At 31.1% G+C, this 72,089-nt stretch overlaps 1 protein-coding gene across 1 annotated transcript; it reads right to left on the bottom strand.

Moving 5' to 3' along the window:
* Positions 1-20,560: 20,560 nt before the first annotated feature.
* LOC113557068 (homeobox protein B-H1-like) lies at positions 20,561-39,671 on the bottom strand. The gene is given in 4 exon segments (XM_026962363.2): positions 20,561-22,822; positions 28,486-28,693; positions 38,801-38,885; positions 38,887-39,671. Coding segments are annotated over 4 exon segments (1,098 nt in total). The 5' UTR covers positions 39,136-39,671; the 3' UTR covers positions 20,561-22,266.
* Positions 39,672-72,089: the final 32,418 nt, after the last annotated feature.

Raw genomic sequence — 72,089 nt, 5'->3', positions numbered from 1 at the left:
AAACGGACAAATTGCGCGGTATGTGTATACGAAATGTTTGTGTTATACACAGCACTTACTTGTATAATATAATATAATATAATATCGTGTCGTTTGGCGCCAGCCATAGTGTATAGTCGCTCTCGTTTCGCCATTTATTTCGTATGAGTATTTCTTTATTTCCAATTATCGCGGAAAAAATATAGAGTTGTGTTGTATTATATTATTAACCGGGCCAACGTAGCGGTGACACCCGCCGAGGTGCTGTGAATAATAATAATAATAATAATAATAATACGATAACGGGTATGATTTGTTTAATATATGTAGTGTTATCAGAGGAAATATATTATTATTAAATAGCTACCTACTATTGTGCGATAAGCAAAGAAAAAATTAATAACATCAAACAGTGAGCATATTACATACTATATATATATTATACATACATGCATTTCACTTTACGCATATTATATTCCTTCCATATAAATGTGCCTATATCATTATAATATATGCGTATAGCAGTGACACACATTTATATCGCGTGAACGCGAGAGTTATTATATATGTATATACAAACTATACACACACTGCATATTATACGTTCACAGCTGCTGCTGTTGCGCTGCTCCTTCTAATTGGGTGTACATATTTTTGGGCGATTATCACTCGTCTCCGGCATACGCACACACACACACACACAAACACATTACATAAGTATTATTAATAATATACGTATGCGCTTAAACGAACTCACGACTACGAAATCCAATTGCGGGACCAACGCTGCAGCAGCCTCCGGTGGCAGGTCCTCGGGCTGCGCGCGATGCCAATTAACACGCGAAACCCCGTCGTGACTATCGCGGAGCGCACATTCAAAATCGACAGATTTTTCGACTCGACTGCGCGGACTCTGCGCGCAAATATAACCGGTAACGCGATTAAACACGCACACGCGGTACACGTTATGGAAGGAAAAAAATAACATTTTCTTTTATATACATATATCCTCCCGTATAATGATATAATAATAATAATATTATAATAATATGTTAATAGCATTACGCGCCGTAGTATAATATATTTGCGCGGCGACGATTCATATATATATTATAATAATCGCATAAAAGGTGTGTGCGTGCGTAAGTTTGGGCGCGCTAGCGCGTGTGTGCTCGCCGGCCGTGAAGGAAACGGCGGCGAAAAACGAACGAGAGAGACAAACGTATAGAAAACGAGTGAGAGCATATTATATAATGTATATAGTCCGCGCCCGCGGCAAATCGCATTAAACGGTCCCTTTTATCGTTATTATATATATTATATTGTGCGCGTTTCGGAAAAGGTGTGAAGCACGTCGGACATAATATAATATATAATAGTATAATATAATATATAACGATGAATGTTCGATACACCGTGAAATGATTTCTGCAGCACTACACTACTACACTACAAGGTTATGGAGGGATTTGGATTCGGACACGGCGGACAATACCTACCGACTATTGTGTGTGTGTGTGTGTGTATTATAATATGCGATCGTGTACCTAAATAGTACGCTGCCGTTCGGGTCGTATATGGTAAATGGCAGTGCTGAGTCAGCGCGATTTCCACCGAGTTCCGATTAGCGGCGTGGTCAACGGGTGTACAATATTTCAGTATAACCTAACCATATAATGATTGTATACCTGACGTCGTAGGTATTAAGGCGTATATACCTGTGTATAGCGTTGTACGAAAGGGTTTGCGCTGCGTGCTTTGCTAAATATAATATCATATATATATATACGTATAACCTAATAGGGCTTAAATACTCGGTATTACGGCTCTGAGTTTGCAGCGAAAAAATGGAAACAAAATCCCCTTTATAGGTATATATTATTGTTATATATACATATTACATATTGTACTGTGTCACCTACGTATAATAGATTAATATACGTATATTATACGCGCGCACACACGCGATACGATGAGAATATATGTGCTTTAAACGCGAATTCCGCGTAGTCTCTGACAAAAACGTCACTGAAAGGATTATATTATTGTCGCATATCATGTTATACTGTATAATATATTATTATTGTTGCAAGTAGCCTGTACGCAGCGTAACGACGAAGAGTCAGCATATTTATTTGGTATATATTATAATAATATACAATGTTATATAGGTTTTTAGTCGTTCCCGTAATCATCACGCGTACTTATAATATATTATGTAATATTATGCCGTCTAAAATTTTTCATCCGATGCGAGATAATATAAAGATTTATATCAGTATTTTTTATACGCATATTGTTATAATAATGTACGTCAAATATACGTTTGTGACATCCACCTATTCTTATTTTTGCAGGCGAAATCCATTAAAATGTACGTGTTATAAATTTCAAAACGATATCAAATATGCGTAATACGTTATGCGTATAATATATATTATACTCTTGTTCATACATTCTTAGTTGTATATAAATTAGATTTTTAAACAGATATTAATAGAAATTATTATAAGTTATGATTAATGGGTAGAATCACATATAACAGTAGTTAATGCGATTACATAGGTACCGGTATATCACCATCGGCACCACCACCGCCTCCGCCTACACAAACGAGTCAGTTTTGAGAAAATCACGTGTGTGAAATTCAATCTATCATTTTGGTGATACATTTAAGTTCCGGTGCTATATTTGTTCCTACTACAGTGTATAATATAAGATACTTCCCTCTCATTACCACTACACTAAAATTGTGTAAATATACTTACGTTAAAAATATGTTTTAACGAATTTCGTGCTCTGTGCCTCATACTCGTATAACCATAATTATTATAAGCTCGATATTTAGATATCCTAAATATATTGCATGAGGTTTTGTGCTAAATGTGTGTTCGTTAGCTGTCGTGGAAATAAGAATGTTAACCTATTTTTTATTTGTTCAAATTGAGTAACTGCCGTCCGCCACCTTATGGCTATATTAAGTAGATTTTGTAAAATCTATGAAATAAAGTACAATATATAGTATTCAGTGACTATAGTGACTTTGTAGTGCATAACTATAATATTGACCTACGTTCACTATACCTGCTATCACATTAACAAACTGTGGAATAAAAGGGCAAGTATAGCAAATATAGCTCATGCGGTACTACCTTTGAAATAAATCTCATACTTGTATATTACACATAATAATATTTTAATAACATAGATTTCACGTTGACACGTATTAATTTAACACGAATTTCTAAAAATAATTTTTAAAACAACATGCATGCATACATATATAAGTATGCGATGACTGCAGTATACATTATATTACATATTATACAATATAGGTACTTGTAATTATTATTTATTAATGAAAATAAAATATTTCTGATAATTCTCATTCCTCGTTATCTATCAATGCGTAACTTAATATTTAAATAATTAACATTAAATTAACAATTTAAAAATTATATGCGTATTTTCTCCACTTTAATATTAAACGTATTAAAAAAAAATTGTACAATATATACATTAATTTAAATAATTCTTTGTTTATAAACTCAACCTTTTTTTTTTTTCTAAGAATAATTTTATGTAAAATGAAAGTTTCTCTTTAACTCGCTTAAGCTATCTAAATATTCTTCTTTATTTATTTATAATTCTGATTGCACAACTTATGCATATAGTATACAGTATATAGGTATATACTATAAATAGTATAATAATTACTTATTATTAGTTATTATTCATTAGTCATTACTTATTGTTACCTACTGTATGTTATTATGTTTTGTACAACACAACATTAGTCATCAGTCAGCTCCCGTAACGGGTTAAAGAACTTTAAATGTTTTGTATATAATAACTGACATTATTATATTATTACATGTTCAAATTGCATGACGTCGAAATAAAATAATTATTTTCATATTTGTTATTCAATTAAACATATTAAATATTAAATATGACATTATATAATTATATAAGATTCTTCAACAATATTTTAATCAACTACCTGTAAAGCATTAAATATTTTTAAATGCAGATGACTGTACATTAATTTAATATTATGAATATAATATTTTATTATGTACCTACACATAATACTATAGTAACTATAATATTATATATATATATATATATATACTTTAATACTATTTCCTTACATAATGTAATGTACCAAATATATCGTTATGAATATATATATATCATCATATTTAATAGCTATATATTAAACAAATTATATTTATATATTTTTATTCTGTTATATAAGTATATAGACAATTAACGGAGTATATATTATTTATATAATATAACATTTATAGTAAATATTGACATATTGTACCTATATATATATATATATATATATATATATATATTTAATAGGTCCTATATCAATACAATTGGATTGTGCATTATTCGATATATTGGTATATGCGGGGATTTTCAAATACATTATAATATATTTAATTTGTGAATACCTAAACGGCAATCTCAGTTACGTATAACCAGGAATATTCTTTGGTTTGGCTGATAAATTTCTGTATAGAAGATGGCTTAATAATAGGATCCTTCATAAGTATATGGTAAATTCTGTTGTCCCCGAGTACCTACTTATATAACATTTTAGACTTTTCCAGTAACCTTCGTATAAGTTACAATCTTAATACATATTAGTGGTAAAGTATTTACATAATATGTCCACAAAACACAGAAAACATTTTTAAATTCTCCTAAAATTTTAAGGAGGACTGTATTGTTTCCTTATCCCTCCTTGTTACGCTTTAATGTCATTTATGTATAGAGTTGTAGTCGTACAAATCTCCGTACTTGATACAACGATAGGTATTTAATAAATACTATTTATATTTGAAAAAAAATCCATATTTTTATATACGAGTACAGCAGTTACACGAAGTGTGTTCAAAAAATATTTAGACAACATTTTTTATAAACTATACTTAAATGTTGTAGCCTAATAGAATGGATTGCCTCTAAAATAGTGTGTCCTTTACATAGTTTCTCTACGGAGTGATTCCAATGGTCCACGGGTGCACTTTTTAAACATAACTCTGTGTATGGTTTTTCCAAATGTTTTTCTGTAGCTTTTATATGGCTGTTCCGTTGGATTGCGAATGATAACCTACAAGTCTCCAAGGGTACATACAATATACGTATATATGGATATAGTAGATTAATAAATCATAACATATAGGTACGGCGGCCGTCGTCAAACTCTTTCAGTGTTTAGATCATAATGATAACGATGATAACAATAATAATGATAACAATGATAGTAACAATAATAATGGCGATAAAATACTGGCCACCGCGGTAAACACACGTTAACAATGGCGACCAGATTAAACCGTCTGATTATATTATTATTATTTAGTCGCGACGGCTGCGGTAGTAGGTACACGCGTATTATAGGTAGTCGCACTACAGTAGTTGTACATGTCGAGAACTCGTACAATATGGCCGCGCGCGCGCCCGTCAGCGTAGTACCGAGTGTAGCGACATAGTGGCGGCCTCGGCGGCGGCGGCGGCGGATACGATAATAATATAAAAGCCGTACAATTAAATTTGCCGACGCGTTTCGTCGGGCCGAGTCGCGCGGCGTTGGCGCCGTCGCGTATACACACATTGACACATTACATTATTATGTACAAAATATAAATACATATGTACATAATATGTATACACACACACACACACACACACATGTATCCGATAACAATACGTTTTATTATACATTTTTCACATATTATTATGTTCTGTTATGAGCGAAAAAGAGAAAAAATTAAATTGGCGGTCGTATATATTACTTATGATAATAATAATAACAATAATAATAATATATCATATTTGTCCAAACGTGTATTATTGTGTTATCTATTTATTAAATTAACAATACTCAAATTGCGAGGCGGAAATCGTTACGCGCATATTATTATACGTATACGTATAATAGTTTTATATATATACATTATACGTATAACGAAACACGACCGATATATATATATATATATATATACGATATCATTGTACTTTGTACGTATATTGTACCTGCAACAGTACCTATACTTTAATACGTCTACATGGAAAATATATATACATATATATATAGAATATTAATAAACGAGTATATAGTATATAGGTATATTTCATGTATACGGTGTAAGTACCTACGGTGTATGTACGGTCTACATGAACACCGTTAAATACTCGTATACAAATTATAATACGTTTATAAAAGTGTTAATATAAGTCTTAGCGTTTTGTATAATGTATGATGTATGTATCGTGTACAGATAATATACGAGTAGGTATAGGTGTGCTGGCACGCAAGGCGAAGCTATTAGCTTCGGGGTGCTACTGTTGCTGCTGCTCCTGTTGTAGCTACCGAAGCACTGTATAGGGTTTGCTGTCGTCTGCAGTAGGACCGCAATAGTACACGTCCATTAGTATTATGATTATTATTGTAAAAACGAAGGTAAAAAACCGGTAGCCAAGCCAACTGAATAATTGGTGTTATTAGAACCATCGTCGCGCTGTAGTACTATGATATATATATATATATATATTATAATATATAATATAAATATGTATGTACGTATCTCTAAATACAGGTAGGTAGTACCTATTCAAAACACGAGACGAAAAAAGACAAACAGAACAGAGAGATAATAAAAAAGTTATAACAATAATCGTGTAAACGTTCAAAACAAATAACTCGGTATAGTGTTTTTTCCACCGAGCGCACAGATTCCTCGGGCCAAATACCGCCTAACACGTTTAATTATATATAATACACACGTGCTTGTATATGTGTGCATTTTTATATATATATAGTATTTATATGTGTATAATGATGACTGTGTGTTACGAGGAAAAAACCAAATATTACGACTGTATGTACCACGGAGGAAAGTTCTTTCGTATTTCATTTTATTATTTTTTTTTTCATATCGTTATTTTTATTATGCTCTATAGCTGTAGTCGACGGTCCGGAAGTTTTCAGTAATGGCGTAACAGACATCCGGCGCCCGAGGAATGGTTTGTTTTAACAACGATGAGCGGAGCGCGGTGCGTTTAAAGCCAATAAAAAAAATCCTACGGTACCACAGGTATACCTATATAGCTGCAGAGTGAACTATAATATCTATAGGCATACATAATATAGATAATTCATTATCCGCAGTGTGTACATTATAATATGATGTTTTCGAGAGAAAAAATTATCTTACAAGTCTTTCGACAATTTTCGAAATATCTTGTGTGTAATATTGTGCTAGGCGTATCTATAAATAATAATAGTAATATATTTGTTTATATTAGATAGACATAAAAGTAAATTATATGATTTATTCAGACAGAGTGTGCGTTCATTCGACAACGTTTCATAATCAATTCATACCAGGCGGAAATTGCGCATGTAAATTGTAAAGGTATACTCAATAAAGTATAAACCCAAATAATGTAGGTAAATACGTTATGCTGCACCGAGTATGACTATATTATAATATTATTACAGCTATTATACGTATTATATTTAGGTAATCGTTAACATTATATTATACACGATTAATTTTCGATTTATATAATACAGCATTATTGCATTCATGACATATACTATTAACAATGTTTTTATTACTGACCAATGAACATACGATACATACGGAAACATACTAATTTAACCGCCATATATATAAATTTGCTTACATTATATAATAGAATATTATTCACAAAAAATAAAATATAGGTGTATATATATATATAGGTAAATGTTTATTATAATTTAAACACCACAATAGATGCTATATACAATGGTATTTATGTGTTCAATGGTGGATGAATTTATGAAAGAAATAATTGAACGTTTAGATATTATAACTAAAATACATATGTTTTAATTAATCTTTGTTTATTTAAAAAAATTTACAAAATATAGTATAATAAAATATACCTATACCTATACAACTAGTTTTAAACTACGTTCGTTGTACTTATACGTATGAATCACTATAACATAATATATTCGTGTAGGTACCTATATATATATATATTAATTGGTAGTACTAATATAATTGCGGTTATTATAGCTTATTATTATTATTTTTTTCTTAAATAACCTTTTTTAAAATAAATTTTATTGTAACGCGTGACTACCTTTGGCAGTTTACAAAGTAGTATAAATATGCATTATATAGGGACCTATATGCAAATTAAATCTAATTTTCATTCATTAAAAAATAAGCAGACCGCGCGTAAGGAAACACCTGCACACGTCGAACGTGAGGTGATTTTAATTCAGAGATTATATTTCAATAATAAAAAAAAAAACACATTTTCAATATCATATATAATATATATATACATGTTTAATGTTTATATATATAATATACCCACACATATAACCCATCTATTCAGTTAATAATATGCATTTAATTTTTACTTTCTTTCAGTGAAGTCTATAATCGAAAGCAGCGGATCATCTTACTTTTACATTGTGTTACCGTCTCAAAAAGACACTTGTCTTATATTATTACGTGTATAGCTGTATTATTATCAACTATCAAATACAATATAACATCGCAAGTAACGCACATTGACCGACGAAAATCACGCTCAGGTAAAAAATTACAATTCTGTAGTTATAACTTATGAATCATAAATTACTTTTTTACTCTTAAGTGATTATAGTGAATATATATATTTATTCGAAAGTTATGGCCGTAGTTAAGATAATAGTTAACCGGGTAGATTATTATTACGGCCGATTATTGTTCAAGACGCTCATACAACACGACAAAAATATATTTATAAACTATAATTTCGTACGTATTTAAGTATTTATACTTAAATAACGCAGAAATGGCTGTTACGACTACGCTGTATCACTCATTCCTAATATATTTATGCAAAAATATCGAAAAAAATTGTTACGAATTTAGCTCATTTACTAACTTTATCACATGCGTAGGCCACTGCGCACACATGCAACGTATTAGTTTATGAAACGGATATATTATGTAATAATCATTCTGACATTCCGTGCAGAAAAGTGTTGAAAAATGAACTCGATGCGCGTTGGAAAACATTAACGGGGAAAAAACAAGCAGAGCGAACACAACAAATATAATAACGATAACACAAATCAGCGCACCACAATAATCTCGCGACGACTTACTAGTTATGGTTAATTAACATAGCCGTTGCTCAATGTATAATGTGCAATATGCGTATAAGTTATTGGATCCTATAAAAATCTCCGGCGGCGCCTAACGAGACGCAAATGGCGCGCGCGCACACCCGCGCGGAAGAAACCCTTCTCGCGTCGGACGACGTTTTTATGTATGTGCGTGTCGGGTCGGCGAGAGGATAGGTGTCCTTTTACCGGGTATTATAATATACATACATATAGTAAATACGAAAACTTACTAAACATTATACTCTGTGTGGTTTTTATGGTATGGCGTTTTGAGACGTTGTATATTATACATATATATATACGTTTACACGATACTGCAGTGGCGGACCCCCATCGACGATATATTATAAGAGTGAGCAAACGGTAAATCTACACCGCGTGTTCTTAATTGTTATTTATACGCCACACTCACACGACACAAAATACATACACATTTTGTGTATATACTATACAGCTTAATTTATGCATACGACGCGGATGTGGTGCGGTTGGTCGCGAACAGAAGGAAGTGGTTGTGCGCGGGCGAGCTTCGTGAAATCAAAACCTTTGGTATTATGAGTAATACCTCACGAAATGCAAACAATTTGATTCTTAGTATCATAATCAAGAGTGTGTCTCCTATAAATTAAGGATACCTAGGTATTACATTCAATACCAGCTAATAGTATTGTAATTTTGTAAGCAGGAATACTACTTATATTAGGAATAAAGTACGCATTATACTATAATGTATTAATTTTAACATATCCCGAACCTATATCTAATATAAATAGTCGTTTATATTTTAATTCGTTACCAAGAGAACAAACAAAATAATATTTAAATACCTATAAAATTAGCTTAAACACTTGTGGCCTGTACTTGATAAGTATCTACATAATATAATATCTCAAAATCACATTTTTTACAGACGAAATATATAATTCATATAGTATGATGTTTCTAATAAACACTAATTTATGGTGATAGAATCGATAATTACTTTAACGTTTACGGGTATATATAATACATAATATCTAGTATAAATGTATAATATTTTCGTTGGTAAAAATGTATTTTTTTTAGATTAGCATGATGGTTTATAATTCATATCCGTAATATATAGACTATAACCTCGACAATGCCATAGCTGTATTAATCCTATGAAATTCAATAATTTTTTAGATAAAATACATATAAGTATAACCGGTTAATCGTGATCAACTCTGGTGATATTTTAATACTTTTACGTGCGCCTAATATTATATATATATATGTTGTACGGGCTATATCGAACAAGAGCGTGCAACTAACGTGAGGAATTAATCGAATTCTTTAATGATATATTAAATGTATATATATATATGTACACCTGCATTTATATGTACTTAAACGTATGGGATAGTCACGATGACTATATAATATATATATATATATATATATATATTAAATTGATAATGAATTGACATAAGCGTATTAAAATATAAACTGAGAAATTAAACATACAACCGTAATATCTATGTATAATAATAATTTCTATAGTATTTAACTATTTAAATTAAATAAATAATTGAACGTAAATATTGTTTGCACAAAACGTCAAAACTTTATAATATTACCTACTTTTTATTATATAGAGACTTTTATAAATGGAAAATGTATTGATTTCTATTTATCTTGTTTTTTAGTGGAGGAGAATAAATACATAAAGTAGATATTTTAATAAATTAATGATGATTGATGACTATACTTCTTTGTATACAACGATAAATTGACTTCAAAATTAGAACTAAAAAAAATTAAAAAATACATTCTATATTTTGGGTTTTCCATAATGCTATAATGTTTTGTTTATATATAGTTTTAATATGTCTATTAGTTGAAAACTTTTCTTTCAAATAATTCTTCAAAAATTCATATTGCATTCCTTCTATATAGGTAGATTTTAGAAACAATTGATTTTAACAGAAGGTATTATACTGATTTGATATACTTTATAGTCTTTATTACAGAGATGTAATTTTTGTAATTTCACTGCAGTACATATATTTTTTAAAACTATTGAAAAACTTTTGGCGACTTCTCGCTATAAAACATTTCAATTGTGATAGCAATGAGGTAGATCAATTTTAGTAATTTTGTTATCACCTGCAGACTTCAGTGGCCGGTGCAGAACTACTTTCACAGATTCCATCCCTCACTTCACTTATTATATATTATGCAGTTTCCTACACGACTTTACGATGGGATTAGTATACTATAGCTCTAAATATATGTATCTAATTTATCTAATATGGTATTCATCAAATCATTCATCTAAATTATTCGATTAATTTTAAGAACGTGATATATTTATGCGCATACTGCAGGTTACACCCGAAAGTAACTTGTGTATATATATACCTATGCAGTATGATAGACTTAGCTTTATGTGTATTTAGGTTCTATTGATACGTGAATATATAGCATATAGGTGCAGTTCAAAAATAGAAAACAATAAACTATCATGGGAAGAACATCACCGAAGAAAACCGCAAACCAAACAACCGGAACACGATATACGCATATACTTATGTATATACATCGCCGAAGAACCTACGGACATATGAAATTGATCATTTTGCGGTCTGCCCCTTTGCCATCGCTTCCCACCCAAACGTCATCGGATCGACACAATATTATTACCAATATTATAATATAATACATACGTATTTATAGTCGTAACACGCGCGTTTACGTGCGCCATCATGTGCGAAAAGAAAAACGAATGTTCGCGGTCAGTTATCATCTATCATCTATATATAATATTATATATTCGACCGCGGCGTGTATACACTATACACGTTTTATAGCTGCAGATCATCAGTGTTTATAGGTATAATATGTAAACAACAACCAGTCTGATACGATAACAATAATATTAATGTATGCGTATATGGTACATAATGTGTGCAGCGTTTATATATATATATATATAATATAGATACTTATATATTATATTATATCGTCTATACTCTGCGCCAACCACATGCAATAAAGAATGCAAAAAAATTATACGAGTGTGGGAAAATTTTTACACACTCTAAGCAGCCATTTCCGCCGTCCCAAACTGTAAGAATGAACTTGTTTAGAAAAACGAAACGATATAAAATATTTATATTATTATTTTATATATGCATATTTAATAACGATATGCAAACGATTTTTTATCACTTCGGTAGTGTGTAAGTAAATATACATACACATCATATGGTCCGTGAATATGGATATATTATATATAATATTTATTTTATATACATATTTACTATTTCTGAATTGGATATTATGTTTAAATGAATACATATTGTAATAATCCAATAGATTTTTTTTCTATTGTGACAAGGAGACTTTTAAAATAACTTTTTAAAATTTTTTTTTTTTGAGAAATGACGTAAAACTGTGATAAGTTTATTTTTTGATACAGTTTAATTCTGGAGATTTGTTCGGCTCGTGGATAATTATGAATATAGAATATTTTCAATGTATCGGAAAGTTCAAGCTTATAACCATAAAATTAAATATAAAAGTCTGCAGGAATAGTAAAGCCCTTTTATGAGATAAATTGCATAAAATGAAATGAAATATATTTAATTCTACACCAGTAGATATATGATATCTCCTATGTGAAAATTAATACGAGTATAACATACCTAATAAATTCCTATTTTTATTAATTTCATCAGAGCTTGTAAGAAATTAAATGAAATTTCATTGTGATCGTCCAATATCATATACCCATCACTGACAATCCTCATTAATCTTCTATTATCCATAATTTATTAGTGAAACATGCAATTTCTATGAGTTGTCAGACAATCGATAGATAATCTCAAAATTAAAAATAATGAAACAATATCAAAGATGTATATTATTTAAATTATTATAAATTTAAGCACGCAATCATAGAGTGAATTATTGTATATTATACATGCGCATATAACACGTGTGATACAATATATAGCGAATTAGGATCCCCACTGGACAGTATACCAATATTTACAATGCATGCAGGTATTTTATAATATTACGATTTTTAATTCGTTATTCCGGCGATCCGCATTCGATTGAAAAAAGCACACATGTGTATATGCTTGTTTAGCAAAAACGTTCGATTTGTATAATGATATTATTTAAGTATAATATAATTATATTCGTAGTTTTTCGAAATGTTGTGTATATTATTTTCTTTCTGTAAGCTTGTAACTAGGACATAATAATTATTATAATTTAGTTACTCTGTACCTAAATATATTTAAATATTCAATGGTACCTAGGTACATAATATAATATAACCTGCTGTATGTAGTCTTATTAAAATAAATTATAAATCTATGACAATGTAATTTTTAACTTAATAATCGCCTCTGAATAGTCTGAATGCCTAATATTTGAAAATATTGATAAAAAAAATGTTTAATAATATCATATATAAAAGAAGAAAAACAAACAGATACATTTAAAAAATAATATAGGTTGAGAAATTCAAATTTCTGTATGTTTTTTTATATTACAGACTATTTGTTAAGGCCATATCAATTAGTATTTTAAGTTGGTTTATAACTTATAAGTACGGTAGGGGTAATATAACATTAAATATAAACTTATAAATATATTTAATCTTAGAGTATTTAATATTTTATTTGTTTTATTTAAGCAATTATTCGTTATGCAGTGAACACTTGAGAAATTTTGTTCAAATTATTTCACGCCGTTCGAAAGTAATTAAAGATGTATTCTGTAAACTATAACCGTTGCATATATTATTAATGAGTATAATAACATATTAAGCTAATAAAAACTATTCAAATATTAATGATAGGCTTACGGAATTTTTTCTACCAGAACTTGATCATTATACATAAATAATATTAGTGCGTGCATAATAACTAAAACATAAAATTATACGCTTAAATCGTAACTCAATTATAATTAAATAAATATATTATACAGTTTTTATTAATCTGTATCTTACACATATATAATATCAATACAGTGTACCTTTTAATGAGGCAATTAAAGTTGCTTTAATATAATGCATCACCTGTACTTATATTATAATCATTGTATTCGGTGTACACGCGTCATACTAAGTTTCTTTGACTAATCTCAATATTAAAGAATTCCTCTAACCAATACCAAAGTATGCAGTTCATTGTCAGACTATCAAATCTAAGTATACTAATTTATCGCTGTATTGATTTTATGATACTTTTACAGTTATATACGCATAAATATACAAGCAAACAAAAAGTAGATTTATTACTATAGGTACTTATTGTGTGTTCAGCACAGATTTTGTTAGTCACGTATCATATGACTTGTACAATATAATAAGTTGTAAAGTTATACAATATATAATTGAGTGTTAAAGGGGGTATGAAGTGTTAGAAACCTCATCTCCCCACACTTCTGATCGCACTTAAAAAGTGTAAACTTTGGCATTTTCTACAAATCGTACGCTAATAGACTCAAAGTAATTTAAAATAATTTATTCCATTAAAAAATTAAGTGATTGTTTAAATGTTTTATCATTTAATTCTTATTAAAGGGGTTACAAAATCGTTTGTTGTTTCTGTCTGTCTTGCGCGTAATGTACAGCAACAAATATATATTTAGTATATCTACGATTACGACTCTATGGTTCAGTTATAACAAATTTACCTATTACACGATTGCCTGCACTGGAAAGTTTTGGTAAATAGATTTTTTTTTTTTTAATAAATGCCCATATTATCGAGAAAAGTGTGAAATAATTTAACTTAATTTCCCTTATTTTTAATCAATAATGTTAAACTAAACCAGAGATTTATAATCATGGATGTATGAAATGCCGTTGTTGCTATACCACGTGAGTGGCACAAAGGTAAAACCAATATTTATGGTTGGTAGTTGTAGCTCTTTAAGTTATTAAATATTTCTTGATACAAATATTTAAATATTATTGTACAGAAGTACAGAGTATTTGGATCTATTTTTTTATCGTCTCACTTCATGCTATATCTCCTATTATATAATATAGGTACAATAAATATGTTATTAGTAATGTAAGTCTAAAAAGAATATAATTGCAGAATATAAATAATATTTCAATTAAATTATATCATATGTATTGTTTAATTTAAAAAAAATATTTTTTTCATAAGACTTAATATTTCGTTATAATTATAACCATAACTGTATATTTTAAAGGTTTGGATTGCTACAGTTTAAAATTTTAGATTATAAAATTGTTGGCAAAAATAAAAAATGGAAAATGTATGTGTTAATTATTTATTGTAATAAATGTATGTAATATTTAGAGATTTATAATAGTTAATGAACACCATAAATGACCACCCCTCATCACCAGATACTATACAATGCATAATACAATTAAGAAATAATAAAATTGCTCATAGTTTACATAACAAAATATTATTATAGAACCCTGTATACAGTAAACCCTTTGCAATTTTGTGCAAATTTAAGCTTTAAGTGTAATAGGTAAAATAATTTTAAGATTATACGTTACGTAAGTACTTACTATACAGTGCCATGCACGTATTTAAGAACCGACAAGTGATCACAAACAAAATATTTGAACATGTCGATGATCGTGCAATACAATAGAACCAATCAAAATTACTGTAAACCGACAAAAAAAAATTAGATTGTATAACTATTATTTTATTTTATTGAATTTTGTATGTTTTTTGTTGATGACAAGGAATTAATAACGTTATAGGCATATAGGTACACGGCGGACATAAATTCTTGGTATGATATATAAAACAACATCCGTCAAAAAACGGTACCGTTAGCTATATATATATATATATATATTTAGGTACCTATTATATACATAATAGTATGAGATATACCAAAACAATATATATATATACAATGGTTGCAGTAATAAAAAGCGAATAAAAAACACCAAATGTTATTTTTAATAGATAGCAGGTATTAAATGCGTGCGGTGGTGGTAACACGAGAAAAGAAATCAAATCGAATTTTTTCGATCGAAAAACGAATAGAAAAATTTGAAATTACAGTTTTTTTCCATCAACAAGTCATTTTATTATTATTATTATTATCTTATACCCATAATTCGATGAGCATCGTGATCATCACGTTCACCAGCAACAGTACTTATTCCTACCTATATCTATACATATAGAGGATTCTGACCTCATCCAAAATGACTTGACACAATGACGTTTAAATCCAATTACGACGTGAATTTTTTTTTCGGTCACTTTGTTTTATATAAAATATATAATATGTGTATTTGTCGTTGCGTATTTAGGTACGCGTTTTATATAGGTATATAAACGTGTGATACCGAGTCTCGTGGACGCGCATGTTCCTGGCATGACTTACTATATATATATTATATATATAACAACAAAATAGGTATGCGACCGATCGCCATTGGTCATCACCGTCGTCGACCGACCTCATCAAGTCAACATCATAAACCTACAATAACACGCGCGTTTACCAAATAACGAACAAAAAATACACTGATACACACACGCACGTACAGCATATTATATTATATATATATATATATTAAACAAAACAAAAAACACCGAACAAAATGCCATCCGTTAATATATATTTATCCTGTGTGACCACCGCCGAATACACGCCGACGACCTCATACAGTATATATATATATATTATGACGTGTGTGTATGTGTGTGTTTTTGTAACGTCTCGTGTGTCATTAGACACGCTAAAAAAATAATATAATAAAAACAACATATACACATGCACACACGTACCTATGTAATTTAATTGCGGTTTTTAACGCCAACAGCGCCTGTCATAATGTGTGCACGTCGTCTCCGTCTTTACGTCCGCGTTTACATATTATTATATTATATATATATATACACTACACGAGCAATAATATACTTATCCGTACCACTGCAGTATACATATTATTACAGGGTGATGCTACGACAAGCCACGCTGCATGCTAAACACCGTTTTATCTTTTAATTATTATGCGCTTATTCAAATCCCCAATTTTCGACTAATAATAATGTAGGTGCGGTAAGCCGATTTTAATCAAGTAATAGTCAGTGTCTAAATCGATAAATTCTAATAAGTGGTTTTCCGCGTTATGAGATACACACCTTATGGTCTTTATGTAACTAAGGATAATAGGCCCAACGATGATTATTGGATTTTGAAAATAGTCCGAAGATGTAATATAATGGTATACCTTGCACTATGTTAAATAATCTAAATGTAATGTATACATCAGGTTTCGACAGTTTTGGGTTCTATACGTATATCTACATGTTGCATTAATCGCATAGTTCGGTAAGCAGATTTGTGTGAATCACCCTGTACACATTTACACGCGGCGCGCGTGCGTGCGGGTTGCGTGTATACATATATAGTTCAATGTTTCTTATTCTTTCTGGAGGCTTTTTACTCTTTCACTCGACCGCGTTTACCTAACCTCTCCTGTTTACATGACATGTGTATGTGTGTGTGCGAGCGCGCGCGCGCGCGCGCAGCTATTGCTATTGTTTGTCTTCCGGCGGAAAACGGAAGCGAATAAAACGCACGTCGCCTACCGCCGATGGCGTACATACATAAACTTTATACCATATTATATATATATATAATATAGGTACACGTCTTCACTTATCTCGTTTCGCCTATTAACCTTTAGAGCACAAGCATTATCGTGTGTGCGTCTGTGTGTGTAAAGTCTATGGTAGGTATATGTGTATAACACAGTGGATGTTTATTATAATGTGTGGATGTTTTTTTTTTTTTTGGTGACTCAGTATCTACATCTATTATAATAACATTTTTAATAATAACGACGATAATAATATCTGTACGTACCTACATAATGAAATAGCCGTACTTATATTCGGCGGTCACGCAACCGTTTACCGACGTAAATTCGAACGGTCAAATCTGTATTCGATACGATAATATTAATTTATTATCTATTACGCAACGATATAGGTACGTCATCGTTCTTTGAAATTACCGAGGAACCGTTTAGGAACTTATTACATAGTCGAATTCGTTCATGTAACAGTCTGCAATCAAGTTCGGATCAATGATGTGACGACGGCGTATGATCCTCAGTCCTATACATGTTTTTGAGGGGCTCACGTCAAATAGGTACGGCCGAATTTTCGTCTATGTCAAAAAGGTATAATATATAATCTGTGCTCCCTTCAATACTACTCCATCCCTAAGCCCAGAAAGTGTGTGTGTCTGAGTATTTTGTAAATTGTTTAATCAAATCAAAACTTGACGACGAAAAAGAGTGACACGATTTGTGGATTATATAGTATAGATGTATGTATAAATGAAGTAGCTCAGTGTCCACCTAAAATATGATGAGCTCAAGCATCAGCGAAGCTAACATTAACCACTAATATGCTTGCTAGTCATTTCATTCTCATTTTAATTTAAGATTTATTTATGCAATAGCTCATACAAATATGTTTATGTTTCTAGAAAGTTAAAAGAAATTCAAATATAAATATATATTAAATCAAATACTTATAGTATTAATGAACCCTTTAAATGTTATAATTTTAAAACCAAATTAAACGTGAAAAGTTATAAAGTTTAATAAATTAATATAATAGTGGCCAGACTCTAATTTATGAATATGTATTAAAATATGAAATTGAATATGTGAAAATATCGTCAACCTCGGGGTTTGAAAGCTATTTCAACTAATCCCCAATATAAGAAGTTGAAAAACACTCACTGCGCAAACTAATATGTCGAGGTGGTTTATTGAGATGTATTAAATTTCATATAGCAATGAAAATTGCTTACGTTATTATAACAAACTCGCAGTAGATTAGGATAACAATCATTTGCTTGATATAACCTGCAATAATTATTATTTGTAAGCGATTTTTATATATATGTACAATAATATCGTTGTTGTTCAATTATGCATTACGTATCGTCGTACAGTAAAATTATATTGAAATCGAATATTTATATCGTCTTGAATGATTTTTAATTTTAAAAGAACGATATATCGTAACAAAAAGTAGATTTTAATCAAACTGTAAAGGATTTACCAAAGAAAAATCTAAGAAAAAAAATTTAAGCAAAAAACATGAGTTTTGTACCCAAGTATTATTATTACATTGCATACATCATATATATATTATACTATTAATAAAGTAATAACATTAGTTTTTCATATTTCACAGTTGAAATGCCTAAGAAGGTACCTATAATATATATAGCTAGGTCTACACCGGAGGCACATATATAAATGTAGTATGGGTTAACCATATTTTGTTTGACCAAGGTTTCACGATGATAAAAAATTCACAACATTTGTATGAGTAATATTAAACTTACCTGCAGGCTGCAGTATTGTGTGGTTTTGCTAATGTATTATAATTTTGATTTACACTGGGTGCGGATGACAATAGTTTTAAGCGGACCACCCACCCGTGGTTTCGTTTCCTGGTGTCAAAACGGTCCCCAATCCTGATTCTAGGTACATGTCATTATTATTTACTCCAGGCGTTGTGTATTAAGTACATATAATATTGTACCGATATAATAGATACACCTACTGAATATAATATGGGATTTCACCGACTGTATGCGACGTATCAATTTCGACACCTCATCCGTCTTCGACGCACGAGACACCACGTTTAAGTAGGTATATACACCTATTACCGTGCGTTATTAATGTTACATTTGTGAACGATCTGCACCATATTGCTGTATTATGCTTAGGAATAGCTGTTGCTGCAGTCTTTATTATAATATACTACACCGCGCATCGCATGTGCGCAGTGGGGGTGGCAGATGCAGTTACGGCGAGGTCCCGCCGTTAACCGTATACACACATATATATATAATATAATATTAAGAGGTACCCATCAACGCGATTAATTATATAATTTTATATTTTATACGAGTGCACTGCACAATGCTTTAACCGCCCGACGCGTTTCCAATGTGTATATACTATATATATATAGATAATAATATAATCATCACACGTTTCTTGTGCATATTTTTTTTATTTTCGGTGGGGGAGAGGGAGAAATAAAAACGAGTCATTGTACAAAACGAATGGACCGAAACCCCGTGCGGCCGACATGTGTTCGATCAGGAACTCCGGTCCGAATCGAGTTCAATTGAAAATCGTACACACGTTCAAAGTGTTTGTGTGTGTGTGTGTGTGTGTGTGTGTGTGAGCACCGACAGCACCTCGTGGAAACGCTGAACGACTGTTGTGCATAATATACTATAGAGTGCGTGAAAAGGATGAGTTTGGGGACATGGTGATGTTTGGATATTGCATATAGGTATAGGTATCGTACAATAATAATGTGAACACGTCGGTTAAACTCTAAACAATAATGTTAATTTATTTTTTATATTTTTACACGTAACAAGAATGATATTTACACGGAAAAACATCGTACGACGACTCGCAATCGCGTACATCAGCGTTTATATATATATATATATAATTATAATATATGTATATAAATATATAGTTTGCAACATATATACGATTCCTAAATGTTAGGTATACAATAATATTATTATGTATCATATATTATATAAAACGAAGCGTCTCGGTATTTTTTTCCTATATTGTTCATTTGTTTTTTTTAATCGCGTACACTATTTTTTTTAGTTTTTTGGCACGATCATATTTTCTACACTTGACGATTACAAGACGAATATCGTATATCAATACACGCAAAATTAACGACATACATAATATACGATTATACCAAGCCTGACAACAAATTTAAGGTACATATACAATTACATTATGATTATAACTATAATAAAAATGTTTATATAAATATATATTATGGTAGAATATATACGTATTACATATAGTCTAATTATTATTATTACATTGCACGACTTCGTATAATATAATCATTTATTCATACTTACTTACTTACTCACTACATCATATTCATACGAAATAAATTATTGATACTTATCACTTACACTGTATCTATATATAATGTACAATATCGGTATCTAATATTGTTGTCGTAATATATATATATATATATATGTATAAGTAATATTTTATTTACATTAATAATAATATACAATATCGATAAGAAACAATCGTGGTAAGCAAAATTATGTAAAACATACCTACATTAAAAGTATAGACAAACAAATATACATTATAATATGTATGTTAATAAACAGTAGATAATAGTATTATGTATATATATATATATAGTACCCACGTATTAAAGTAATATATATATATATATATATATTGTTTCACTCGTAAGTTACCGTATGGTCGACGAGCGTTGAAGTCTCTGACTTACCGACGTGGCTTAATTGAAATGAATAGAAAAAAAAAATATTGAACAAACGCGTAACAAGATGTTCGGTAAGAGTTCGTAATGGTAATAATAATAATAATAATAATAACAAATATAGGTACCTATACGCGTGTGTTGATACAACGAACAAATTCGGATATTATTCTCCACCGAAAAAACGTGATGAACCAGTATAATATTATATATGTATATGGTTTCACTGCGAATAAATTAAAAATCAAATATTTGTACTCTGAGAGAACGTAATTATAATATGTTTTCTGTGTGTATAAGATTTCCTTATAGAATTATATATCGATATTAATTGTAATGAAATTTGTCACAGTAATAATTGCTCACGTTATATAAGAAGAATAGAGAAAAAAAAAAACACAAATTTTTCGCGTCAGGGTCGTCGGTACGGAACGCAAACATAATACAGTACTATACAATATCATAATATACAAATGATAATAATAATAATAATAGTAATAATAATAATAATAATAAAGAGTAAACGACGACTAGGTGGGTGTATATGTGTTGGAGTGTGCATTCCACTGCAGTGTCCCACGTAATATTATTGTACATGCGCTCACAACTGCAACTGCACTCAAACACGACAACGAGCGGCGGACCATAATAGTATCGTAGTACATTATAGGCGAGTCACGTGCGCGGTGCGATGATGGTATACGTATTATGGCACGCGGTGGGCCAGCGCGCCGCGGTCGTCGCTTAAACGTCCACGTTGGGCGAGTCGGACCCGTCGTCTTCGACGTCCACCGAACCGGGCCGGCTGTCCACCGTCGATCTGGGCGAGTCGCGCGCCGACCGGCCGGGTGGTTCGGGCGTCGGACTGCGGCCGGGCATCGGCGGCATGGTGGCCGGATGGTGGACGCCACCGTAGTACATCGGGTGCGCGAGCGGCACGGGCGGCGGTGGTATGTGGTGATGGTGGTGATGGTGGCCAGACGCGCCGGCGCCCGAGCCCGCGGCACCCGGACCGCCCGCCATACCGGGGTACAGCCTGTAGGCCAGCGGCTTCTGGAGCGTCGACACGGCGGCCGCGGCTACGGCTGCCTGCCGGTAGTACAGGTCGGCGGCGGACGGTGCACCGCCCGCGCCCGAGACGCCGCCCCCGCCGGATACGCCGCCTGCAGCTCCCGCGGCACCGGCCGGATACGGCCAGCAACCGTACGGCGGCCCGCCGTACAGCCGTTGGAATGCCGCGTAGTTGCCCGCCTCGGCTAATAGTTCCAGGCCTACTGCCGTCTGACGTTTCCATTTGGTCCTGCCAAACATAATAACAACGATCGCATTAGAAAACGCAACTTTTAATCGCACTCATATAATATATTATTATGCACGATATATGTTTTGACAAGACAATCTACGTTTTGAGTATACTGTCAAAAGATATTATTAAAAAAGTTAGTGGATATCTTCAATGACTACGATATACATAATTATTGGATTGTTTTCATAAATATATACCGTAATGTAAAGTACCTATATAGTTTTGTTGAGATGACATAATTATACACCTACGTCATAAAAAATTCTAAAACCTAGAGCACCCACGAGTTTCTCGATTAAAAGAATCACTGTAGTAAGTTTAGGTTGTTATGAATTAATTTTATAAATACACGTAACTGTACCTAGCCTGTTTTAATGTGCGCGAGCTTTCTATATTATAAGCGTTATTATTGTCTTGATGTATTATGGTTTGTGAAATATCGTACATAGAATTTTTTTAAATTATTTATAACATCATTGAATAATGAAATGAATGATCTCACGTCTATATTATGTGATCGTATTATTAACATTACCCCTAAGTCGTATTATTATTGTACAGTATAGGTATGAAGGACATTCGATGTTCATACAGAACGGATTTGATTATAATATACCGATAACTAATATCGAGTGATTCCGTTGGACAATTAAAGATTACAAATGTTTTGGTTGTTCCGCAAAAAAACAATTCATTCAGTCGCACAGAATATAGAAATCACGTAAAATGACGGCGCACGTACGTTAGTTTCAAAAATTAATTTAAAAAAAAACTTTTAAGTGCGTGTTAAGCTGTATAAATAAGAGATACCTGTCGGCCATGTTATTATATAGGTATACAATAGCGCGTTTGCATAATATAAAAATTATTATAATGATATAGCTGTTCTACACATATTTCGGAAGGAAATGAAAAAAAAAACGTATCATTAGACTCATTTATGTAGTACATGGTATACCTATACGGGAAAAATACGTTTTCATTAAAATATAAAATAATTGTCGGCTAGAAACCTTGGCAATATCACAGTGAACGAGAAGACGAGTAAAATATACATTTACATTTAATATTATTACTAATGTTTAGACCAAGTAGATTTCCCCTTGAATGTATTAATATAGTATTATACATAATGACAGACATTATATAATAACGCTACTCGATAAAAGGACAACTGAAATAACATTGAAACGGACATTATCATTTATCATCACAATCAGGTCGTCTATGGGCATTAGCCATATTCTTGTGGCGTAAAGCAGCTGGTTTTGGAATGGCATGATACATAAAATATAATATACGCCCGCGAAGATGTGTCGCGGTGGTACCTACACGATATTATTAAATACATATTATACACGATAGACGGCGTGAATCTCGAGCGCGATTACGACATAGCGTGGACTATTTTTTTTGTTGAAATTTTTTGTTTCTCCGGTGCAGCGTCGCGTATAGACACATCGATTAAAACGTCAACGATGTGTATATATATATATATATATATGACAACGGCGACTGGCACGCACACGATCGATTCGTTTCATGAGTGTTTTTTTGATGCCGCCGGCGAAATGTACAACAGTACGCACATCGATATAGTCGCGTACACAGATGCGACGATATAGCTGCTAGGTAGCTATAGGTATATAGCGTCTTGTATTTTTTATTTTATTATTACTGTTTATTGTTATTACAACACGGACGGAACAAAAATTAGAAAAAACCATTGTACGCGTGATTCTGTGGGCCGTCTGGGAGGGGCAGGGAAAAATAATAAGAAAACCCGCGACGAAAAGACGTGTTTTTCCATTAAATATGACGACGTGCCCGAGCACGAGCGAGCTGACTGGGTACGGTCATCATCGTGCTCGTTCAATATAATATACACAATAGACGGTCGCCACTGCCGGAGCGAACGTGACCCGAACGACCCGTGGAAAACACACAAAAATCCGGTATCTTATATTATAATATATATATAATGTTTCGAGTCGCGCGCGCGCGCCGATGACTGTGCTGCGTGTAATATAACACTACATAGGTACGCACTATGATATTACAACAGTTTATGTATATGACGTTTAATATTATGGTTTCACGTTTTTTCGTCGTAGATAAAATATTATTATTATTTAGTCACTCGACACGCACACGATTCACGCGTGGCTACAATCGGATCTTCGATTTTTTACACCCTCGGTTTTTCTCGTTAAATTTTCGGGATTCTATTTTTTTTCAATCTTACGCGTTTTTTTTTTTTGCTACTATAGATAGGTTTTTTTTCACCGAGTTTCGCGAACGATGTGTTAACGTCTTCATCGACGACGTCGGTGCCGCGAGACAACGCGATAGACGGTGCGCGACGGCGACGTGTCAATTAAAACGATCAGCAAAAATAACCGTTGTACGAGTGTACAATATACGCAATATTACGAGTATAATTATTATGATATAACCAGTTTTAGGTGAGGAAATTCGCTCGGAAGAGGAACGCTCTTCAAAGAAATTTACCTCGTCATAACGTGGGTTAATGAACGTTTATAGTCGCTTTAAATTCTTTCAGACATCGCGCGTTTACTTACACAAGCAAACTCGGTATTTCGGCTTATGAAATCAAAAATAAATACGATTTCGGATTTTCTGTAAACTCTTCTCTTGACTTTTAGCTAAAAACCGTCTTATATTATAATTTTACCTTCAAAACACCAACACTTGAACACTAATTACCGCATGTATATTTACATGGGAAAATCTGAGGACAAAAGTTTTTTTACGAACATTTTGTGATCAATGGCGAATAATAATATCTCGTTACGAAATGGCTGTGGAAAGCTACTGCTGCTGGCGTTATACCCAGTATGTGTTATAATAATTGTTATTATTAGTGTGAACGTTAATGGGTCGTAACCGATTCTAATTCCGGTATCTATCTACGCGTATAGCGGAGGCGTTATGCCAAAGGCGCGAAATACAGTTTTTTAAACGAGTACGTATTATAAATATAATATATAGGCGGCATTACGAGACTGCGGGCCGGAACGCATTCGTCTTGTCCGCGCGCGATCACGCGATAGTCGTAAGAGGTACAACGGTATAACATCATAGTGCGTGCGGACGCGACTAATTTTAGCCTTTGATTTAGTGAGCCAACGTTACGACAGACCACTGCAGTAAATACGACGCGGACGCGATCGGTACGGCGCTGTGCGTGTATAAATCAACTGGGACGACGACGACGACGACGGACGTCGGTAAATCAACTTTTCCGACCGTGAAAATATAATATAATATCGTGTGTGTATAGGTATAGTCGAGGTGACATAATAAGACGTCGGCGCTCGCCAACTATACATTTTTTACGAAACCGCGTAAATAGGTACCGCTGCAGTGGTTAGGTCCACAACGCGATAAACGGACATTTTAGTACGTAGGTATACCGACAAGAATATAATATTCCTTTTGCACGTTTGGCATATTATCATTATACGTATCATCGCGTGTGCAAAAACAATAGGCGATTAAACACAATACTATGCGATCGTCCTTTGCCATACAGAGTTTGTAATAATATTGCACGAACCCGAGTTTATGCGGAGACGGCGTACACTTTACACCGCGTAAATCGTGGGGAACAAGACAAACGTCGAAACATCTAGTCTTACTTTTGCTGCGGTGGCGGTGACGCGCGATAATTTTTGAACGCGCGTATTACACAATACGACATATTATTATATTGTATTGTATTATAATGTTAATTTGCCGTTTCGTCGCGGCCAACCCCCTCGACACCACGACCAGCCAATCCTTTGCCGTCACCGAGCAGATGCTAATAATATACGTTACACACACACACGCGCGCGCGTATATATAGTTCGTACACACTGTATGTATACCGGACGATAAATTATCTCCTTAACCGCGCCCGCGGCGCACACCAAATGACACGCGAAATCCTCCAAAGAGGCTCCTTTTCAACGAGACTGCCACAGCCTATTATGTTATGTATACAATATATCGTATATTAGTGTCGTTTATATTATATTGTTACAATACTTGAGCATTATTATAATGGCGTGTGTGTGGTGTGCCGATTTTTCACACTCCAAAAGATTTATCCATGTGCCAGCATTTTTTCCGCTCGTATTTTTTTCTCATCCCGAAACGCCGCAAATAATATTATCTCAACACGTTTCACGTATTATACGCATTTGTGTACAATAATAATAATAATAATAATAATAAGTGGAATATTAGCCACGACGACGTTTACACAAGAGTTAACACGCGCATCGGTGTTATTATTTATTTCTCTCGGCTTTTGTGCGTGCGCGCACCCCGCCGGGCGAATACCCGTACCCACAATGTCGTATAATAGACGCTCTTCGAGTGTATACCACTTACGTTCCGACCGCGCTTCAGAGGTATAGGTACGCACGTACTTGACAAATGACCGGGACTTCTCTCGAAACGCGTATAATATAATATATTATAACTGCTGCAGCATCCTCGCTACGGCAGACCTTTATTATTATGTACGTCCGACTTGTCCCATTTATAAATGGATTGTTCGTACACCTATGGGGACATTATACTTAACTTGGACCCTTCCCCGAAATCCTACACGTACAAATATATCGATTGTATTTGTATATGTGTATGCGTACCAAACCCGTTATTTATTATTATATATGCGCGAGGCGCGATAAAAATCGTATAACGTACATTATGCTCCGCTAGATATTTCAGCGGCGCGCGCGGGAAGAGGGTGCATTTTTTCACTATTATTATTATCATTATTAAGGGGCGGAATTTGCATTCACAACGTATAATATTACGCACGGTTGGCGGTTGCGCGTATATATTTATAGAACGACGAAAAAAACTTACATAGCGTTTTACACTTGTCTTTTGCGCTCGGTATATTTTTACCGAAGAAAAACGCCTCCTCACACCCTCTCACGCACGCCTTCCCATCGCCCCACCACACCCTTCATCGCAACGACGACAATTACAATATTTTTGTCGGCGGCCGCACACGAAAATGCTTATCAGACACGATATCGTATTGCTCTACGACCCGCCTGTCGACTTTTGAAGCACATCCGTTTTCAGAATACACACACACACACACACACATCCGAGAACCATACATAGTATTATACATCTATTACCAAATTTTCACTGTTCACGTGCTCCACCTTTGTTGTATACCTACTATTATTATAGCTTTTTTCGGTGGCGATTGGGGTGGTGTTTTCGGGGGTGTTCTGCTACAGGCGTTTCGTTATTACTATTATTTTTTCTCGTCGTGGATATTGTTGTATAATATTATAATTCAAGATAATACCACCGTAGGTATAAAATAATTGTATGAGTAATAAGCGCCTTGCGCCGGATGGAAATATATAGCTTCAAGTAGGGATATTATGGACATAGGGTTTGGAAACATGGTCTCAGACTTACCGCCGAAACGTAAAAATGTATATTATAGGTATAGTTACTGTATATGATATAGTTTTAAACGCGATGGGTAATATATTACACTCTAACCCGGCGTAACTTATCCCTAACCTAACCTAACCTAACCTATACCATATATTATATTATATTTATAATTTACAATTAATATTGATAATATAAATATCAATTAAGCTCACCTTCTGTTCTGATACCAGGTCTTGACTTGGGTGTCGGACAGATTGAGCTTAGCCGCCAATTCCATGCGGTCCTGGACGCTCAGGTACTTTTGTCTTTCGAAACTCTTTTCGAGTGTTTGCAACTGGTGGTCCGTGAACGCCGTCCTCGCTTTTCTCTGTTTCTTGCTAAGATTTGAACCAGAATTCCGACCATCGTCGTCTCTGTGGCCTGTAGCACAAAAACCAATTCACGACTATTAAAACGCTGCCAATGCACGGTTACAAAACGATTACTTAAAATATAATATACACGCGAATAAAAGTGTAACTTGTGTAATTCTATATGTATAAAAAAAAAGAGTCAGCAGCAAACAGCTATATGGGTACTATATTTATTATTATAGTATATTGTTGTGTAGTTGTGTATATATATATTATATTATATTATAGTACGTGTGCGGTGCTGCATATTATAGTTTGTCGGACATTTATAATGTTTTGTACTATGTGTGTACTATGCCACACGACATCACGAACACATTATGTGACAAAAATGAAAACAAAATAGTAATAATAATATAATAATATCATAAAATCTGAAACGCGATATAAAGCTTAATAGCGGTGACTCGAATGCGCACGTCGCGGAGGCGGCGGTTAGGCGGCACACGCATATCACGCAAAACGCTGCCGCCCGCTTCGGTCATTACGGTGGCAAAATAAAAAATGACGATAAAAATCACACGAAACACTCTTGTAACATAAACGGCAATGGGCCGTACACGAAAAAATTCTACTAAATGTTTCTATATATGTATATACGGTGCTCTTTTTCGCCATCAAACATGAAATATAGGTATAATTTTATTGGTATACTCGTATTATAATAGGCATAGGTAAATAAAATTGTTGGCGTATTGCCGTATGTATGTTGCCCCGTAAGCGTACAAAGTTAAAACAAAATATTGGTTATGTATAAATATAAAATAATATTTAATATCACAAAACACTACACAATAGAAGAATAGAATTCGTTTTTTGTTTTATATTTTTAGGGCATATAATTCTCTGCACTTACACAATAATATAATATTGTGATGCGAGGCGAAAACAAACGCGCCGCGGATTTATTATTCCGGTCTCTTGGGCCGGGTGTGAAAAACCCGTTGTCGACACACTGTAGCAGTAAACCTAACCTATATGTGTAGCGAATATAATTCGTCTGTCAATTTGCATTTAAAAAAATAAAACGGGGTTTAAAAAATGAAAGTGGAAAAAAATAACGCTATCGTAACGCGCCTGCTCGAACAATGTACCGCGTGTATAAACTTACCCCGAAGCAATGGTTGGGGGGTGGGGTTGTTTGTGTGCGCGTACAATGGCTGTCGAGAGGGGTCGTGCTCGATTGTCGTGTACTATCGGCGGCGGGGCGACGGTAATTGGAGTAAAACGGGAAAGAAAGAATGAAATCTGCCGGCCGGGAAGGGATGATGACCGGCGGGGAAAGAGCCGCGAAAGCCAATGAGCCGCGGTGTGCGCGCGAGGGGGGCTTAAGTGGTCCGCCGTCGCTCAGCCCTTCTACGTTGCTAATATATACGAGAGTCTTTACTATATACGTGTAACGCGCGGCGCGGGGAGTAGAGGTAGCGAGCGAGAAAAAGGGTGAGAGAGGGTGTTATTCTCTACTACCGTTGCAGCGCGCAGTAGCTCTCTCTTGTTTTCCCGTCGCAGCAACCACCGGCGACGTGGCTTTTCGCCTCCCTACACCGCCTCCAGAGTATATTTCGTTATTGCGCGCGTACAACACACCCTCCGCTGCAGGGTGTACACCGCTCTGCTGCAGTCTCACCACCACCGCCTCGCACACAGATATATCAATTTAATGGTGCTCGACTTGTTTATATGTGTATATATACGTGTTTAAGTATGCCGCAGTGTGTGTGTGGTGTGTGTGTGTGCGGGTATGAAATTTCTAGTCTCCGCCCAACCCGTTTGTAGGTATATGTGTGCGTATATATTATATACATAAAACGCTAATGGACCCGACGGCGCGTCGAGTTGCGCTCTATAACCGAATTAATGCGCGCGATTCAAACGTATATAAATCTCGCAACGCCAATAACCATGTATAAATCGTTTAAACGGTTGCGCGTACGAAACAATAATTGTCTGTACACGTACAGCTTACCAATCGCTCGCATTGAGAGGGTATAGAAACGCGCGCGCGAGTATATCTAAATGCAACTTTATATGCTTGCGCGCATGGTATTTGCAGACAATAACTACACATGTATACGTGTCGGATTATATTTTGTTTGACCGACGCGGAAAAATATACCCATCAAATATCTAACGTGGTCGATAGAAAAACGCGGGACGGTGCACATTACCATAACATTATCAGCATGCAGTTGCAGCGCCAATAACAGCATTCGTTATTTACTTATTGTATGCATGTCAAATATGTCAATTATGTGTATAATATTCTTTAATAATACATATATATATATATTAAACACACACACAAGTGCGCGCAAACTGACGGGAATGGTGAGTGGGCAGCAAAAGTCTGGGATTCCGAAAAATTAATAGTCACGAAAGGTCGACACGACGTGAGGCGTGTGGTGCGTGGGGGTGTCCTTTTATGTTGTCCGTTGTTTTCGTTTTATTACACGCACGAATTTCCCGGACTCGTGTTTGTCAGTGTGTGTGTGCGATATGCGATGGCGTGCGCGTCGCACATGTATAGAGTCCGATATATAGCCCATTAAGGGTATAAGTATAGGTATACAGGTATATATGTGTAAAGGGTCAATCCTTGCGCCCCGGCCCAACGCAGAACGGCGGGAGGGGGAGCGAGAAGAGAAGGGTTTACGTATAAAATCATAAACACAATACATTATATTATTTAAGGGTGTTGTTTATACAGTAAAACGGCTCGGTTGCCAAGAACTTTGCGTGCTCTTGTATATATACGCAGTTTTATATACATTTAAAACACGAGTAAATATATATATCTAACGTTTATTAATAATAGATTTTTTCCCGAGCGAAACACGTCGCTATCGGGACGGGGTCACAAAACGGAGTCCGACCGCCGCGCCGTGCCCCATTACGAAATTCGTATTATATAATGTACACTCCACACGGCAAATTGCTTATATTTGTAACGGTTTCCTATAACAATTTATTATCGAACTAAACTTTACATACCGATATGAATTTTTCAACTTTTGCGTCATTCATATATTCTATCTAGACATTATAATGTTATTGAAATATGTATATATACGTGTACAGTTTACACTCGTGCTAGAAATCTACAAGTATATGCAGAGTATGGTGATGGTCAGCTCTGGAGTAACACTAATAGGGGCTAAATCGGCTATAGACCGGGGTGCTAATCTTTATAGTAGCGAAAAAAAAAAAATGTTCACCAAATAAAATAGTACCAACATCTGAAATGAAATGGATAACATAATATTGGTATTCTAAGTTAAATTAAAATCGGTATTTGAAAATATATTAGGGACGCAAAAACTCTCCCCCTGCCGCGGTCGAGTCACACTATTAAAAATCATTATAACCTTGCCTGTAGTAATTTAAAATAACGATATATAATATAGTTGTGGACATGGTACCTATAATATACTTATCGATGTACTTAATACATCAGCTATATGCACGGAAATAAACAAACAAACCTCGTTTTTCGTGTCCATTGAAAATTGCAATAAATATCATTAAAACATGGTACATAACACTGCTCGTACATACGACTATTATAATATAACTGATGTCGTGTACCCGCCGTGTATACTTGTATAGCGTGTATATACAGCGCAGTGCACACAAACATGCATCACGCGCTTTTTATTTCCGCGTGGGTATATATATATATATATACATGATATTATACGGTGAGCCGTAGATATAATATAAAAATACATACACTTCAAAGTGTGTACGTATTACGTATATAATATTCTTTATTTGCGTTTACTATACGTGCAATGTGCATGTATATATGCGGCGTTGTGGCGATGTATAATATATTATGTACTCGCATATTATGTCTATATATATATATTATAATAATAATAATACAATACTACAATACGATATTATATATTGTCATCATCACGTCGGTTTAATCAACCGGTGTGCGCCTGACAAATCTCGCTGGGACATAACCTTGACGACTCGTACACACTGCATAATAATTTACGAATATAGCATATACGGCGTACCTATACATACATAGGTGTATGGGTAATACAATATCATGTACATTGTGCGGTACGGCGGCGTTTCGCGACCCGAAAACTCTATTCAGTCTGTTAAAAAGTGATTATCGGTGTTATCGATGGCGGCGGTCGTATAACGACACATTAGCCATTATATTGTACGATGGCGTGACAGAACCGCACGTAAATCGATTGTTGGAACATTTTCCGACTTGTTATTTGCTGTCGTTGAATATATATGTGGGTACCTAATATAAAACACGCGTTATAACTCTATAATATTGTAATATATATATAAACGGCTGTAGTGTGTAGGTATATTGCGTGTCTGCGTATACGTATATAGAATACGCGTGCATAAAGGTTCATCGGAAAAACGGTCTGTAGTGGATTAATACACACAATGACAGTTGTTATACGGCAATATGCAATTAGATACATAGCTAGTAAACACGAATTATAATAATAATGGATACACGTACGAATTTGATTCATCGAGTGCAATTTGTAAAAAATATCATAAGCCGTACGACGGGATACGCGCGATTTCCAAATCGTTCCATTTACCCATTGCATAAGCTATGCGCACGCTCTAGTGCATGAAAACATATACTGATGGGAATACCGAGAGTATAGGTACACGGCGGGAGTTATTACAGTAAATAATAATTGATAACACAGATAAAATATCTTGCAGACGTGCGGGTATTTCTTACTAGTCTACATATTATAAGGATTTATACCCTTTGTGTATTGAATCTCCATTCACTGCCTGCAGTGACAAACAAACATACACATATTAACGAAAAACACACACTACACATGACTATCGCGATGCTGCGACGAAAAGAGATGATGAGCGTCTAATTTCGGTTCTGCAGTGTGCATTGTTGGCTCTGTTCCTACATAATATATATTTGTCGCCGCTGCGGCAGAACACGAATTATATAGGACGACGACGACGACGATGTGATAATATTGTTACGTTATGACGATTTACTGCCGTCGCCGAGTGTGTATTAGCGCCAATTAGCGGTCGGCGGAAATAAAATGCATATATTATATCGTCACCGCGCGACCCTTTCGCCACCACGACATTTCACTTCTTTCCGCACGTAAAGAGAAAACGCTGCGAGTGATATATATATACCTGTATACGAGTATACATCATCAGCGTTATAATATAGTCTTACGTCCTGGAGAAGAAGCGAAAAAAATAAAAACTTTGCAGATGGACTGAAACGCGTTAATTATACCGCGAGCATTATATATTAGGAGGGCTGCGGACTTCTGCCACTTAAAATGTTTATAAATGATAATATTTATATAGTTTTGTTCGTATATAATAAGTTATAATAATAATAATAGAATTTCATCGTCATATTCGGGCGATGTGCTCATAATAATAATCATAATATCATAATTTTAATATTTTTTTAGGCGTACTACACGACACAATGATACGAAAACCATTGAAGCGATGATATATATTATACCTATACTTTGCGACGATTTGAAAAAAAAATGGTTAAAGTGGTCGCGTGTTTGTGTGTTTGGAAAGTAAATATTATAAATTGCCAGTTTTTTCGTTCCGTTTAATTAACGGGCTTGTCGACAACATTGATGGCGTCAGCGGTCTTTTCGAGCGGCTACTACATATTGTATAGAACAAGATGTAAAGGTTGGTATAACTATATGTATATTACATTTAAATAATTTAATATACAAATGGTTGTACCCAAAAATTATTTTAGAATTGGAACGGTGAAATCGTCACCGCTGTGCCAATCGAATATTATAATATTATGATTTGTGTATACAATTATAATATACGTGTATATAATAGTGCTGTAGAACAAAATGTATTATAAAAACATCGGACAAATAAATATTATATAAATAAAAAACCTGAGAAATTTAAATGTAGTTTACACCACGCACACATTACTAAAAAAAAAACTATACAGAAATTCGTTTGCGTATATATATACATAAACGAATGCCTACGATATATTGTATATTATGTAGTATTATTATTATTACGTTTATTATATTATATATTGTTTCGAAAATAACACATTTAACCGGGCGATCGTTCTGTGGTGTAAGTATACCATTATTATACCTAAAAAGTATCAAAATTAAATCATTTAAGTGGGTCAAAACACTACTTCTGTACATGATTATATGCACTTAAAAACCTCCCTACAAAAAACTATAATAACCTATAACCTTATACCTACGTTGATAATATGTAATCAGTGATGGATACTTTTAACTGTCATGTGCAATGTGTATATATATATATATATTTATTATATAACGACGATAGGTATTATAATCCCTTTTCTCTCATCTCCATACAGTCATCACAACGTAATAGTATGATATACCTACATATTTATAACTCTCGCTACATATAATGAGGTACCTACACGGTAGCGATATATTACACGAAGCACAAACCTACATACAGTTGTATAAAACACTATAAAAAAACTTATACATAGTTATAATATCATTGTACCTATACCTATACACGCACATTGAAAAGTAAATTTCAGTTCAATCGGTTGCTTCTGCAGGTATTGTGGCATTTCGTGCGTACAAACTTTAAACGATGCTTTACTCAAAAGTAAATAAATAATAATATAACAACAAATGTAATTTTGGACATTTTGTTACTATTATTATAGTTATTTATTTATTTTACTTATATTTTCCGAAACTTTTGAAAATCGCGTGTCATGATCGCGATATTATATAGCTAGGCGTGTGTATCTCTATATTTATGTATATTCGTTTTAGAAATGACCGTTCATAATTATTTGAACGGCCTCAATTGGATTCAATCGATTAATGTTTAAAACCCGCCACCACATACTATTTCGTGGTATTCGGAAAGCTCACTATTTTAACCTAACCTATGTACACGATATATATATATTTCCATATAACCATATGCGCTATAAATTAGTTTGAAATTTTGAGTTGTGGCAACGGCTGTTTCGCGTGTAAAACCACCACCACAGTCGATTATATGCGAAAAGGGGAAAGAAAAAAAACCAAAGAATAAACATAACTTGCCCGCAACGCGCTATATGTTTCGTTGTCGCGACAAAACGGTTTTCCCCTTCAGGCGTATCGAATTTTCCACCGTAGGGGTGAAATATGTTCGCCAGAGGTAAAATATTTTAATAATAACAAGAACCCGGCCTGCGCATGAGAAATTAAGAAGAAAAAACCTCGCCTATTGTATGGTGAAAAACGTCGTAAAAAACACCTCGTAAAATATTCAATTTCGACCGAACTAAAGAACCGTTTTTAGCGTTCCAAACTATATAATGAAACGTTTACACTATCTGCTTCCATATTAATACTGTGCCGCTTGGAAAGGCTATTATGTATAAATTATATAATAAACTAATAAAGTTGCTCTGTATACTGTAGAATTTTATTTCATAAATCGAATCTCTGTCGTGTGTAGTATAGTTGGACTTTAAGCGATGATAAATATCTATATATATATATATATATATATATATATGTACTATTCTTTATCTGTGAAAACAAATTTATGTATTATAGATAAATTCAGGAACTTTCGCATCTCAGTGTTAATTGTTTATTTATACTAACACTCCGCCTTATAAATATACATTTTTGATATCCATAACGTAGATAAATATAGGTTTATGCTTGTCATTCTAAATTCTTTAGAATAGTAATGACGACAATAGTGCATATATTATATACTTATGTCAGTGATTATATAGTGACTTCAGCGGATAAGAAAAAAATTAAAACTTAAGAAACGTATATATATATATATATGTAATAGTATATACTCGTATATAGATGTTCTTATTTATTAAATTATAGCTATATCTGTGCGGTGGATGGCAATAACAACAATAATAGTAATATAATATTATTACAAGGGCGGAAATCTCGAGTACGCACTTACGGATTACGCCTATTGTCCGCGAGGGGGTTGATGTTAATCCGACACGGCCGATTCAAACGTCAAAATTGCAGTTAACGTTTCATTATAGTATAACGTATACATACACATCGTCCTGTGTATATAAATAACATGCTGCGTGTATTATAGGTGCGCGTGTGTACAATATATATAATAATAATTTAGGTGTATCGATTTATTTGCTAGAGGATTATTATATTCATACCGATTATACTATTTATATGTGACAATAATATGGGTGACTTATAAACATGCTTAGCGAAACGAATTTTTCACCCAAACACTGGTTCAGCAGATCGAATTATACCCTATAGCAAAATACGTTTATATTTATTTTGATTTCGCCCGTTTACCTTTACCGGTAAAATCGATTATACTTTGTTATACTGCTATATTTGCCCCATTCTACCTAAATTTTCAATAGAAATGTGATGAAAGACGCAGCTTATACCGCCAATCGTCAATATATTATATTATTATATTTTTGTGCGAAGTCCTGAAAAAACGCTGCGACGTATTCACTGATGTAATGATATTCAGGTATAATTGAAGCATGCGATTCGTGTGATGGGAAGTTATATATATTCATTTAAAGCGGTTTATATAAGAATATATATATATATATATATATATATATATATAATAGTAAAATATTTATATATGTACCTACATAGGTAATATGTAGGTATACAAGCACAAATATATACATCGTATATTGTAACGTATCATTGTTTTATGTTTGCACAACCGGTCATTTATGAAAAAATGAATAAAATGAGAAATTACGTAAGCACGTGAGCTTGTGTATAATATTATATTACTGTTACTACAAACTATACGTAAGTATATAATAAATATTAAATACATATTATAAATTATCTTAGAAAGGATGATGGCTATTATTTTAAGTAGGGTTTCTTGACCTAACTATACTGTCATGAATTTCAGAAATATTATACGTCTATAAGAATAAGGTTAACCTGAATAATATTGTATAAACGGAACAATAATGATAATGAAAATTGTTAAAAACATAATATAAAAGTGATTTATGAGACGTACGTAAAGATATATTTATATAAATGTATTATTTATATTAAATTTAGTAAGTATGTAATTATCATAAATTCAATTGACGAGTAAAAAAAATGTATCGAATACACTTTACACTTGATACATAAAATTAAGATATTTATTAATTAATATGGATTTTTGTCTTCTAACTTAAAATATGCGTATTTCGTACACGCATATTTTAGTACCTAATAATGTTACTAATAATATGCAGTAAAACCGAGATTTATAGCTCACTGCAAAGAACTAATAATATTTGTAAAAAGTTAATGGAAAATAAATTAAATAAATCAAGATACAATACTAAGTAGGTATATACCTATTATCCTATATAGGTATATATTTTATAATTTTGTACAATCTCACTTTGAAGAAATCTTGAATTTTATTGAAATGAATATTATTATGATAATAACTGTATGTATTTTATGCATAATATTTTTGGTAGTTTTATAAGTAGGCATAGAACTTTTTATATGTGTTATATAGAAGTAGATACAGTCTAACATAATTGTAGGTTAATACCTACAAGGCTATATACCCTATATATTTAAGATCGTATACTATAGGTATACAAGATTTGATCTACATATATTACAATTAGGTACCTAATAGGCATATAATACAAGCCAATCGTTATTTATATGTTTAAAATGATATTGAAAATATACCACGATATTACCGTAAACCAAAACTATTATATTATATCAATAATTATTCAAGATTGTATTTTATTATTTTTAAACACCGGTTTATGAATTATCATCAGGTACCCCTAACGCATGCTTGCTGCTCAAACAGGAAGTATACAGACTTCAGTCATTGTGTTGACACCTACGGTTGCGATTGATATTGTTATTGTTTGATATATTTTTTTTTTATGTGTTGTTATTTTATAGCCTTAAGATCGATAATTCGGCGCAGGTCATTGCAATCTACACACAGGCAAATCATATCTGTTTGATGTAGCTATACGCCAATTAACGTATAGTAAGTAAACACGCGCTGATGAAACAATAAGACGACTTACCGTTGGAGCAAACGGACGAGTTGTCGCCCGGCAGTCCGCTGTCAGTGCCGCTCTCGTGATCGTCGCTCAGGTCCGAGTCGGCCGGTACCTCCGCCAACGCCGGCGGGCCCCGCTCCCTGGCCGCCGCCTCCGCCGTTGCTGCCGGAGGACGCGCGCCCGTGAAGAGACAGGTCGCGTGGCCCGTCCGTGGACGAAGCAGGCGACACGGGCGAACCGCTGCCGTTATTGCGGCCGTTGTCGGACAGTATGTCAGTGATCATGAACCGAGACCTGCCGAGATGGTGCATGGGCATGGTGCCGGCCGCCGAAGCGGCTGTGAGTTCGTGCACGGTCATCGTGTTGGTCGTCGTCGTCGTCCTGATGGCTTTGCCGAAGCCGTCACCGCCGGTGGCCACTGCAGCTGCTAGCCCGGCCGGCCACTGCTGTAGCAAAGAAGTACTGCTACGACCGGATGACTGCACCGTACCGCTGATGAGCGTCGCCGTCGTGGTAGCGGTGTATGGCCCGTGACAGTCGCGGATTCTGTACGCGTGTAGACGGTCGCCGTCTTCGATGCGCCGGTTGCCCGTTGTTCGCAGGTATACACGAATACAGACGTGGACGACGCGCGCGCGTAAATAAAAATATAAAAACGGTCGACGGCCCAAAAATTTGAGATAAAACGAAAAAATAAAAATCACAGCAAAATATGTCACGACGGACTCGAGGTCTGTACGGTATTACAATATTTATTAAAAAAAACAGTAACACATAAGCACTCCGGTGTACGTGTACGTGTGTGCGCGCGTGTGTGTGTATGTATGTTTGAGAATGTAACAACGTTGGACAGCGAACGCAAACGCGCGAGAGGCGATCGGTACGCGCCGGTGTGCAGTCGATGGTTAACTAAACGATTGGTTAAGCGACTGTTAACGGCGGCGGTGACGGCGGCGGCCGTCGTCGGTGGGAGACGACCGCCCACCGGTAGGAGGAGCCGTCCAACCGTAGACGGCCTCCGCCCGCCGGCCCGTAAACACGCACGCACACACGCGCACGTACAGCATAACCGGATTATCACTCCCCGCGACCATCTCTGCACCGGCAACCGCACCGACACAACCAGCCAAAACGACCGCACCGCCAGGGCTATCGCGTCCACCGCCTCCTGTACAGTTAACAACGTCCTCTCGGCGGCATCCCGCACCGTCCACCGACTCCCCGCCGCCGAACGCTCGTATTTTTACCGCGCCTATCACCCGTTCGCTGTCTCTTTCTCTCTTTGGCGCGCGGGCGCCCGCGCAGATCGCCTCGGAAATATACCTAAAAAAGTATACGATTTATCACCGCCCGATCGAATGGCGTGAGAGGAGTGCGCGTCGTCTGTTACTCGGAGATTGTTTTTCTATTTCGGTCATAACGCGCACTGTCGCGCGCCCTTTATGCGCGTTAAACATTCGAACTGCTTTTCTCGTACATGTACACAGCACGGTGCTAATATGACATAAATAGCTATAGGTGCGTACATAGTGTATACATACATAGAACATGGACTTCAAAATGTACTTATACAAAATATTATTTTACCTAATCTATTGACTATCGATTATATAGGTACGAGCTACACTGATCTCCGCATCGCCGTATAACACCTATTTTCATATATTTAATCTTTTAATTCAAACCTTAATGATGCTGTTCAAGCTATATGGACGAGGCTCACAATAGTAGCTACAAAGTGTTATTCACTTGTTTGGTCCTTAGGTTCTAGGAAAACTTCAGTTTTTCGAAATTCTCATAATACGCGCGGCAACTATAAATTCTCGCGGCTCGTAATAATCGTATTATTATAGGTACCTATACGCTTAGAGCGATTTCTGCAGAGGCATTTTTTTTTTTTTTTATCATTTTCAGCTCTCGTTTTAAAATTTAATATTTCAGCGTAATAGTATACTGTATATACTTAGATATTATGATTATTGTAGGTAGGCATATTTCATTGTAATTAATTGGTTCGGATGATTATTATCTCCAATTATAGAAGATAAACGAGTGACAATAACCAACTATATTATTGTAATTTTTGAGAACATATTGTAGATTATATTTACTATAGCAGGTACACAATCATTTTTTAAATTAACTTTAAAGTTTATGTATTCATTCTCATCGGTTATTATTTCCATACAGTACTAAATTTGGATCCACTTTTATATATATTAATAGAGTTCTGGTATAGATGAGATATCGTAATTATATCCATATATGGCCGCCAGTCGGTAACGACAAGGCTAGTCAAAAATGCAAAATTATAAATGCATGTTTTCACTCGAGCCATCTAAGTATTTTTATTTTTGTTGATGTTCTTCTAGCAACACAGTCAAATAAATATACTTACAATCACGAAGTAATAAAGCAATAAAACCATGTATTAAAAATTGGAAAAGGAGCAATTTTACGAGAGAGTACAGATAAATAAATAATGTAATTAAAATACAATAGAATATACCATAATAAACCGTTCATATTAGCCCATAAATATAATTGAGACTATATATATGTAAATAATGTAACTATTATGTATCTATAATATCTATATAGTATTACTTATACGGGTGTATCTATCTAGGTGATACTATATGTCAATAATATATTTGTATTATTTATTAATTTATTTGTATTTAGCCTTTTTAACCTCATACACGCCCATTAAGTATACCTACATTATATTATATCAATGTTTTTATGTCTAACAGATAAGTATCCGCATAATAATACGCAAGAATTTCCATACACGGTGATTATATGCGAATGAATAAAAGAAATTATGTATATTATACCTATGTACGTTTATATTGTTTATATCAAGAGTAAACATATAGATATATATTATTACTGAATAAAATAATATTGATTTGTATTTATGTATAATATATATTTTTACACAATTGCTATTGTAATGAATTTGTAAGCGTTTATACAATAATACATATAATTAACTTTATGATTTTATATCGATGCTTAAAATACCAACTGTTATTGTAAGTCATAAGTTATAAGTTTATAACTAACACTTTATAGTTCATAAACTTTATAGTGATTTCAAAAACACATACAATTTTATATAATTTTCTTGTATTTTAACCAATTATTATGTTAATAAATTTGCAGTTTATGTTGACATCTGTATTTATATTTTTATTCTACAACGTTTCCTTAAATGATATAAACTTGGATATAGTTGTGCTTCGTATATTATGGCTATACCTATACAACATGCAAACAATAAATATTAGTAAAATATTGATAATATAATAAAATTATAAGTCACATCAAAATCGGTTCCAAATTAAACATCACCAACAATAAATTGTTAATTTACAAAACTATTATGTCACAAGTATAGGCTTACCAATGGTATATACTCAGACATAGCTATAGGGCTATATCCATTCCTCCATTTAAACTTCAAACCGGAGAATTATTCAATCTTTTCACTTTTTAGTCCATCTATATTCCTTCGTAAAATCGTCTATGCTCCATTGGTATACATATCAAAAATGCTAATCTTATTCATCTAAAAATCTCAACAATATCTCAACTGACTAAATGCCATCTCCTCTCATTCCAATCAAAGTTAATCCACCGTAAAAATCCACTAATAATAAATCATCTCGATCTCTTCTCGTGTAATTCTTGAAAACCCCCAAACAATATTTAAACGGTCTTAGCTCTAGAGATCTATATATAGCTGCTTATATTTTATCGGTACTACCATCATGAGTTATCCTATACTCTCACTTTGTAATTTTATGCTTTTTAATGTTAATAATCATATATATATATAGATTATAATTATGCTTTTTAATAAAATTAAAAAAAACCACTTCGAAATGTTAAATTAATTTAATATTCTTTTATAGTTATACCTATAGGTACATTTATTATATTTTTATTGTATGCTATCGAACAAAATGTTTTGTTTATATACTTAATAATTTGTATCACCTTTTAAAAAGCTCCAAATATAAAAGAATTGTATTGAGACTATGTCTATTCTCAAATCTAAAGTTGATGATGGGTGTATGGTGATAAAATATTAAAAAAACATAATAAAATATAACAATAAGTATGTATATATTATATATTTATAAATTATATTACCTATTTGATGTAGGTAAGTGTAACATTTAGAGCTCAATAACCGTAATAGCAAAAATATTATATTAAATACAGTAGAATCCGCTTAATTGAGACACATTGGGTGGTGACCTATTTGTCCCCATCATCCGACTGTCCCGATTAACCGAATAACTAATAAACCGATACATTCGTTCGGGACTATGCCAATCTGTGCCTATATTAAGCGGTTGTCCCTTTTATGCGGTGTCCCAAGTAAGTGGATTCTACTGTATATCATAATATTATGATTTATACCCTTCCTGTGTTAGGTAGATTTCACAATTACACACTATGTGTCTATATATATATTAATTATTGACGCCACTTAATATGTAGGAAGATTGACAATACATTCGTAAATTTTTTAAATCAGTAATTTACGTAATAAAAAAATTATAAAATTGAATAAATTACTTTTAGGTATTTAAAACTAAAATAAATTATTATAATATATGATTACAAATTTTTTTTTTTAAATATACAACAAGTAATTTATATTATAAATTTATTATAATGTTATTTTTCAAGTTTTTAATTTTGTTATTTTTGATTATAAATTACCGACTTCGATTCAAATAGTAAATAATATATAAAATAGCAGCCGTATTATGCTTAAGTATTTCAACATAGTATGAATATAAAATGCCTGATGTGCTATTCTGAAAAACAATAAATTACTGCAATAATTATATTTATTATTTATATACACACACACATATATATATATAGGAATATGCTTTCCGGGAAATCATTCTACATTGTTTTTTTATAATGCATAAAAAATAATAGATCCAATGCTTTTTGTAATCACGGCAATTAATGTTTATTATGCATGTCTTTATATTATATTTGTTAGACTATTTTGAGCATTATTCGAGATTACAAATATTACAATGAATAGGTACGTTAATAACTGACCATATTATACGCATAAAAATGTGCTAGCTGGTATCGGTATAGGTATACATGTATAAGTATTAGGTACAAACATAAAATATATTATACTACTTTACTGTAGAAAATATTTGCTATAAATAAATATTATATAACGATATGCCACGTATTTATTATTTTTCCTTAATACAAATTATACGATTTAATTAAATTAATTGTATCGTTAATTTAGATTTGAAGATCATAACTTATGGAATGCTATATAATATACATCAATTAAGTTATTTGTTTTCTTTAAAAAATAAAAAAAATAAGAAATTATATGTAGGTATACATAATACGTATGTCATAAATATATATTTAGTGTGATTTCGTTTTATATTGAAAAATATGTTATCCCATAGAAATTTATATAGGTATACTTACCTAATTTAAATTTATAATTTAAAATTCCAAGCTACGTATTAATTACTTAGATTTTTTTAATTTGCCCAATACAAAACTTTGTTTTATAAAGTTTATTAAACAAAATATGAGGCCATGCAAAAAAGTATAAATTTGCAAATTAAATTAAAAAAAATAATTAGTTAGAAGTTATTAAGGAATAAGAAAAAATACAAAGAACGTTCTCAATTAAATAATGAATTTTTTTCTTAATTAAATATAAAAAAGCTAAAAAAAAGATATATACCTAACATATCTATAGAATATTTGCGTCTTGGAATTGATAATAATATATATTATGTTTTATACGTTTCAAGAATATATTTATTTTTATATTTTAATTTTTAAATTATGTGTAACTTAATACCTACATAATTTGATTAATTTATCTCGATATATTTGTTGGCGATAAAGTTATTAATAATTTTAAACTTTTAAAATAGATATTTGAAAAATACTAATTAATGATAATTTTTAATTGATCTTTAGTTGTAACTATCATTTATGTTTGTGATTTAATAATAAATTCTTATTGATCGGGTCATTTATATAATATTAATGTAAGTCGCAATTGCCTGAATATATTAAAAATTAAAAAGGACGCATTTGCAGGCAGTCCGCATCACGAATTTCTTGTGCACGTAAGCATTTTGTTTTTGATCACTATTGCAGTGAATATAATGAATTTATGGAAATAATGACTAAATTATTTGTGCGTTTTAATAGAACGCGTACAACATAAATATTATATCGTAATTTATCCAATGAATTATTTTGCTCCTGAAATGGTGAAATGTATCCCGCTATTAATTCGTGCAGTGTTAGTTAGCAATGTTATACACTAGAGTCTAGAACACAAGACGGCTGTAATTAAATTACTAATACAAATTAACATAACGTGAGCGAATCATCCAATTTTCGTTTACATTACAATTCGTAATTGAATAAAGTACCGGTATACTATTATTACTTATTTATATATATATATATATATATATATATATATATATGTATTATATGGTAGGTATATATACACGAATGCACACTGGCATTGTTATAGCAATATAGTGCAATCATAATGGATTTGTTTGTCAACAATAATTGTTCGGAATAATCCTTGGATTTAAATATCCAATTAGAGCGGGCAAGCTGCAGCAGTGATTTTTTTAATTCGGTGCGCATAAAACTTGTAAAATCGGTCTTAGCAACACGTATTACAAAAACACGAGTACGCCTATAATAATATAAATACCTATACAGAACTTGAGGAGGACTTTACTGGGACCACATTGCCCATAATATTGGAGGTGTCCTATGTCTTATTATAGTGAATCACTAAATGTATACACTATACGTATACACGTATATATCCAGACTTTCGTTCTATTTTAGTATACATTTATAAATATATTTTAATACATGGCTCGTTGTTACAATAATTTCAATTCGTAATATTGCACTTTTTAAACTGAATAAAAAAGTAATAAAAAAAGCACTTAGAAAAATACAACAAATGTATTAAATACATTATACTATATACATATTATATACTTTTTAAAGTTTAATTGAAATCTAAATTTTACAACCGAGTAATTTATACACGCATTGTGCTCAATTGTGTTTGAATGCTCTATATTGGCGGTGAGATTTTTCTTTGTTTTATATTATCGGTAAATATATTATTGATATATATATATATATATATATATATATATATATAAATATGTGTGTATATAGAAAATATACCTTGTTGCATATTGAATAATGATAGTATATTAAACCTACCTACTAACTGCATTTATGTATTATAGGCTTGGGAGTGCTTATTGTTATTTCCTTTGTACAAAATATGCATTAGAACAATTCAAAACAGTTCTCGAAGTAGTAATAATAATAATAATAATAATAATAATAAAATCAAATTTCCATAAATAGAAATATTTACCGCCTCTGTTTATACACAGTTTAATACATCAAAACGTTCAATATTGAGTGCGTGAGAAATCCTTGACCGCTTATTAATACCTTTATTGTTTTCAGTTGCAAATTATGTATAATACCTATACACGCGTTCGGAATAACAATTATATTATTATTTATCGCATAGGTAGGTATGTATACGTTTTCTGTGTACCTACACTATTATTTTGTTAATAAGTCGGGTACCTACCTATGGAATTTGTACATAATTGCAAATTTAATTTTAAATACGTATACCTATATACCTATATACATGTAAATTGTATTTATATTCGTATACAGCGCTCAACGTGTAATCGAAATAATGTATACCTAAATGTAAACATAACATTAAATGCATAATATTTTATGTACAAGTGTATAATAAACTATAAGCATATCTATTGGAAATTAAAATGTTTTTAATATCGTCATCAGTTATTTATTATGAATGCTTACGTCATACGTATTATAGTCTATAGCAAGTGTATGTAATATATTACAGTAATTTATTTATAAAATATATTGAACAAAAAATATGAGTGTACAATAACAATACGTTAGTTTATGATACTATGATATTTTATATACATACATAGTTGCAAGGCAAGTGTATAACAGTTAAGTTTTTCTCATTGGTATTTTGATTTTTTTTTCGACAAAAATTAAATGAATTGTCCGTATGAATTCCATCACGGTAATAACAGTTTATACATAACACAATATTATATACGCAAGTCTACTTGCTATATATATATATATGGGTAATAAAGAAGAATATTTTTGCTGATATTACACATCAGTGTACGATTATTTAATATACTTAAAAAAACAGTTTGGTATCGTTTAAAATTATTTTTATAGAACATACTGAAAATGCATATGTGATTCTTTTAACAATATGTGAAACAATATTATAATGATATATCATAGAAAATATTTGTGTTTTATTATTTCTTTGTAATTAAATAAGTATATATATTTGTATGTTACGATTGATTTATTATTTTTTTTTATCCTCTTATATTTTATAAAAATAGTATATTAAGTGAAGATTATCAAATAACGATCTGTTTTTTAAAATTATATTTTAAGAAAGTAGGTATATATTTGTTGTATTAGTATTTATTTAATGCCGTAAATATATGACCAATTGTTGTTTACTATAATATTATAATAATATTTTAAAGATTATTACTATATTATGTTATGACTATTATGAGTTATATGAAAAATGTAGAATATAATGTCAATTCTTCTTTCATTATTTGTAAAGGTTAATTTCGCAGTTTCTCAGCTTGTCATTATCATAACTATATAATAAGGAAATCGCATGAGCAAATAATGTTTGACAATTTTTCTGCGGCGCATCTGATAAAAGTATAAAATCCATTCCAATTGGGATTTGGGGCATGACGTGAGCTGTCAAATATTGTGCATTATTATTGCTAACATACCTATTACTTTATAAGTGAAACGAAAACAGTAATTTGGTAGGTTTTTAAATAAACTAAAATATATAAAATTAACGAAAAACAATTATAAATAATATAATTTCCCCATAACAGAATTAACTGGACTTAGGTTCGCGAAAAAAATTAATATCAACCAGTTGTGTAAATAATATACTCGGTTGCAGCTAGCAGTAAAATATATTTTGCGTAATAAATTTCGATAAACGAGAGATTAATTAAAAAGTACCTGATTGGCAACACGGGTTTATAGGTCGAATAATGAATATAATTAATGGGGGATCGTAGGTATATCATGAGAAGGTTTATTGGAATATATATAGGTATTACGAGAGTGCAAAACGAGCACTGTTGCTCGATAATGCAATCCCCATTATCCCTTTTACGCACGCGATATTGAAATTTACCAGTATCATGTTACACGTATACCGTATCGGTAGCCATAAAATGTATTTATTTTTGTTCACTCCTGGTCATTGTGTATAGTCTTATACATTATGATGTACATCTATATATGTATAGAAATATAGGTGTATGCGAGTATATTATATAATATTAAACACTTCTAGATTACTCTTAAAACACTCGTGGGGGGTCTTAAACAATATAATATACACGAGTTAAATTTATTTGACATAATACGAAACGTTAGTAAAATCATAAGATAAACGCCTTTAAAGACGACCAAGTTCGAATGTTGATGAATGCGCGTGACTAATACAAACTAATACAATTATTTATATAATGTATAGCAACATCATCGCTTGTATAAAACTGTACGTATACCTATACACGTATATATTCTTAAATACGTATTAATAATACTGTTAATATATCCTTTTGTTTATCGTACTAATTTAATTCACTCAATTATTTTATTGAAACTTATAGGTAGTACTGATAAACCCAATCGATATTACCTAAAGCTTAAGGGATTAAGATTAAGGGATCATTATATATGCCAAAGGGTCAAATCAATGTCAGTTTTACCAGTACATTATTAGCTTTTCGTCTAATTATTTTTTTACAGTTTTAAATGTTTATCGATAAACACACAGTGGTATTATTACAGCATTATATATTTGTATCAATTTTTCGTAAAGGCTGTGCATTCATCCACCTATATGAATTTCGCGTCTATATAAGTATGGTATATGATCCTTCTGGGGCACAACTACACGAATACACGGTGTGTAAATATATACTTATACGCGAGTGATGGATATGATGTATGCCGGGTAAACAGATACAACCGCGATGAGATCGCATCACGATTCGACGAGAACAACCGAAACGCGGTATTTACGCGCAAGACAAAAACCCGGTCGGTGCACCTCATTCGCCGTCGACGCGCATTATTATAATAATATATACGTGCGTCGACACGATGCTATATATATATATTGTTATTATATTTAACAGCACTATGCAGCAGTATCGTACACGCCGCGTATTAAATATCGAGAATAAAAATGGAAAATGGCCGCCATTGTGAGTATACTCTATACGATCTCATAATATTATTATAATATACTGCATATTACCTGTAGCTGTAATGTATTGCTGCTGCTGCAGCAGTCCCACAACCGTGAGCCGCGTTCGCTTTATCGTCGACACGGCGTTGCATACCCACACACACACAGACAATTATTTATATGGATATATGTATTAGCCGGACATATAATATGTTATTATATTTTGTAAGCGCACTTATACGTGCGTTTATGTGTATTATTGAGTATACGGCGATTGGCCAATTAATTCGGATCACGACCATTGGATCACGACCTCTGGTTTTCATTACGAACGGACACGACAACCCGACAGATATATTGTATTATATTATCTACCTTAGATGTATACCTACGTACGTGTTGCGCTTAGGTATGATACTATTTATTTTATATATATATATATATATATATATATGTATAGACACCGCAGACGCGTGAGTCTAATATATAGAGGCGGCGAAAACAGCCATTCGCTATATCATAACCTCATTAGTCATTATGTATATTTATACTACTATATCATTACTGTTTTATTCATGTATATATATATACATATATGCCAGCCCAATACAAAACTATTTAATATGTCCGGAATAAATACATAAATATACATCTGGAGAGAGAGAAGGAGACGTGAGCACATTTATTTATGGCGTATTGGATATAATACGTATGTATGATATAATAACAGATAGATAACGCAGAACGATAAGTACGGACTTCGGGAGAGGGTATAGGGAAGAGCCGGAGAGAGATGTGATTCGATTTCGATAAAATTCTTAAAATACCCGCCGTTTGTGGACTACGACCATTACGGGGTGGTTACGGACTCGGGTATCGTACAGACTATAATAACACGTAGCTTTATGGTATAATAAGGTACATAATATATATAAACTAACACGTCGCCGTCGAAAAGCTATTTATATTGTTTTTTCGTTTTCGCCGCGTAATTGCAGGTTATTTTCAAACCTACACTGGTACACATTATGCATAATATTATATATCTTATGTATATACATCGTATCCGAGTAAGCCGTTATTGGTCTATGCTCTATAGTCTATAATAACAATATAATAAGTATATAGGTAGGTATATATATCGTGAACGTGATAACTTGGATACTTCCTTTTTCCCTCGTTTATTATACAGTCGGTACATCCTATCGCTCACCCATCGTTCTAATAATACTTATAGGTATGTATATAGGTATATCGTCCATATTCTCGTAACCCATTTAAGTTTAAAATATCCCCTCTTCAAAGTTCAAACATAACAACTGATAATTTTACACATACATATTATTAATATGTATTTGGATACAAAAATAAGTAACCACGTGTTGATATTTAACCCGTTAAAATAATTTTTATAGGTACGTATGACTTATACGTAAAGACATAAATAAGGGCACCGCATATACACTCATGTACTTGTGTATATTCGCATTAATAATTAAATAAATAAATATTAAATTGCCTTACAAACTCTGCTGGTAAATCTGTATAACATATATATATATATATAGGATTATAGTATATAACATCGTGTGCGATACAATAATTATTAAGATAATTATATTTAAATTAAAAAATATAATACAAATTGTTAAAATTAACACTACTTTGAATTTTCTTATAAAACTTAAAAACCCTCAAGTACCTAGTAATTATTGTACATAATAATTACCGTACGTCTACATAATAATATATTTGTTTAACTTTAATCGTAAGTAAATCACAGCTTTGTTTGGGAAACAATTGTAACAAACGAATTACACACGAAAAAAAATATGAGTTGTTTAAAAATGAAATGTTATTATAAAAAGTTGAATCGCGTGACTTGAGTATAAATATATAATAGTTACGAAAATATCCAGTTATTCTATAAAATACACTACGCGTGCGCGTGTGATGTGAATATATGTACATTGTAAATGTGTCTCGGTCCCACAGTTTACCACATAATTGGATATGCTACAAAATTGTAGGCGTTCCTTTTTGTTTAAGTTCTTAAATAAATTATTGAAATTTTACAGCTAAATCATGACATGATATATTTATTTTATCAAATATATACATTATGTGCGTTTATTAATATAGATGTCATGACATTAAACGAGAAAACACTTTTCTATAATGTAACAGTATTTATCATTTTCATGTTTAATTTGGCGTTATTCCATCAATATATATATATATATATATATATATATACATTATATATGTTTATATATAAATACATAATACGTACCTATGTCACTTCTTGTGTTTAAGTTATCCATAAACGGATAAGCCAAATCAGTTTTATAGTATTTAAATTATCATCGTCAAAACAAAGTCATACATTATTATATCATTACCTATACCTATGTATCATTTATACATGATATATATAAATAAGTACATGATATCATAAAAATAACATTATCCATAAAATAAGCATATCAAAAGAATTCAAATGTGTGACTTATTCTATAAAATATTGTAGGTACCTATATACTTTTAGTTAAAAGATTACGTATTAGTTTACATTTAACCTATATTGGTATTACGATTAAAATGATAGATACAAACTGTTATTGTTTTTCTTTTATCTTAAATAAATAAATATATTTATGCATATTATAGGTATATAAAATTATACAAAATATATATTATAATTTAACCGGTATCCCGTGTGTAAACAGCAATATTATATACATTTGAGGAGTTGAACTAGAGTATAATTTTATATTTTGTAAAAAAATCGTGCTCTAATCTTAATAAACTATCCACATTTTGTGTAAATAAAATCATATTATTATATGAAAATGTTATTGTATAATGTAATATACCATAATATAATGTAGGTATACATAGTATAATGCTATATATACTCATACCAAAAACTTCCGGTCGGATATGAACGGTTCGTCGGTTCCGTGTTGAACAAATATTTTATAAATATATATTCTATATGGGCTATATGTGTTATGTACAAGAGTAAAGGTGAGTATACGGAAATTTGATTTTCCTTTTTTGTAGTTTTAGAAAACGACTTTTAAAGAAACTCGACGAACATTTTAAGTATTACTTACTAATTTTCTAACACTAGCTGTCACGTTTATTCGTGCGTATTTTTTGTTGTTCTAATGCTAAAACCATAGTAAGATAAACTTATATCTGTATTTATACATAAAGTGCATTTACAAACAAATTACTTATTTTGTAACACTAATCATTGTTCTATGGTGTATAATATAATATAATAGGTGTAGAAAGTGAATTGCAAATTCTCTATTAAAAAGGCCAATTTATGTACATAGAATATTATATAGATAGGTACATAGAAATGTATTGATATATCTATATAGTATCTAGTTATTTATATAGTTATTTTGTATGGATATTTATTTCTGAACGACGTAATTATAACTAACTGCTGTAAGACGTGTAGTGTTATTTTATGTTGTATGTATACCTATACCTATTTACGTTAATAGGACTTTAGTGGTTTTTGCGGCAACCAAATCTTTAAAATGTAAGGAAAAAATATTTTGTCAATAAAACGGTGAATGTTAAATTATAGAACTAGTCACGGTAAGTGTTGGACAAAAAAAAAAATTCATAAAAAAATAGTCAACCCATTAACCCGCCGAATACACAATCTGTTTAGACAGTTTTTCGAGTTTCACACCGTTTTTGTCGTCACGAACGACTGACACTTAAACTGAATTTAAACACTATAACGAGTCAAGGAAATTAATTTCCCAGAATACTGTTGAGGGTCATCAAGTTTAAAACGTTCAATTTTCTAATGGTTGAGACCGAAATAATTACGTAGATATATGCGCATATCAATTATGGATGAATGACATAAACGTATTCTATTTTGCACCGCGTTATTGTTTCTAAATTCATAAACCTTAAGAAAGCGTAAACATGTTAAAGTTTGTCAAAATACTCTTAAACGTAAAGAAAGTACAGTGGAAATATATACAAACATGAACATGCTAACGTTTTATTGAGAATATTAAAACAAATATACATTTTACAACAATATAATTTTACGTGAAAATATGTGTCCACAAAAAAAAAGCATATAGATGAGTATTATAAAACCAAACGGTAAACACCACTATATACGTATTGTTTTATTACATACACTATATAGGTACTATAATAATAGTATGCCAGGGAAACCTTAAAATCAATCACATTGCGCGATCAAACGCCCGAAATTCACTAAAGCACGAAGATACTTTACTGACTCAGTCTCACCCTAATACGCACTTATTGAAAAAACACGAAAGCAAATTATTTATTTTTCCATAACACAATTAAGTTCTAGGTAAAAATGATAAATTATGTTATCTATAATGTATCCATCTAAAAGTGGACTAATAACCATCGCTGTTAAAACCTTAATAGATAATTAAAAATTAAAAAAATATATATTCCCTTTCCGTTGATTTTATTGTTTTTATACGAAGTGAAGTTATATACGTATAAATAATCGTATGATATATATTATATTATAATTATATAAACGTATAAAAATAGTTGACTGATACACCTATATGACTAAATATGATATCAATTTCATATGAAATCTAAGCAAAAAATATTAGATGTTGAAATCACCTACTACGCCAATAAACATAAGATTATTATGCACCTTCATTATACGTTCCTGTACAACAGTTCCAGTTTACAGTAATATCTATAGGTACCTATATGGCATATTGAATTCCTTATAGTGATGAGGCTGAGGATGAGTGACGAAGACCCTGAAAAATACATGATTTAGATTGTATAATTTAGTTGTTGCAGATTGGCTTAGATGATTCAGGATTCTTTCATATTACGATAAAAATATAAAATACAACTTTTTGAGCATATATTATATAAACTTGATTTAGTTGTCTGAAGCAAAGAGTGGTATTATCACTATTGTTTAGTTGTTCATAAAAAAAAAAAAAAACCATAATATTAGATAATTTATATCAAACATTAATTTTAAATGATCAGACGCGAATTCAGTCTGTATATGTACCTAAATATATGACTATTGAAATTTTATTTAAGTAAAAATTTTCAGATTAAAAGTTATTTCAGAAAAAAATAATAAACAGGTTAAATATATAGTTTAGGCATTTTTTCTGTGTACAAAGATGGCCAAGAGCCATAATCCATTTACTGAATTATAAAAATATTTATACACAAGAATTGAAAAATGTCTAAACATCATTTTTGCCATAGTAAAATATGACAGAAAAAATTTAAAGGATAATATTTTAAAATTCTTAATATTACGAGTCTTACAGTTTAACTTTTTAAGTATTTTTTTTTTAAATTCTTTTTGATTATATAATTGCCTATATTAAAACTAATAATACCATAAGTCATCATGCATGCATGATACACACTTGCAAGTGTATCTAAGAAAATAGTTTATTATTATTAGGTTTTATAAAGGTATACATTTTCTGTTAAACATAAAATTTGAATCTGGAATTAATCAAACTTTGACTTAAGTAATATTTTCAAATAAAAGTAAAAATAAATTATTTCTTGAGTATTACATAAATTAACATACGTAATATTAAGTATCAAACATTCAAACGATTTACTAAATGTTTTTCTATGTTTAATTGTTTAGAACAGTTTTAAAAACGAATATGGGCTTTATCAAACCCAAGCTTAGTGATAGTAAATAGTAATATCATAGTTACTTGACTGGTGAAGTTTTTGTATTTCCGTAACAAAATGTTTAGTCGAAACAAAATTAAGACCATTATACATTAATGACATTTTGAAGATAATATACGTAAGAAAATAGTTTAAACATACCTGCTATTAGAGTACATTTATTTTCTCAGTAATAGTTTATGTTTATTTTCACTTTATGGTTTATTTATATAATTTAATAAAATTATAATAATATTATGTACTATACAATTTTACAATATATTTATATACCAGATACCTATATAATCATACAAAATTTAAAAAAAATTACTTGAAAATAAAATAAAATTGTTCTGTAAAAATGTTTAGTTAAAAAAAAAATGTATTGACGTATAAAAAAGAATAAAAAATAAATAAACGAGTATGTTGATTTTAAACACGGAAAATGAAAAGTAGATTGAATATTATATTGTTAAAAGCGACCACTCAAACCATACAAAATATAATCTCATTCTTTGTACATTTGATTCATAATTGACAATAAAATAAATAAATTATTATAACATCACTATAATATATATTATAAATAACTAAATTTTTAAACTATCTGAATTTTAATATTATTAATATTCATATTTATCCACTATATTATGTTTGTTATTATGATAATAATTATTATTTATTTACAAATGTAGTAAATAACATTGCAGAGTGTGCTCTACTATATCTACCTTTACCTACTTACAATCGTAAGTCACTATAATAGTATTGTAGTTTATTATTTTGAATCGTATTTTTATTTATTTTCTAGCGTCTAGGTTTTATGTATAGTCTAATATTATATGATTAAGTGATTTAAATATTTGTATGAACAAGAATTATTTTAATATTAATATATTATAACAACTACTATCTATTTCTTGTATACTATTTTTAAAATCCTTTAACGTTATTATTGCTGTTGTTTGTGAGTGTTAATTATATAATATTGTTTAATACCTTAGGAAGGTATTTATATAAAACAGATTTTATGCATTATAAAGTATACTTTAGAATGATGTGAGTTACAAATTGTACATAATTTTCAAATAGTTGATGGTTATATAGAAACATATAATTTTGGGATATATGCCTACTGCAACACTCATACTATCATTTATAATAATCGGTTGTCTAATATTTTTTTTTATTAGCTATATCTTTATATTTGGTCAAATTTTCTTCTGGTTATTTTGGTACTTACAAATATTTTTTTACCTAAACATTTTTCTTTATTGTCATATTTGATGGGCTTAAAATTGATGGAAATTAGAGACCATTAAAAAGTGTAAAAAACCGGTCAAAACACTCAATATTTAGTACAGTTGTGAGTTCACATATTGTATATATACCGCGAGTTATAAGACGAAAGGGGTTGAATAAATAAACCAGACGAACATATGGGGTCCCAAAAATTCAAACGGTTTTGGGTAGTCACGTCTCAGATGAGCGCTACGTCCGGGAAAGGTGTTAATAATGAATTATTTATATGTTCTCCTTTTTATTTTTTTTTAAATTATTATTATTATTTTGTCTACACCCTTACGACCTTTGTGCATAAATGACTACATAACTATTATGAACGGGAAAAAAAGACTTTAATGCAAATTAATTGTCTGCATGGTAATAAAACGAATGAATAAGTTACCTATGCAGTTGTCTTTAAGTATACTATTTTTGGAATTTATCAATATGAAAATCTATACCTAAACATGTAGATAACTTAAGCTAGATAAAATTCATTATTATCTACCAACTTACGACACATTAGGCACGTAAAAAATTTTTGAATATGCACTTGTTATAAATAATAATTTAATACATAAACCTTTTTATAAAACTATAAATAAATAGGCAAACATTAAGTTACTATATTTAGGAAAGTAATCAATTATTATTATAGCGATTTAATTGACATGTTATTAATTCCATGTATATAGTAATAAACAGCACAGCAGACTTATATAAAATAATATGTTATGTATACCTATTACCTATATATACATAAATTTGAAAAAAAACTGTTTTGAATGAACTAATTGAATTATTAAAAAGTTTTCAAAAGTCTATACACTGCCTATAACTTTCATTTTTGTCTATTATTTTCAAATAAAAAATGATATTTTATTGAACATATTTGCTTAGTGAACATGATATTTCACGTGAAAAATTAAATAAAAAACTCCTTATTGGAACTATATTATAAAACACAGGATGGGTGGACACATTTGATGAATACATATACTAAGTATTTAAATATACTATATAATAATAATAGGTATCACACACACACACACAAATATATATATATATACTATATAGTACTATTACTATAGTAGTATATATTACCTTATAATTCAATAATAATAACATGTTTTTTAGCAGATCGTGTGATCACACATAACTTCCTACGATTAATTTTTATATTTTGTAGGTACCTAAACGCAATAATACAATATTAAATCGTCGAATAAATACCCAAAATATAGCATTGACCTCGACATCACGACGGCCGCCACAACAATCGTCATTTTGATTTCAAACAATGGTTGTATACCACCACGTCTACACACATTAAATCACACACTACCAACATACATACGACATACGCGTATTTCGAGTATAACTGTACAAAGTATATATACACGTGTTTACGCTTTATCCGATAGCGTTGAATAATGATGGCCGTTTGGACATAATTTTAGTGTAGGAAAAACAGAAAACAAATTATATGAACTCGCAGAATGTTTTAGGAAGGACCTACCAATATATTCACTACATTAACATTTGCGTCACGACCGAGTGGTATATTGTATGTGTCTAATCTATATACCACATTTGCGTTACCCGGACAATAATTTTATAGTGAAAACGAAACAGTAATAATAACAATTTTTGTGTAATATACCACATTACAAATATTATAGAAATATATATATTTAAACGTCGTATAATTCGTATAGATACATATCGAATTCGTACAATGCAATATTTTTCGCTGTAGCTCGTCTGCGAACATCCCTCGGGTCACTGATGATAACGTATTATATATAGCCATATAGGTATCATAATAACAAAAGCAAATAGGTATACATACTTTTATTATTTAAAATTTACGTATATAATTTAATATATATATATATATATATATATATATATATATATATATGCTCATATCTTTAGGGACGTGTATACATATATCATATAGTATAATATATACTCAAATGCACATTGTATGTAAACGAACTTACATAAAATCAACCATGCGCCTGCATGTTATTACACAAAATAATATATATATATATCACTATTGGTCAGCAGTATTCATATAATAATATAATATTATACATATATATTATTATGTATGTATGTTCCTCTGGGGAAATATAAACTATAAAATATAATTCATACTATCGTGGTTATCTATATCGATGTCTATATGGTGCAGTATATTTTAAATATATAACTAAAAATAACTATAAACACTGAACTCGTAAAATATACATAAATATTATGTACCTAAATAGTATATAGTACCTAAAATATATCTCTATAGTATAATATATTTCATCAAAATATCTTCTGTCCAATGCTTAAATAAATTAAATTTGAATAATTCAGCTAAGAGATAAATTGTATTTCTGATTAGAAAATGTCAAACTTTTATTTTTAAAAAAGTTATGTAAACAATTAGCAAACTTTTAACTTAATAAAATATGTTTTTCGATGTATAAACATTAAGAGTTGAAATTAATTGGTTGTTTAATATATGTAGGTTACAGTTTTGATATATTATACAATTATTTTTGGCTTTTCTTATGACTACTATAATATAACATTTCACAATATTATTTATTGTAATTTATTGTGTTATATATTTATATATACCGTTGTTTCCAATGAAAGATTATTTATAGGCACCTATAGTAGTAGAAAAATTGTAATACTGAAAAATTTAGATGTTTAAATTCAGGACTGTTTTAACTTAAATTAGTTTCATAATACTAGCTATAGTTTTTAAGAGACATCCACTTGAAAATATAAATAATAATAAAATAAAAAAAAATAATAACAGTGTTTTCAATAATTATGGTTCAGTGACACAATATATAAGCATAATGCACTTTAAACTTATACATTTTAATAAGACGCAAAATAATAAAAATATTGAAATATCTATGGAATATGTATCTATAAGTATGGTAAATAATACAAAAAAACCTATATTGATAAATTTAATTTATAATCATATTCAAATATATTATATTCGTAAAAACCTAGGTAGTTTAATAATGCAATTAAATGAATAATGTTTATAGAATTTTATAACAAACTGTAATACCCCGTCATATTATTGTTAGATCATCATCATTAATCATTACACCTATGTTATCGTATACTATGGACAACTAAAAACATTTAATATATATGTATTATGTAGAATATAGGAACACAATATTATAATATATTAGTACCTATATATATATATATATAAAATAATATCATATATGTTTTAGCGTGTAAGTCACTAACATAAGTAAGGCCCGAGAAGCAAATCGTGCAACATAATACTGTGTTATTTAACGCCACCGCTGCCGTGCGAGCTTCTGTAGTAAAGTTCAGCAGGAGCGTTGTGGGGGTGACGGTCGTACGCGCGGAGAAACGAACGAGCGTCGCACGGACTTCAAAAGTGTTTATGCAATAAACGTGTTTCCAACCATAACAAACAGCTGTACCTATTTTACTTTACCCTTGCAATCGTTTTACGTTCAACCTTTGAAAACAAATCCAGGCTAGGGTTATACATGCCATTGAGTCGTTAATGACGTCCTTTTTAAAAGGACTGAATCAGGTTAGAGTATACAAACCATGATATTGAGTCGTCGGAGTCTATAAAGGAACGAACGTACAGCCGATAAACGTATGTCATCGTACCTCAATATAAGTAAACTTAACATCAGTGTGGGTAAAATGGGTATGGATTCGTTAACTTGGAGTGTACGAGAGTAATACGTAGGTTTTATTAGATATTACTCATAACGAGAGATACAAAAGTATGAATACGTCTATTTACTACTGTATATTGTGTGGATGACAACGTGTCTCGTTCACTCAACAACAGTAACAAATGTAGATTTAATATAATACAATATATTATTATGCTCGGGCAGTTTTTTAGCTTAAATACACACATAATAATAGTACATGTACCAGTGTACCACCATGCAGTATAAAGAAAACCCAAAATAATATTTTGTTTGTTGTTACATAATTAACTTTGCAATATTATTTGCGCATATTTTAATAATCCATTTTTATATCTTTAAGTGCAATATAAACAATGTGTTATAATACATGGAATATAATATATCTAACATTGTTATCTACAAATAACGTAATATTGTTATAATTATTATATTATTATACACATTCATAAGAGAAAATTTAACACAGTTTTTCTGTATATGTATTATTAATTATACACGTATACAATTATTCAACCAATGTGCAACGTGTAGAAATAACCAAGATCCTTCTGTAAGGAATAATATTACATAAAAAAATTAAAATTAATAACACATAATATATGCGTAATGATGTTATTAGTACGCATAATATTTTAGGTACATAGGTATACACTTCAATTAAAATCATTATTGTTATGATTACTAAATATAATGTAATATTTTGCATTAATTAAACTACACGCTTTTTACCTAAATAGCCGAACAATAATCAGATATTTTATAGTTTGCATGTATATGCAGAATTATTAAAACACGTATAGACATATCATACATAATATATTCTATTCTATATATATGACATACCTTTTATTTTTAAAAGTTATTTAAAGGTTTGCTTTGGAATTTGTTTTATTTATTGTTTCCATTTATTATACGGGAAACGGCCTTTTAAAAAAGTTGTAAATCAGCTATAGCCCTGCGTATTGTAGGATGGTATCTGTACTCAGTTATGTGCTTAACGATACGAACGAATTTTCAACGCAACTTAACATGGCTATAAAATCGTTCCAGTGGCGTATTTTTTTTACATAAAAACCACATAACGAGAATGTGGTATATGGTGAAGAAATAAAAATTGGCTGAAAGTTCAGTAATAAAAATAACAATAATTTAATTACGGAATACGATAAAAAAAAAAAAAAAGTTATAAAATGCGGAGAAAAACACGATTAAGCTAATTTATATATTGTTTATACCCTCTAGTAATTGGGCGTGAACACTTATTACCATACGCGAAGGTATACAGTATACCTATCAATTCCATGTGACATTGGTAAAGAAAGTCCCTAAAAAAAGTAGTTTTAAATGAAAAATAAAATAACAAGAATAATATAATAATATTGTAATTTGACCTATTTTTTTACTATACAATGTATCTAAAATGTTGATATGTCAAAATATATTCATATATATTGTAATATAATGGTTGTGTAGATTTAAAAATACCATATTAAATAAATCAGGGCTGATTGGTATGTACAGATACTATATGTCTATATTATATAATATAGGTATACCTATAATAAGGATTAAAAAGCATATGATTAAAAACATAAATAATATTTTTTTAAATTTGTTTGTTTTAAACAGAGTGTAATTTCATGTAATACTAATAGTGTTATATTAAAATATAATAAACCGTTGTCAACATAAATTATTTTTTACGTAAGATATTTATTAACTAATATAATTTGTATAAATATATTTTTTTTAAGACACAAATATTCAATGGTTATATCTAATGTTAAATAACATCTGCACTGTGATAATAGGTACCCAACTATAATAAGAACGTATCGATGTCTGTACCTATATTATTATACATATGGGTCAAATCAAAGGGTTTGTTATCAATTAATTATATATTAAAAATTATTAATACTATAATAATATATTAATGTCGGGTTGCATTAAAAATTGATTAAATTAATAATGGTTCACCAAATCATTTTTAAGGGACAATAATTATTCATAAAATGTTTATATAGTGATCATTCATGCGACCCAGCATAAGTATAATAATTGTATATTACTTAATATCATACAAATCAAATATTAACTCACTTAACAATTTAATTTACACATTATTAGATGTTTTAAACGTAGGTACCTATTTAAATTTATTAAATTTTGGTTACTGGTTATTATGGTTAACCTTATTATTGCCTTGACATACAAAAAAAAAAAAGAATGATGGTTTTAAAACGACAATTTATTGATGGCATTGGAGGCAGACAAGTCATAAGTATAGGATATCACGATATATAAAGCATCGCGAATAATGATAAAAAAAAAATACAATAGGTACACAAAAATATATTATGTATATTTATTATGACTTATACAACGCGTAGGCTGTATAGTGTTAGTGTATATACGAAAATAAGTCAATTATAAAGACGCCAATTGCAGCAACAGGCATGTTATAGATAGATTTGAGTAATAAATTATGCACCATTTTTTATTTGTTTAAAAAATTGCGGTATAGGTTGTATATGCTATCTGTCGACATTAATTGTCACATACTTACATGATGTGTAATAACGATTGTTATACATGATATCTACGAATTAACTATAATAAGGTTATTTAATTTAACTTGGGTACTATTTTTTGCTGATAAATCATCATAGTTAAATAGGCGTTCCAGTAAACTTCTACAACCATAACATATTTTATCATACATTAACTGCAGGTCACCACAGCGCCACTATTCTCCTCACACGTTCGTGATTTATCATATTAATAACAATAATACCTACTCGCTTGAAATTGGATTAAAAACTCCTTTAGATCGATAAGTCACTATAGACATTCAATCGTCTCGTCTAGTCGTCTGAGTCCGCGTACTTGTAGATTTTGTTCGTTTATCATCAGTCTTATAAATAGAAAATAATATAGGTAACGACTGTTCAGTTAGAGATCTAATAGTGTCCTATATCAAACGAGATTGTATGGCCATATTATGTTGTTTATATTTATAACTGATAATTAAATAAACATCTATACCTAATGTGGATTTTAGCCTTGTTATAGAATAATAATATAATAAATAACAAATGTCTGATGAGTATGTATGACGCAACCTAGCTAACTGCAGCGTGGCGGATAGGTATATAACAAAATTAAATATGAATAATACGAGTATGATGTATATCTATACATAATTAATGTGTGAGTGTTTTTAACCACCTATTGAATATCCTCTCGAATATTCAAAATATTTTTCGTTCCTACAAAACGTATATGTCATTGAATACAAGTACCTACCTACAATAATATAAGACGTATAACCTACCTATATAAATATATAATACGCGCTGCAGCCTGCAACCAATTTTAATGGCGGTTGAATGCCGGTTGGCTAATTTATAAATTAGTCATTATAGTGTGCGGTTATGACGAATGTTTATTTCTACAATATTAACAATAAATTGTCCGACAGTAAGCTAATATAATACTATAATAGTGTTGCAAATCATAATAGCTGATAGGTACAACTGAGTGTTGGTTTATGTATACTATATTATACACACACACACACACACACACACATAGTTTTGCTTCAGCCGTATGCCTATGTATAGTGTACATATATGCCTACAGATACATCTTTAGAACATTATATTACTTTGGCGCCGCTGTGCGAACAATAATACATTATATAATAAATTATATTGTATACGCACTCGACAATATCACAATCCGTTTTCGTATAAAAGCAAACTGCCAATGGTCACATATATTATTATTATTATATATATTATATTATACATTGCAGTTATTATAATAAAGCGTGTATTATTATTATTATTATTATTATACAGTACAGTCCATACATCTATATGTACCTTAGTATGTAGTGTTTATATTATTCGAGAATATATATAACGTTATCATATTATAGACGTAATAATGACGAGCGCAGTGTGGTGTGGTAACGACGTTTTGGTGTGACGTATATAAAACTGGGCGGCGATTGGCGGGCGCAATGTGTAATACGATAAGAATCCGATAATTAGCCTTTTAGTGCGCAGTGGTTATAAGACTATTATAATATACACGCGGGGGAGTTGTGCGCGAGAGAAAGGACCTTTCGATCTAGAGGGGCGAGCACCCCCCCGCCACCACAGCCGACCAACCCCCATCGTATACAAATGTACAATATGCACATTATGTTGTGTATACAGGGCAGTACATAATGGGCACCTATATATATATATATATATATATTTCACTATATTACAGTACGTAGTATATGTATAGCTGTGAGTCGCGTTATCGACGGCCGACCATCTTTCCGGCCTCGTAAACACTAAACACCGGTTTAGTGAAAACCCGTCCGGTGCGCGTTCATATATCTGGTCGTTTAATCGCACACACGTCGTCGACGCCGGTGAAATGCGTGTTTTTCCATCACCGTGCGACAGCTTTATTTTGGTTTTTTTTTTTTGTCGGTTCCGAAGGGAAAAATAATAATTCGACCGACGGCGACCCGGGCGATGAGGGTTTGAAACCGCACCGCAGCCAGGACTTGTGTCGGTCGGTGCGGCGACGGGACGCGTATATATAAATATAATATTATATATATATATGTATATATTTATATACTGTACTTATATAATATTCTATAGAATAGCGAATGGAAAAAATGCCAACCGCGCCGACGTCCGAGTTTTATTACGGCCGAAAGCACTTGATTGGGGTTTCCGAGTGTGCGCGCGCGCGTGTGTGAGTGTGGAAATTAGATTTTGGACCGGCACCACAATGGCGCTATAATAACAGCTAAAGTGGCGATTGCGAACGGTTTTCGTTTTTAATATACATACGTATGTATATGATGTGTATAGATATATATATATATACACTGGCCAAATATGTGTATTACTACGGAGTGAAAACAAAATTAAAATATTTAGCTATGCAGATTCTTATTGATAGGGGGGGGGAGCGAAGGGAAATGACGCTGAAAACGACGGAAACACAATCGCGACTGTGACGTAATAGTTTTATCTTTTTCACGCCACGCGATTTCAACCCGGTAAAATAATATTTTTGGCATATTATGTTAAAAAAAAGTTTTTACGTGACTGATTTATTTGTCTAGTATTGCGATTGTTTCGACAATTATTTTCTATCCTAAGTTATTAAAGTTTTACGTGCATTGTTCAAATAAAACATAATACGAAGACTAGTTCTTGGAATTGTGTTCGAACTTCGGTAACGCCCGACGTGGACTTTCCAGAAAATATAAACTCTATACGCGATGGGCGGTTTGCAGGTCTGCTACTCGAATTTAAATATAAATAATTTATGCTTGTAAACCTATCGTCATTTGGAAATCGGGATAAAAATATAATATGGATATTTCTAGGAAACTTGTGTTTGCGTTGACTACCTATATAATACACAAGGAATATTTTTATACAATACCCAGAGTATAGGCTATATAATTAATGGTAAACAAATTAAATGAACATTTTCATGCGGTAAAACAAATGCTGTTATTATTTATAACGTTATTATAAAAACGATACGACGATATAAGGCAAAAGCAATAACTTTTATTTTTTATTTCATTTTATTTATTGGCTTATTATCAAATACCAATAAATTACTACACGTCAAAATTCTATACCCGTTAAACCATAAATGACTCCCGGGTGTTATCCTTGGTTTTATTAATTTTTTGTTGTTGTTATTGTATAGTATCTACAGTGTAGGTTGTGTAGATTCTATACTATTATGATTGGCGTGTATAAAAGATTATTGTCATGCACGTTATACACACGAGTAAACTTTTATTCTAACTACTATACCCTGTTAAAAGACCTTTACTCCAATATTATTAATATGTATATAATATTTTATATATTATTTTTTTTTTTATGTTACGTTTATATTGTTTAGTTATATACTCTTATAGAGTTATGTAAAAATAAAACTACAAATTAAATTTGCATAAGCACTTTGAGCTTAGGGTCACACATGTATATTTGCCTCACGGTCAAAAAACCACTGCAGTTAACAATCCTTTGAACATAGATAATAATATGTACCGATTACTAACATACTGTTGGGTCAACAAACACCATGTCATACCATACAAATGTACCCACTTTTTGTGATAAAAATATTAATTATTTATTTATTGCTAATAACGTTATATAATATGGCGCGTTAGTTGGTAAGCTGAAAAGAGGTAAGTGTACATATAATATATATAATACCTATTTTACATGTATTTAAAAATAAAAAATAGCACAATGGATATTACTCAACTATTTTAATTCGAGCACCTACTATTTAGAACAATTCAGTATGTATATACTAATTATATTGTATTCTCCTAGCGTTAAAACTAGTGCGATGTGCAATCAAGATAGACTAGATAGTATTAAATTAAATATTTTTATTTAGCTTACTACTGCATAATGTGCCTACGCATGTCTAAACAAAAATCTCAAAACAAAAACATCACACACACATTAACACATGTATAACAATAGAAAAATTTACGCGTGTACAACATTTAATAATTAATAATGAGTTATGAAAATAAAATGCCAGTCGTCATCGAGAATGTCGTAATAGACATTATATACGAAAATCGTACGGTGTAATCTCGGAAATTATTTCTCAACTTATAGTACGACGAGTACCTGCCTGCATAGTGATGGCGTGTATACTCGCGCGCCGAAAATATATTGCGTTATATATTTATATTATATCATAATATTCTATTCGCATTATCGTTATCGTTTAATTGTGGTGCACGTCAAATTACCATCCATTAATCGCGTGTGCAGTTTATATGTTGTTTAACGCAAACATACATACGGCCGCAGTAGCACATGGCTCTTTGCTTAACCCACATAATAAAGTCTTATTAAAAATTATACCTATACGACCGTATACATACAATATTATATAAACACACACACACACACATATATATATATATGTGTGTGTGTATATAGCCATATAGGCACTGTATATTATATAGTTTAATGAGATGACTTCACGTCATATAACGTATACACAGCATTAAAGCATAATTAATTAGGCGGAATCGCATGTGTGTGTGTGTGTGTGTGTGTGTGCGTTCGGGTACCTAGTCTCGATATAATAATATAATGGATATACAGTGCGGCAGGTTGCGAAAGTAGGAAACCGTGTGGGCACGGCACACGCACATTAAAAAAATAAAATAAAAAGAAGAATGGATTATTATGTAAACGCATAATATACAATCCGCCGGAGATACGATTACAGATAGATATAAGTTTAACGTGTACACACGCACGGCAGACGTATTTGTTTACCAGTTATGAGAAGTAAAATACTCGTACACGTATGGAGACACGATAGACAAAATAATAATAATATTATCTTCTATATGCCATATAAATGTTAAATTTGTTATGTTATATTTAATATATGATATATACGTGTTATAACATAGGTAATTTATAGTATAAGTAATAATAAGTATTTATAAGTAATCCGAACGTTCACGAATGCGTATTAGCAAAGGTATTGATTAACCAGCGATTCCTTATAATCGTGTGAAGATTCTGTCGTCTGTATTTATCTGTCAGTCTATACACGGTATATTATATATATATTATATTATACTATATAATATCGTATTATTATTATTATTATTATCATATTATTTATTTTGAAGCTGTTTTAAAAGGAACCAAACAACAAATTATAATATTAAAATGAATACACCTAACTTTATTCCCAATAGAAAACGAATAGGTACCGCGTTTTAATATTTTAATATTTTAATATAATTCACTAGAAGGTGGGCTATGTACGTAATTTACAATTATGGTAAAAAATAAAAATAGTACAGTAGATGAAATTTAATTTATTTCAATTCCGCTGTTGGTCGAAAACGTTCGAAAATTTTATATCTAATTCGAAATCCAAAAATATATAATTAATAATACTCGTAAACCCGTAGGTCTTTATTTAACTGGCGTTTAGCAATAATTGATTTGTTTTAAATTTTAAATCTATTATAGATATACTTGTAGCAATAGTATTGTTATAAAAATATAATATAGTCCATTCTGTCCACAATAATCATATTCTATTATATATGTACAAGTGAATGGTAGACTTAGGTTGTATCTTGATCTAAATGTTTTTTAATTAACGTTTACTTTCAAAAACATACAATATCTAAAAAAAAGAAGTCGTACTTTTTTTTATTAGTAAGTAGGTATGTTTCTCAAGCGATTTACTGTGTTATAACTGTTATAAGTAAACATAGCATGTATTGTATAATAATTTATTGGACAATAAATTTCTCCTAAAATACAACTCTATTATTATTATAACATCTTATTGAAATATGAAAACGAAATTTAAAATTGTAAATACATTTCCTATTACAAAATTATAGACGACGTATCAATTCAATCGTTGTTTTGGAACAAATTTTTAAACGGATAATGGTAAACATTACACTACCGCGACTTCCGGACTGAACTTAAGACACACTAATCATTATGCGCGTAGTAGTGCTATCGCACGATAGTCATTATTCATTACTCATTATGCCATTGCACATTTACTAAATTTAGCTCAGATCCCGCAGCGATGCGATAATTCAGCGCATCAAAGTGGAAAAAATAGCACAGCCGTCTATATATTTTAAAATATTGACCAATTGTTTCGTAATATTCTGCAGAACAATTACGCAGGTGCACATCGGCTGCAATTAAATAGCAACTATATAATGTAAAAATATCAACACCAATTCAATTAAGTTGAATTTAAACAATAAATAAATATAGTATTATGTAAATTCTGTGTGATTTTTTTTTTTTTATAATGCAAATAAAAATGATTTTTAGTGTTTATGTAAAACATACAGTATGTATATTTAAGTTGGCACTACGCTAATTAATAAAAATAATAAGTATGAGCATTAACTAAGAAAAATATAGGTGCGCAATCTTATCTATGAACAAGATGATAGATGAACAGCATCTACGATATACTGCGATATTACATGATAAGGAATTAAATATTTTTTTTGTATTTATAGACTTGTAATTTATAGTTATAGTTTATAGTTATCAGTGTTATAATACTATTATTACTAATAGTCAAATTATTAGGTTTTACCTTGACATTATAAAATACCTATCTATTAACTATATGATATCGATTAAGCTTTAAGTTATAGTTAATAACACTATATTTACTATTTACAAATTATACGTACCTATATATGTAAACATACATACATATTTTTCCTAATTTCGAAAAAAACTGCGAATTATTTAATACGATATAGTGGTATCATTGTATTAAACATATGGCCCGCGAGCTCGTACGGCCGGCGAACGCTTCAGTGTGCCTCGCAATGTTCGAAAAAATATTAAAAATCAAGAGATTAATGAAATTAAAGTGTTGAAAAGTCAATATTTTCAGAAAAATGATTTCTACAAAATGGCTATATTTAATTGTTCTGAAAATAATTAAATAAAAAAAATATATTTTTTAAATTTTTTAGCAAAACGTTAAAATAAATTAAAACATGAAACATTTGTAGTTATTGTCCCTGTGAATCTTATTAAGAGAATCAGAATTATGATATCTCCATTATTTCAGGAAATATCGCAATGGGTAAATCCTCACGGGACACCCTGTGTACAATATAATATATGTACAATGTATAATTATGTACATATACATATTACGTATAATCAGCTGTTGATGTGTTTTGTATTAAATCGTGTAGGCATATATATGGCTATAAAAGTATAGTACCTAATGTATATTATTTATATTTGTAAAGTGTATTCAATACACATATGTGCGTGTGTGTGTATGTGTGTATAGGTACATTATAATACGGTGTTATTGATAAATTGCCATTATTGTTAGTTTATTATATTTTTGCATAACGGATCGAGGTTGCAGGTACATTTATAATAACATAATAATAGTTATAATTAATATTATATACTGGGTGTATAACAGAAATAACAATTCTACCGCCCTTTAAGTGTTTTTTTTTTTTTTTTATTGCATGTAGGACTAAGAATAGGTACAATAAAGATACTATACAAGATGGCGATAGAATGAAACGGTATATAATAATACGTGTTATTAGTGTTCATCGTATAATGTGGCAAAGTTGTGATGGTATATATTATATTATATCAAAGTTCTACAATATATAGTTCAGTAAGCACGATTTTTTTTTTTTGAAACATATACTTGTATAATTGTATCAAACTATTTTTATAAAGTATACATTTATTTATAAATTGTATTCAATTGTGAACAATGAAAGGACTCATTCAAAGAACAAAAAAAATTAATTATTTTAATTTATTTATTTATAGTAATGTTCAATAATCGTGTCACAAGTATAAAAAGACTAAACGAAAATATAAATCGTATCAAATTTATTTTTGCTTGTGCGATAATTTAATTATGTTGATATCAAATTAAGAAATAAATCATGGAAATTTTAAACGATTTGGTACTACATTGAGTTGTCCAATCTTTAGTACACCACTGTGTCAGTGTGATTAAAACAGAACTTATATTTATAATATATTACTTGATGGTAACTTACTGCAGTCTCAATATTTTAAAATCATGTTTCCAAAAAAAAAATATTGAGTTTCAATCAATTAAAAAGTATAGCCACTCTAATTGTGCCTATTGCAATATAGTTATATTAGAGTATATATTATATACAAATATAAATAAACTCTTAAAAATATTTCAACCTATATATTTGTTATTTTTTCTGCGATAAAAAATATTATAAGGTGACTATTATATTTCATATTTCATATAATTATATTTTATATATACACATTCTTTTATTTGCCATTATTTGACTATTGTTATACACTATCAATTTCAGATTTGTAAATGATGAACTATATTTTATTTTTAAATTTTATTATTTAAAGCAGAGTATAAAAAACTTGTCACTTAAATTTTGATTTTTTATTAATATATGCACAAGTCTATAGACAAGTGGAGTAGTGAACCTCAAATTGTTTGGTGTATTATGTATAAGGGCAATATAAAATATTGGAATTGCGTGCTGTGTTTAACATAGTCGAAAAAGAAAATTTCCTAAGAATTTAATACCTACTTTTTAAAATAAAAAACGTTCGCCATTAAAAGATTTATACTACAAGTATACATAATATTATGTATGAAAGCTTTATAGGTATGTATATTGTATACAGTGTATCGCGATGTACGAATATGTACTCGTGCATAAACGATTAGGTAGATACTTACAATTGTTCAACGTTCAACGTATTAAATATCACTGTCACATTCGATGGTCGATCAGTGATAAAATGCTGTTAGTCAAATACCATCTTCGGAAACTGTGTTAGAAAACTGGACTAGGATCGAGTTATATTGTATTACTAAAATATATACATATTTTTATTAACATTTAACAATAATTTATCTGTAAAACAGTTTACAATACGCATATGAGCGCAACATATTATCGTTGTATAGGTACTTATATGATATAATATACATCATATATAACCGCGGCTATCAGTATAAGATCGCTTTACAAGAAAAGTCTATGAAATGTATATAATTTACTTAAAGACTAGAGTATTGCATAAATACCACGAGCAATGTTCAAAGTCACAGAACAGTCGTTAAATTAGAAAATTACCTAGACACTTATTGCATATAGTTATAACTTATAAATATCGAGCAAGTGTAATGGTCTACTGCAGCGTTTAATATACCTCGAGGTTTTTATATCTAATACACAATGTTGGACAAACGGGCGCGCATTATATACACACCGCGATCGTCATGACAAACCGATGGACATGCTGTACGCTTGTTATTCAATTTTTCCCGGTTTTCTCTAAAATACATTTTATGATAATCGACAAATGGACTGTAACAAAATAATCCAGAGTCGATTTTAAATCAATCGTTATTGGTTATTACTTATTGTGATGGTGAAACGAAATTGCTGGTATTTACGTTTGTGTACACATATAATTTAAATAATTAGCCTGTATATTGTCCAACCTTAAAATTTAAATTATAATTATAAATAAATGCAATT

This window comes from Rhopalosiphum maidis, chromosome 1, assembly GCF_003676215.2.
Source record: "Rhopalosiphum maidis isolate BTI-1 chromosome 1, ASM367621v3, whole genome shotgun sequence".
Classification (NCBI taxonomy): domain Eukaryota; kingdom Metazoa; phylum Arthropoda; class Insecta; order Hemiptera; family Aphididae; genus Rhopalosiphum; species Rhopalosiphum maidis.
This window is presented reverse-complemented; position numbering and strand designations above follow the sequence as displayed.